The following is a 72,089-nucleotide window of genomic DNA, read 5'->3' as shown; positions in this document are numbered from 1 at the left end:
CCAAAGACATAGAAGCATGAAACAGACTGTCAAATCTCAGAGGGAAGGTGGAGGTGGGCAGATGTGGGGGGTGAGGGTGAGGGTGAGGGTGAGGACGGGAAAAGATTACCATAGCTCTTATATGCATAACCCATGGACACACACAATAGTGCAGCGAAGGCCTTGTGGGGAGGTGTCAATGAAACATCTGTCATACTTTCAACGATAAAGATTTTTTTTTTTAAAGAAGCAGAGAAAATGCCTAAAGCCATTTGGATCCTGTCTTAGCCCGTTCTAAATAAGCAGAGCTGGGGTGAATGCCGCGGAGAATGACAACCCTCCCTGATCCTTCTCTCTGTGCTTAGATTCGGCGGAGGACCTGCGAAAGGTGTGCCCAGACTGCCCCCCGCTGGCCCAGCTTAATAACACCAAGGTGGTGCACGCTGTAGAGGCTGCTCTGACCGCTTTCAACACTCAAACTAATGGCTCCTATTTCCAGCTTGTAGAAGTTTCCCGGGCTCAAATTGCGGTAAGACTGAGGCCCTTTGATAAATTGAGCAGTCTGGTGGCACTTCGGCAATGCACGCGGTGAGGGGCAGAGCGGGTGCAGGGGCAGTAACCGGAAGGCAAGGAGGGGAGTGGGGAAAAGAGTCCTGGAGGGTATGAGGACCCTGCGTATCATCAGGATCTCAGTGTCTTTCTAACCTAAAACAGCCAGATGCTGCCAGTCCCCAGTTTCTCAGCTCCAGTTAACCCTGTGGCTCTCGGTTCAGCAGGTGGGAGTTCCCACATTGTTCAGAAGCACCCACCGGAAATTCATGGGTCTTCATATCTTTATCATCCATCCTCACTGATACTCCTGATTGATACAAAGGCACAGGCCTACTCACACGGATAGGTGTATAATGGTGGGATCCTAAAATGCCTTTTGAGTCACTGAAAAAAATCTAATGCAACAGAATTCTAAACTGGTTTTCTGGATACCAGCCATGGCATATTTGGAAATCTATTAACCAGAATATGTGCTTCTCAGGGCACCCTCACCCCCAGACTCCACCAAATAACAGGGATTTTATTATTGTAAGTGTCTATATGTTCCATAAGAACTATAAAAAAGTACAAGTATCTTCCATACTTTCATTTCTATTTTTTTCATTTGATCCTGCTCTCTACAGTTGGTGGGAGAGGTAGCAATTGATTTCTTTTTTTTTTAAATATATTTTATTGATTTTTTACAGAGAGGAAGGGAGAGAGATAGAGAGTCAGAAACATCGATGAGAGAGAAACATCGACCAGCTGCCTCCTGCACATCCCCCACTGGGGATGTGCCCGCAACCCAGGTACATGCCCTTGACCGGAATCGAACCTGGGACCCTTCAGTCCGCAGGCCGACGCTCTATCCACTGAGCCAAACCGGTTTCGGCAGCAATTGATTTCTTTACTGTCCCGCTCTATCTTGGAATAACCTGAACCTTGGGTCTCAAAGTGCAGCCCAGGAGGGAGCTGGGGTGGGGGAGGCAGGTTTCTCACCCAGATCAGTGGAAGGTTGGCCACTGGGTTCCTGCTTCCTATTTGAAAACTCACTCTGCCCTGAATGATGGGCAGTGGATACTTAAACCTCTTTCAGGGGAGACCTGCCCCCAAACTCTGTATTCAATACTGGAGAACATGAAGCCACAATAACCGCCCTCTACAACCCATTGGGGCCATCTTTTCTGGCCACTCACTGTGGTCTATGTGAAAGGTGCTCCCCGGAGTGTGCACTGACAGGGCCCTTGCTACTTCCCTCCATCCTCCCTTTCCCTGCCTTTTTCATGCCAAGTCGTGTGACCTCATGAGCATTTTCATTTCTCTCATCAGTATCGTACACGTATGACCTATGTGGAGTTTGCAATAGCTGCCACTGACTGTGTTGCTAAAGAGGTCACAGACCCAGCCAAATGTAACTTGCTGGCGGAAAAGGTAAGTGGGCCAGGCCCTGGGGATGGCAAAGCTGGTTGTAGAACAGAGCATCCTTAGAGCAAGCTAAGGATGCTAATCTTGGGATTGTGGAAAGGGGATCACAGTGCAAAATACCCACTCCCTATGGGGCTGGGTCATGCCAGCCTTCTTCTGAGGTGTCACCTCCTCCTTTTAAGAGCTGTCCTCACATCATTTCACCTGCTGAAGGTCCCTGGTATTAGGAAAATGACAGCAACTGTTCCTAACTAAGCCAAATCATGCCCGATTGCTGGCACTGTGAAGTGTAGATTTTCTAGACATACCCCTGATATTAAATCTTTCAAGTCATTGGGGCCAATAAAGTCCACTTCTAGGAATTTAGCCTAAAGAGAACATCAGAGATGTTTGACACAAATATATCTATATACACATGAAACGAATACAAAAGTAATATTGAATGTAAACAGTAATTGGAAAATAAAATTTGAGAAATACATTAATTAATTGAAATAAAATAGTTCCATAATTAATATATATCTGTAAAGATGATTTATCATAGATACATAATGACCCACAGAAGATCTGAATGTCTAACAGGGGAGTCACTGAATAAAATAATGGCACATCAGTAAATAGAAAATTATGCAGACACTAAAAATTATGTTTTCAAGGAATAATGAATGATGTGAGAAAATGCTCTCATATTATAGTAAGAGAAAACACATAATACCGAATGTTATAGTTACAATGATCCCAATTTTTAAATGATATTCAATCAGTATTTTAAAATAAGAAAAATACATGGACGTTAATGGAAACTCTCCTGAGTTAGTACCATATGAGGGATTATGGGGGATTTCTCCCACTCTCAAAGCATTTCTGTGTCTTTCACATTCTATATAGAATTATATGATATATATATATATATATATATATATATGTATATATATATATATATATTCTGTAAGCAGAAACTATAAACTTTAGAAAACTGTGTGTTTAAAAAAAAGAAAGAAATTAATAATTCAAGGATTTGTTTTCTTTCCTTTGACATGTTGGAGTATCAATGAAACTGGGAGAGAAATCCACTTATTGAACCAGTTCAAATAACTCCTGTCTTTCTGTGGCAGCAATATGGCTTCTGTAAGGGGTCATTCACTGAGAAGGGGCCAGTCAATGGAAATGAAAAAGTTGCAGTGACCTGCACAGTGTTCCCAACACAGGTAAGGGAGTCATGGACACACTTGCCCTCATCTTCAGAATACAATGACCCCTTGGCATTTATGTAGTGTGTTAGTAATTATAGGGAATTTGCTGCCTTGACCCACCATGATAAATAGCACTGGGGTATGTGGAACCATCACCAAATGGAAGGGTATTTCAGCCATTCCTTCCCAGCCTGAGAACTGGTGCCTACAGGGTAGAACCATCCTAGTAGGCATTTGACAAGGCCACTTTATATTTGTGGGGTGGGAGAGGTTTTCTGAGTTGCAGAGACCAGGTGGCCAGATCTTTCCAGCAGCTCCCAGTGGCTGCAGGTGTAGATGACAAAGAGGGTAACACTGCTGGTGAAGGTTAGCCATCACGTAGGGTGCTTTTGCTCATGAGACGTGTCTAAGTCCACAATGCCCAAGACAATTGGTGAGAGGGGGCTACCATATGCCAATTACCCTTCCCTGCATCTCTTATGATAATCCTTTGCACCTAGGTAGTTCTTTTCTGCCAGATTTCATGTAAATAGAAATTATTGTTGAGAAAGAATTGGGTGGGGTTCCACCTAAAAGCATGGGTGGCCTTGTCCGGGAGGAGAAAGATAGCTAACCTATGGAAACGGTTCTCTCTCCTGCCTGTGTTACCATAGCCTCAACCAGACAACTCCCCTGTGGCTACACCTCCAGCTAACCTGCCCGAAGCTCCTGTGGGGTCGGGACCCCTGCTGGTGGCAGCTCCACCGCTACCCGTGCCGGTGCACCGGGCACACTATGACCTTCGCCACACCTTCTCGGGTGCAGCCTCAGTGGAGTCTGCCTCAGGAGAAGTCGGGAAAGCACCCAACGTGGCACAGCCTAGTGTGGCTGTTGCTCCCGGTCCAGTGGTCCAACCTTGCCCCGGGAGAATCAGACACTTCAAGATCTAGATGAAGGTCAGGGATGAGAAGGATTGGCAGAGAGAACATAGCCATCATTTTGTCCAAGTCTGAGTAGGGGTAGGGGCCTTGTCTGCTAAAAGGCAAGTGCTACATGTGGTCTAGATTAATATCAAGTCTTGAATCCCAACTTCTCTTCCTTCTTCAGAAAACAGAAGCAAAGGGGATGATGGTTATGTTTGAGGAAAGGCATAAGGCTGGCAATTTGTCATTGTTCTGATAATAAGCCACCACCATTATGTTCCCTGCCTTCTTTGACCTCAGAAAAACAACTGTAACTGTGACTTTGAGAGGAACTCTTGCCAAACTTATATTTGCTTGTTAATAAAAGTGTCTGAAGGATCTTCCTGAATAAAGAAGGTGCTAAGCAGAAATGTGGTCATAATTATTGCCTACTTCCTCCAAGCTCATGTGTATGGCTTGTCTTCCCAACAGCCACTCTACAAGTGTCCCTAAGCAAAAGAAAAATGAAAATAGAGATAAAGTAGAACAAAAATATGCTGTATTGCTACACACAGGAAAAAGTGAGACTAGAATCTGCTAAAATCCCATAAAATATGCCCATTTCCTTATAAGAAAATAATTCTTTTCATTTCATAAAGGTAAAAAATATGGCTAAACAAAGTCCAAGTGCCTTAACTTTGTACAGCCAAACCAACCATTGTTTTCCTCAATACCCAGGTAAGGAGAGATTGGCAATTAACACAGGCAAGTAATTTTAATTACACTGCTTATTATATATGTTTAAAATAACTGTTGATTGTACTGTATACACTTCATGTTATGATGCAGGATTGGTCTTTTCAGCCAATTTATTTTAAAGCTTTAAGTGAAAGCTCTATTTACAGTATGATTAGAGAAGGGATGTGTGGACAGGTAAATTCAGTGGAAATTTGTAGGCATTATTAAAGTACTCAGATAACATAAAGGGATAAACAGTTCCCATTATAGAATGGTGCCTAGACAATTTCAATTTTTGTTCTGAGTGATCTAAAAGATGGTCTCTTTAATATAGAATTTTAAAGGGACGAGACTAACAACCAGTTAGTGGCTTCACTTGAACCAAGAAGACTGAATCAAACATTGACCATCACCTATCATTCTTGCCTTGAGGTTTTGCCAGTATCCCAGAAGGAATGGCCAGGATGGTGGTAAAACCACTAGGTATCTTAGAAGTCAAGGAAGACAAGGATGGTATGGTCAGCTGGGTTAAATGCTACAGAAAGATCAATGAGAATGAGGACTGAGAAAAGGCCATGGTTAGTTGACTTTCTTGGAAGTCATGGTAACCACTGGCAAATGCAGTTTTACTAGAAGGATGAGTGTAAAAGCCTAGTTGCAGAGGGTTGATTGGTGGTAGTCTAAGATAAGGACATGGAGGGGCACATGTATTCTCTCTCAAGCAGTTTGATTGCAAAGGGTGGGAGAAATAAGATGTAATTTAAAAGGATAATTGGGTGGAGAAAAGACTTCTTTTTCAACAAAGAGTTTTGAGCCTATTTAGGGCAAAATATACAAAGAGATGGGAGAAGAAATAAAGGAAATGATGGGGCAGGGTGCTAGGAGAAATATTTAGTGGAGAACTGGAGAAGATTTGAGCAACTCTGCTAAGGCTTCTAGTTCTTCTTTGTGGGAGCTTGACTTAGATCCTGAAGAGTCATATTTCACCCAGCGCTAAAAGAGACTCACCTTCTGTCCAACCTTGTACACACAGGTGTGGCTGTGAGGGAGCACATGGAGTATTAGTCACATTATTTTCCATGGAGAGTGAGTGATAGATTCCCAACCCAAAGTAGCTTAAGTAAAAAGGGGAATGTGTACTGAGAATTCAAATGGAGGAGTCCTACCTAAGGCACAGCCAGATCCAGGGATTCAAAAGATATCATATCTTCCCTCTCCTCCTCCTCCTCCTCCTCCTTTTCTATCTCTTCTTTCTTCCTCCTCCCCTTCCTCCTCCTCCCCTTCCTCCTCCTCCCCTTCCTCCTCCTCCCCTTCCTCCTCCTCCCCTTCCTCCTCCTCCCCTTCCTCCTCCTCCCCTTCCTCCTCCTCCCCTTCCTCCTCCTCCTCCTTCTCCTCCTCCTCTCTTTCTCTCCATCTCTCAGCAATGCCTGCTTTTAGTCTTAGCCAGGATGGCCATTGCCAATGTCACACCTACATAAGCATTAGTGCCTAAGCCCGAAGAAAGAGAGAAGGGTCAGTCAAGAAGAGCCAAGGAAGGAGTTATTCCAGGGGAATAGCAGACATGAAGGCCTGGAGGCAAGAAATAGGTTGATGTAGCCAAGAATGATAAAGGAAGAAAGCAAGATGAGGAGGGATGTAGAAGATGAGGTTAGAAAAGTGGTCATGAGCAGCTTTGTGGTCCCCAGAAGGAGATGAAATGTCATTTTCAGTGCAATGGGAAACAATGAAAGGTTTTAAGCAGGGCAGTAATATATTCTGATTTATGTTAAAAATTCACTTTGGCTCCATGGTTCTCAACCTGAGGATGGGGTGAGGTTGGATGGGGCAGCATCACCTTCTCCTCACAGAGATGTTTGAAAGTAAGTGGAGGCATTTACTTGGGATGCTACTGGGCAGAGGCTAGGGATGCTAAACATTCTGAAATGAACTGGAGACCCCAACCAATGAAATCCCAACAATGAACAATGATTAACTGATGCTCCAAATACTAATAGCATTCACCTTGTTAGTTGATATAGGGAAAATGAATTATAGCTGGGCAAGAGTAGCCATAGGATAGGAAGTGACTGGAGCTTTCTAGAGGAGAGATAAATGTACCTTAGGCTAAAGTATTGGGCAGCAGGTGTAGTAAACCAAAAATATAACCTGCTGATGAATTTGATGTGGCGGTGAGAAAGAGGGAGATGGAGGATAACTTCTGGATTTGGGGCTTTTCTAATTGGGTAGATGGTGGTGCCATTTACCCAATTACCCACTTACCCATTTACCCACTGCCTCAGCAAAGGGCAGTGATTAATTTCAATTGAGTTACCTCTCTATCTTGAAATTGTGCAGTTTATTATTCTACATCAGGCTAACCCATGCTTCTTAAAGAAGCAGTGAATCTGACAGACCTGCATGACCTGGGCCAAGTTGCTTTACCTTTCATTTCTCATTGCCCTCATTATACATCCAGGTGTATACAACAGCCCAGAATGGCTGTAAAACTAAATGGAATGTTTGGAATAGATGCTTGGAACCTTCTTGACACATTCTAAGTCCTTGGTAACTGTCTTTCCTTATTGCTTCCTCTTCCTGTCCTCTGAATTTGGTGTCTTCAGAAGATCATGTTTCGGACCTTCTCTTAAATGTGTATCCTCTGCTCGACAAGTTGATCCTCACTTGTGATTTAAACTCTTAGTCTTACACAGATAACTTCCAACTTTAGACTACAGGATGGGTCTCTTATTTGAATTCCAACACTGCTTTTCCAAATGTCTCCAGGATTTCCTCACTTGAATTTACCTAGACCAGTTTCCTATGTGATGCATTATTCAAAATGTGCATATTCTAGAAAACTTTCTCCCAAAGAATAAACATAATTTAGAGAGGATGAGTTATGGATTTATTAAATTTACTGTGCTTATTGCACAATTTTTGCATTAATGCTGCTCTATATTTTTTCAAAATCATTTTGCAGAGTGCTCTCTCTTAAATTAAGAGCATTGCATAAGTCCCATTTATTTGCCTTCTTCATGGCTTTTTAATCACATCTAACTCATGTACTAAAGTTATTGAATTTCAGGTATGTTTTTCAATACTTGTACCAATTAATAATAGTTGATGGATGTTAGGATAATACAAACATTAATTTCCCAAATAATCCTTTTTGTTAAATATTGCTAGTGTTGACACAACTCCTATCTCTGCATTGGCTTTTTAGGATATTTTACCACCATCCCTAAAATGTTCATTTTTCTCTGTCATTGGGATGCCCATTTCCATCTTATCATTATGACTCTGACACCCTCAGGGACTACCCCACATTCACCAATAGCTTTAGTGTCTCTCCTCTCTAGCCTCAGCCAACTTCAACACCCCATGGCCTCCCTCCCAATCTCTCTCCCCCATCTTGCCTCCTCTACTGTTTCTTTGTTTCTGCCACCCTCTTGTTCCCATTGTCACACCCTCACAGAGCAGTTGTCCTCATCCTGATGACAAATCTACCTTTGCTCTGCCCTTATTCAACTTTTCTTCCACCTCTCAGTCACCCTTGATCAGGTTAAACTGGTTGTTCAGCCTCACTCAGGACTTCAGCCTCTCTATTTTTATGTATTAGTTCATCCCTCAGACCCCTCCTGGTTTCACTTCCTTATCTGTGAGCCCCAGGCCCCAGTCAGTGATTTCAATGATAATCTGTACCACATGCCTTTCCAGGGCCCAACTCCAGCTGGACCTTTCCATTCCTGTTTATAGTCTGCCCTGTCCAACCGAAGGGCTTCCCATAGCGACGATGTTGATACCCTGACAAATGTTGCTTTCCATCCTCAGATGGTACCATGAGGCTACCAACCCTCATACACCTCATTTTTACTTTATCTCCCATTGCACACAATGGCTCATTCATACATTTGCTTCTCTCAAGTCCCTGATCACACTCCTACATCTTGATCCTCAATTGACTGAAACTCCCAGTTTCCAAACTAAAATAAATGTTTCCAAGTAAAAATTCCCTCCACTCCCCTCCACTATATCTCCAAAGTCTCCAGTTGTTGCCTTCTTCTCTCTAGCTCAGATTAGATGTCTTTCTCTTCTCTCAAGCTGTTGCCCCACCCTACCCCACCCCTCATCTTCCCTAATTAGTATGGCCTCCAGAACATCCTTTTTAACCTTATATCAGCCTCACTCTTTCCATTGACCACGAAGACTATCACATAATCCCCATCCAAAAAGGCACTCTCCCCTTGATTCTGCATCCCTTCCAAGCCACCTCCTTAGCTCTCTGCTACCCTTTACCATCAAACCTCCTTTTAAAAAATGCTTAATTATTTTTTTAAATGTTACATGCCCACTAAAGAAAACTTGGAAAATACTGAAAAGCTGAAAAAATAAAAATAAGTGCATCATTTAGTCAGTCATGTCTCAGACAGAGACACTGAGCATTTTTGTATTATATTCATTTTACCTCCCAACCCTACTCTATAGAGGTGCTTTATGAAACAGTATAATTATCCTGCATTTTCAATGGTCTATCCAGCTAGTACGCTTGTAACTTAACATTATAACATATAGACATTTCTGTCACTATATAGGCCCCGCAAACATAATTTGTAATGACTAGTCAGTATTCCAGCAAATGGACATACCATAGTTTACTTAACCATTCTCCTATCATTGGACATTTAGGTGGTTACCACCTTTTTACAGTTGTAAGTGGCATGGCAATTGTTAACCACAAGGCAACAGGCCCAAAATGGAGTTGCTTATGTTAAGCCCCATGTCACCAAACCAAGACAACTTACTTACAGTTTTGGCTCTCCCAAAAATGAAATCTTAAATTAATCAGCCAGGAATCTCCTGATGAGTACTAGTTAGGTAATGTGCCTGGTATACCCCTGCCATCCCTAAAGGAAAATAACTTTTCAATAACTAAACTGCTCTTTTGTGTAGTATCACTTCTTTTCTCACTCCTTCTTGCTTATAAAAGTCTTCCATGTTGTACAGCTCCTTGGAGCTCCTTTCTATCTGCTAGATGGAATGTTGCCCGACTCAGATCAGTTTTTGCTTAAATAAATGCAAAAATTTAAATATGCCTCCATAAAATTTTTAATACAATAATTTACTATTATGCATAAAATTTCCAATACTTATGAATATTTTCTAAGAGTAGGGTCTCAGAAATAGAACTAATATTCCAAAGTGACTATTTTAAGATTATCAGTATTTATTGTGAAACTAGAGGCCCAGCGCACGGATTCGTGCACCGATGGGGTCCCTTGGCCTGGTCTGCACCCTCTCGCAATCTGGGACCCCTCAGAGGATGTCAGAGAGCCAATTTCTGCCCAATCCCCACAGGCCAGGCTGAGGTATCCCAACGGTACACGAATCTGTGCAACGGACCTCTAGTATGCATATAAGATCTTTGGTTAATCTCTTCCCGCCTTCCCCCTTCCCTCTGAAATTCATCAGTCTGTTCCATGCTTCCATGCCTGTGCATTGACTGTCTGCCCCCTGGTGGTCAGTGTGCATCATACCTAATTGGTTGAATGCTCCCTTTAGGGTTTTTGTATATAAAGACTAGAGGCCCTGCTCTACTTTCTATTTGGAGCCCTTTCTCTGTTTCCATCTCCTCCAGCCATCTATAAAAAGTTAGGGTCCCTGGGATTTTCATCTTGGCTCTTCTCACTTTAGTTGCTCCACTTGACAATCTTATCTATTCCACAACTTCAATTGACTGACTGTTCTTATTCCATAAAATTATCTCCTTCTGTTGTAGTTTTAATCTCCCCCTCTCTAGTGACCCTAAACCCTCAGCATGTAAATGTCCTCAAGTCTCTTCCATTTTCTTTAAGAGGCCCTTCCTCAATGCTATATTCCTATTTCATGTGTTGTTCTCTTCTATTTGCAGCCAAGCTTTTAGAAAATAGTGGTCTTAATTCCTGAATTCCCATTTATTTTATTTTTTAATTTTCTTGTTGCCTGGCCAGTGTGGCTCTGTGGTTCAGTATTGACCTATGAACCAGGAGGTCACAGTTCTATTCCCAGTCAGGGCACATGCCCCAGTTTCAGGCTCAGTCCCCAGTAGGGGGCATGCAGGAGGCAGCTGATAGATGATTCTCTCTCATCATTGATGTTTCTGTCTCTCTCCCTCTCCCTTCCTCTCTGAAATCAATAAAAATATATTTAAAATTTTTATTATTTTCTTATATGTACACAGCTAAGATTACAGAATTTGGGATGAGTTTGAGGTTAGTAACAAACTACATCAATGGAATTAAATATTTTTGTGTGTTGAATGGGCTCACTGGCCACAGCCCTTACCATGTTCTGAAATGAGAATGGAAAATACTAGCAGGCTTGATTCATACTAGGATTCATTACATCATGTCATTTGGTGCAGTATTATGTTTGTTTCACTCTAATTTCAAAACTATAAATTTTGCACTCTTTTAACCTGGCCTTAACCTAAGTGGTCTCCTTTTTCTTTTAACTGCAGTTTGGTTTTAATCTCCACTGCTCCACTGAAACTATTGTTAACAAAGGCCACCTGGGACCTCCTGGGTGCTGAAGCCAATGGACACATGTTTTGCTTTTTATTTTTAAAGTATGTTTTATTGATTTTTTTTTAATGAGAGGAAGGGAGAGGGATAGACAGTTAAAAACATTGATGAGAAACATCAATCAGCTGCCTCCTGCACACCCTCCACTGGGGTTGTGCCTGCAACCAAGGTACATGCCCTTCACTGGAATCCATCCTGGGACCCTTCAGTCCGAAGGCCGATACTATATCCACTGAGCCAAACGGGTTAGGGCTAGCTTTTTATTTTTGTTCAAGTTCTGGGGTCATCTGACCTTCTGATACTCCTTTCCTTTTTGAATTCAATCCTTCCTTGTCCATGAGCCTGACTTTCTCCTCTGCAGCCTTCCAATCTCTGACTTTTTCTGTTATTTTTTAGCTCATTTCCCCTCTGCTTGTCCCTTAAATATTAGTTTTTTTTCAGAGTTTCACCTTGATAGTTATCTTATTACCTTACCTGCCTCCCAGAGTGAGCTCATCACTGTTGTGGTCTTCGCCTCCATGTGATATTGATGATGATCTACTCATCCCCTTTAAGCTTCAGGTCCATAATTCCAGCACCTATTATAAATCTCCACTTAGAGATCCATCAGCCCTTCAAATGTAACAGTCCCAAACTTGGCTCTCCATCTCCTCCCTTTCCATATTGGCTCCATTCCTTTGAGAGCAGCACAACTCCGCAGCCCAGGCATAGAGCCTGAAACCTCTGGGGTTATTCTGGATCCGGCCCTCCTCCTCACTGCCGTTCCTGATGGGACATCAGGTCTTTCTTTTCTACATCTCAGATCCACCCCTTCCTCTCTGTCACTTCTGTCTCTGCAGCTGCACCACCTCTGACAGGCCCCCCTCCCTCAGGAATGTATCAGGAGTCAACCAGAGGAGGTATACAGGGGATTGGCTTAGGCAATTATACCCACGTTATTGTGGCAGCTGGGTAAACAGGATTCTGTAAGGCTGTCACTATCTATCCTGTAGCCTGAAGTCCACAGGGCAGGTGCTCAGGAAGAGAAGATCAATGTGAAGTGGGGGGGTCGAGAGCAGGCTGACCCCACAAGTATGAACTGGAACTCCATGAGGACAGACTGACACTGTTTGTTCTTTTGCCTCTGACTCTGGTGATGAGGGTGTCCTGCAGAAGTTGGCATCATTCATCACTGCTACTTGGAGAGATCTTTCTGACAACCAAGTCTTTAAAACTCTTCTGTGATTCCCCAGTGCTTTAAGAATGCTATGCAAATCCTTACAGGAGGGAGAGCCCCAGGTCCCTGACGGTCTACTTCTCTGGCTTGGTATCTTGTCATTACCTCTTCCTTCCCTTTTTGTCTTCTAATCTACACACACACACACACACACACACACACACACACACACACACACTCAAGTGGCATAAAACTACAGTAGAAAAAAATTAACCATACTATTTGAGGCCTGGTTTATTTAAAATTAACAGTACTTCTAAAGTTTAGATATTTAGTTCCAATAGAGGGGAACAATAGAAAAATTATCTCACTACCTGTTAAACTATAGAAAAAGCTGAGCATTGTCACAAATTATGAGTCACAAGCCAAGCATTCCCCATATCACAGGGAGATTTCAATAAAGGAGCATGGCCCTGTGCTCCTATACAGGGCCCTGTTGTCAGTGGTCATTTGCAACCATATGTTGTCTGTTAACTGCCACATGGCACTGAAGCAAATGATTATCCAGTTGGTACAATAAAAAGGATTGAAAAATAGGCACTCACTTAAAAAGCCTTTTTTAGAACATTTCTGGGTTTGGATTCATTGATGCTTAGATTCCTGGTATAATTCCCCTGAATCTGCAAGCTCCCACTTCCAGGTCTTGAACTGTGATTCCCTCTAGCCTTTCACACTTCTTGGAACTAACTCCTATTCACTCTTTAAAGCTTATCTAAGATGTTAAACCTGCTCCAGGAAATCTTTACTACTTCCTATTGCCCCCTCTGTCTGCCCAGGCCTAGGGCAAGTGTTAACCCCCTAGACTTTCTTGTGGTTAGACTTATCACACTGTATTGTAACCTGCTCCTCAGAGCAAGGAATATGTTTTCTTAATTCTGTATTTCCAGTGTCTAGCATTGTGCTAGTCACAGAATAATGACTTTACTCACTGGAGAAAAAACTTACCATATTAGTTCAATGGAGGAACCTCCCTCTCACCCTCCAAAGTCCTGATCTATCTGTCCACTGAGGAGCGGAGAAACCAAGCTTGGGACATTCAAGTGAAGATCACTTGCTAGTGTTTTATACACTGCTGTGAACACTATTTGTTATAATTTGTTTGGAGGGCAATGTGGCAAAATATTTAAAAAACCTGACCATTAGGAATTGTCTTTGACCCAGGAATCCCATTTCCAGGCATTTGTACTAAGGAAATAATTAAGGGTGTGAACAAAGATTTAGTTATAAGAATGTTAATGGTAGCATTATTTATAACAGCAGATATTTGGAAACAATCTACACATCTATCAAAGAGAATTGCTTTGAACAATTGAACCAGCGGTCAATGGACAACTATGTAGTAATTGAAAATTAAGTTGTACCAGTGGATTTATATGTTAAGATGCTCATGATCTATTGTGGGATTTTAAAAAACAAATTAGCCCTAGCTGGTTTGGCTCAGTGGACAGAGCTTCAGCCTATGAACTGTAGGGTCCCAAGTTAGATTCTGGTCAAGGGCACATGCCTGGGTTGTGGGCTTCATCCCCAGTGGGGGCATGCAGGAGGCAGCTAATCAATGATTCTCATCATTGATGTTTCCATCTCTCCCTCTTTCTTCCTCTCTGAAATAAAAATATATTTTTTAAAAAGCAAGTTACAATATAGTAGGTATAGTACTATGCTATTTTATATATAAGTGTGCATGATATATTCATAGAAGAAAATCTAGAAGGATATCCATCAACTATTAACAGTGTAATAGAGGGAAGGAAGATGGCTGCCGATGGGAAGGCAGACTGCAAGATAGTGCGTGAGTGAGAGAACGAAAGGAGAGTGTGTGGTCGCACAGGGAGTGTTTGTTTGTGAGTGGAGGGACAGCTATACTCCAGGGGACTGTGGGGGATTGCAGGATGGGGTTCCCCTGACCGGGCAGCCTCCACTGCTGCTGGGATTCCTCCTAGAGCGACTGGCTCTGACACCATGCCATGATGCCCATGATGGAGATCATGCCATCTTGAAGGGGAGAGTGGATGTTTTTGGAAGCCTGAAAATCCAGGGAATCTACAACAATGGCATCCAGAGAACAGCTGGGAACCCCGGAACACCGGTCCCCAAGCTGAGCAAGCACGCGGATTCGGAGGAGCTCTGCACCCCCTCACAGAAAGGTCAGATTTCGCCTGGGATAAGGTGAGGTCTGTGGTCCAGGCAGGAGAGAGAAATGCCCACAGCAGACGCTGGAGAATCCAGGGAAGTCTGTGCCCAGAAAAGTCCGTGGCCGCTGGGGCTGGCGTGATCCGCGAATGTGGAAGGGGAGCCACAGGGCTACTAACAGAAGGAAACTCTAAAAAGCAACCCATAGCTGAACTGGGTGAAAAAGGGCACCCTAAAAATTTTAACAGTGTGCCGGCTGCTTAGACACAGGGGGAAAAAAGACCGCACTGACTTGCACCGCAGCGCCGGAGTTTGTGCACTTACTCTGGCTCTTTTTATTTTTTTTCCTCTTTAAATCCTTGCTTTTGATTACTAAGCCCAATACATAGGATCACCCGATTGGGGCCACTCTAAGAAACTGCAGGGGAAAGTTGTTTTTGTGGAACCTGGGGATCAGAGCAGGGAATAACGATCAGAGAACCAGCTCTGGGGCAGCCCCTTCCCCCAAACCAGTATTAAGTGCCACAGGGAAAACAAAATCTAAACACTAGCTAGAGAGGACCTATAGACCGAGAGCACAATCCAGAAACACTGCCACCCAGGGTTGAATCACAAATTGACTCTTGTGTAAACATAAATGGAGGAGCATAAGAAACAAAGAAATACTGCCTGCTTGAAAATCAGGTCTGTGGCTTACAACACAGAGGAGCAGTGGAACACAGGGAACTTCAATACTAACCTGACTAAGAAACAGGTGTGCCAAACAGAACAGTAGAGGAAGGAATGACCTTCACTACTGCACATTTTTACTTTTATTTTTTTTCAACTTTTACTTAAGAAACTAATTTTTTTCTTTTTTCCTCACTTGAGTTTACGTTTTTAATTATTACATTTTTATTTTTAATCAGTATTATTACTACTACTATTTTACCTTTTTTTAAACTGTAATTTTATTTTCTCTTTATTTTATTTTGGGATTAGTGTTCTACATTCTATTTTAATTTTTCCTTTAGCATCATTTTACTCTATCTCCACTTTACCTTTATGCCAACACTCTCTTCCTCACTTTTCCCCTTTTGTTGTCCTGTCTCTCTTGCCCTATTACTGCTTTACATTTTCCCTATTCCTTCTTTTTACTCCCTGTTAAAATTTCTCCCTACTTTTATATCTAATTTCCAATCCCTTGTTCTAAGTCCATACATACCTCTCTCTTTCTTCACTATCCAAACTTTTTTCTCTCTGTCCTTTTGTTGTTATTTGTTTGATAGTTGATTATACTGGTTTTTTTATGCCTGTTTGTGAGATTGTTTCATTTTTTCTTTTTGTTTTGTTTTTTGCTTCTGTTTTCCCTCACCTCACTTGATATTAGTTGTTGTTTGTAGTTTGCATTCATCACTAGGTATTTGTTGCTGGCATTTGTTGGGATTAGTGGCTATTCTATTGGAGTTTTCTCCCCATATAAATAGTTTTTCCCCTCTTCTTTTTTATTCTCTTTCTTTTCTCTCTTACTTTTTTTCCTTTTCCCAATTTCATTTTTGCACTCTTTCTCTCCCCCCCTTTTTGCTCTTCTTTCTTTCTTATCCCCTAATTCTCTTTTCTCTGGTGCTCACCTTTATTTGAGGTTATTAGTATCATAAATACATTTGTGTTCAGTGCCTTGTGTGTTGTGTATTGTTGTATTGTACTTTGTGCCTTTCAATCAACTCAGGAGAGAGAACTACATAACCAGACACCTGGAGAAGAGAGATCCTGGGAAGACAAATAAACAGCCTACAAATGAAAGAAAAGCAGGCATCACCAGAAAAAGGAAGTAAATGAAATGGAGGCAAGCAACCTGTCAGAGAAAGAATTCAGAGAAATGGTCATAAGGTGGATGAAAAAAATGGAAGACAAATTCAACAATATGTATAAGAACCAAGAGGAAATGAAGAAGAACCAAGAAGAAATGAAAAATGACATTGCTGCTATAAAGAACTCAATAGAAAGCATCAACAGTAGACTAGAAGAAGCAGAGGACTGCATCAGTGAGCTAGAAGACAAGGTAGAAAAAAATACCCAAACAGAGCAGCTTCTAGGAAAAAAACTTAGAAAGCAGGAGGAGAGCCTAAGAGAACTTTGGGACAACACGAAATGACACAACATCTGCTTAATAGGGGTGCCAGAAGGAGAGGAGACTGAGCAAGGAGTAGAAAACCTGTTTGAAGAAATAATGACAGAAAACTCCCCTGATATAGGGAAGAAAACACTCACACAAATCCAAGAAGCTCACGAGTCCCAAACAAAATGAACCCCAAAAGATCAACACCAAGGCACATTATAATTAAATTGGTAAACATCAATGACAAAGTACGAATCTTAAAAGCAGCCAGAGAGAGACAGAAAGTTACCTACAAAAGATCCCCCATTAGACTAGTGACTGATTTCTCAACAGAAACACATCAGACAAGAAGGGAATGGAATGAAATACACAAAGTCATGCAAAGGAAGGGTCTGAATCCAAGAATACTGTACCCAGCAAAACTATCAATCAAAATTGAGGGGGAAATCAGGAGCTTCACAGACGAAAAAGAACTAAGGGAGTTTATTACTACCAAACCAGCAATGCAAGAAGTGCTAAAGGGTCTGCTGTAAAAAGAAGAAATAGGAAACAAAGAAGGAACACAGGGGTAAAGGATAAAAAATGGCAACAAACAAGTATCTGTCAATAATAACTTTAAATGTAAATGGATTAAATGCCCCAATCAAAAGACATAGGGTAACTGAGTGGATAAGAAAACATGACCCATATATCTGCTGTCTACATGAAACCCACCTCAGAAAAAAAGATGCACACAGACTGACGGTGAAAGGATGGAAAAAGGTTTTTCAGGCGAATGGAAATGAAAAAATAACTGGGGGAGCAATACTTATATCTGACAAATTAGATCTCAAAGTGAAGGCCATGATGAGAGATAAGGAAGGCCACTTCATAATATAAAGGGAGCAATCCAACAAGAAGAAATAACTCTGGTAAACATATATGCACCCAAAAGAGGAACACCCAAATACATAAAAAAACTTCTGGAGGATATCAAGGAAGAGATTGACAGAAATACAATCATAGTATGGGACTTTAATACCCCACTATCATTATTGGACAAATCCTCTAAACAAAAAATCAGCAAAGAAACATCAATCCTAAATAACTCACTAGATCAGATGGAATTAATTGACATCTTCAGAACATTTCACCCCAAAGCCACAGAATATACATTCTTCTCAAGTGCACACGGGTCATTTTCAAAGATAGACCATATATTGGGTCACAGGCAAAGTCTCTTCAAATTCAAGAAGATAGAAATCATATCAAGCATCTTCTCAGATCACAATGGCATAATCAACTACAATAAAAACAGTCCAAAAAATCAAACAAATTGATACTAAATAGCATGCTATTAAACAATGACTGGGTTACCAGAGACATCAAAGAAGAAATAAAAAAAACATCATGGCAAAAAATGACAATGAAAACACAACAATCCAAAATCTATGGGACACAGCAAAAGCAGTCTTGATAGGGAAGCTCATAGCTCTATAAGCCTACTGCAGAAAACAAGAAACAATGGTAATAAATTACCTAACCCTACAACTCAAAGAGTTAGAAAGGGAGCAACAAGAAAAGCCCAGTGTGAGCAGAAGGAAGGAAATAATAAAGATCAGAGCAGAGATAAATGACATAGAGACCAAAAAAACAATACAAAAGATCAACAAAACCAAGAGCTGGTTCTTTGAAAGGATAAACAAGATTGATGAACCTCCTGCCAGGCTCACCAAGAAGCAAAGAGAGAGGACCTAAATAAACAAAATTAGAAATGAAAGAGGAGAAATAACAACAGACCTCACAGAAATACAAAAGATTGTTAAAAAATACTATGAACAACTCTATTCCAACAAACTGGACAACCTGGAGGAAATGAACATATTCCTAGAAAAATACAAGCTTCCAAAACTCAATCAGGAAGAACCTAAAAATCTCAATAGGCCAATAACTATGGAAGAAATTGAAGCAGTCATCAAAAAGCTCCCAGCAAACAAAAGCCCAGGACCAGACGGCTTCACAGGGGAGTTTTACCAAACATTCAAGGAAGAACTAAAACCTATCCTCCTCAGACTATTCCAAAAAATCCAAGAGGAAGGAACACTTCCAAGATTATTCTATGAAACCAGCATTACCCTAATAACAAAACCAGATAAAGACAACACAATGAGAATTACAGGCCAATATCCTTCATGAACATAGATGCCAAAATCCTCAACAAATATCTAGCAAATTGGATCCAGCAGTACATCAGAAAGATCATGTACCATGACCAAATAGGTACATCTACACAATGGAATACTACGCTGCTATAAAAAAGAAGGAATTCTTACCATTTGCAGCAGCATGGATGGAACTGGAGAGCATTATGCTAACTGAAATAAGCCAGGCAATAAAAGAAAAATACCACATGATCTCACTCATTTATGGAAAATAAAGAACATTATAACCTGATGAACAAAAAGATAGACACAGTGGCAGTAAAGCATCGAACAAACGGTCAAATTATAGCAGGAAGGCTGGGGAGTATTGGGCGGGGGAGAGATCAACCGAAGGACTTGTATGCATGCATATAAGCACAACCAATTGACACAAGACACTGGGGGGGGGGGGCAGGGGGGGAGGTGGGATGAGGGCATGTCCCAGGGGTTAGGGGAGGCTGGGGGAAGGTCAATGAGGAAAAAAAAGAGATTTGTGTACTATTATTTGTAATACTTTAAACAATAATAAAAAACACACACAACCCCCCCAAAAAAACCCCAGTGTAATATAATATTATCATTTTCCTTCTTTTTAAAAAATTTTTCTAAATATAAATTGCTTTGATAATGTTCTTTTAATGAGAAAAATGTTTAAGCAACTTGTATTTAGTTCTCTAAGCTCTCCACTCAGCTCCATAATAGGCATAAATACTTTTGTATCAAAAGGGAGAAGAAAAAATACCCAAGTATTAAGACTTATGATTGGGTGGGCATGTATCACATGCATGATCGCAGTTAATCCTGTGAAATGTGCATCTTATCTCCATTTTTTACTGATGAAAAAACTGTCAGAAAAAAATAAATTGCACCTGTGCTTGAAGTCACACAGTTCTAACAGAACCCATCCAACAGGTCTACCCAACTTTCCACTACACCACACAGCAGTGGTCTTCTTGGGAGTGCCCACCTCTAAGGCCAGTGCCTACACTGAGAAGGGTAAAAAGAAATTAGTCTCTGATGTTATTGTCCTCTGATGTAAGCCCACCAGAGGCCAAGAACCCTTGTACTAGCAGAAACTGGGTCAAAGTTGCGGGGGTGTATATTGGTTTTGCACAATGTTTAATGAATACTAGTCTATTTGAGTATTGACCCAAGATCCACAATGAAGGACAAAAATACCACATACTCACTGAGAAGAGCACTGTAACCCAGTGCTGGGTCAACCCTTAGCTGGATGTATTGTCTCGGGCAGGTCACCTAGTTTCTCAAAACTGTGGTTATTTTACTTAAAAGCAGTGGGTATTAGCCTGCCCATCTCTCAGGACACTTCAATCTCGAATGCTCTTCGTATGTGTGATAAGATATAGATCCCATAGCCTGTAGAAAGGGCATCTTCTTACAAGAAGGGGAGAGAAACACATTTCCAGTGCCTCAAATACTTCATTTCACCAACCCTCAGAGAGTTTTTTTTCCCCAACCAAAAACCTTGTATGCATATATGCATAACCCATGGACACAGAGGTGATATAGGCCTAAGGGGGCGGGCTGAAAGGGGTCAATGGTAGAAAAAAGGGACATATGTAATATTTTCAACAATAAAGTGTTTTTTTAAAAAAGAGAGAGAGATTTTCTTATTCTTATTTTCAAGATGAGGAAACTGGTTCTTAGAAAAGTTACAGGGCCAATTTCTCAAGCTTTTGAGCAGCTTCCTGTGTGAAACTTACACCCAGTACCAAGATACTGCTTAGAGTCACCCAGAACTTCACTGTGTTTTGAAAGTAATAAATAAATAAATAAATAAATAAATAAATAAATAATCAAAGTTTGTGAACATTGGAAAGTGCAAGGTCATGCTCATAAACAAAGAAAATAACTTCAGACATGTTGTTCTCTGTTCATTTCCAACTAATCAGAAGATACTAGTGTCGTGTGGAAGGGGCAGAAAATGTTAAATTCCACTCACTCTTTCTCTGCTAACCCGTCCTTGTATTCTCCTACCCAGCGCCCCCTTTCTCCTCCCCATTCATCTTTACTCTGATAGTACCAACAGGAATTGCTCAGTTCAGCTGATAAGTGGTAATTACCAGCAACAGGCATAATTGAGGTGCTACATCTTGGAGGACAAAGCCCTCATTCCTGCCTCTAATGCACTGCAGACAGGCTTAATTGATAATTGTCTCTTCGTGCTCATAGCTGAGCTTCCCCTGAAAGAAAATGTGCCAGAGCTGCAGCCCTCCATGAGAACAGGTCAAACCATCACGTTCTGGTTGTTAGTTTGGCAGATGTTGCCACACTGGGGGTATTAGAAAGCACACATTGCTTTGTGTGACACAGTCATCAAATGGGAATGAAGATGCCTCCCAACAAGACATCATGGGGATTAAGTGTAAGTACCTGGACTCAGCAGTGCTGGCACGCAGTAGACTCTTGGCACTGCTGCTTCCCTTTCCCATGTATGGGCAGTATCGGGTAGAGTAGAATTTAACAATAAATCTGCCCATTGGGAGTGAAACCCATGAGAACCAGTACCTCTGGGTGAAGGAAGCCATCTGAAGGGAGCCACACCCTCTGAGTTGGCTTCTGAAGGTGTTGATGAGGTAACTTGGGAAGTGCCCAGGTCTGACCCAGGTGCTGGGCAGCTCTTCAGAAAGAGACTGCCCCTGATTAAAGCTTTGACCTCTGCTGAGGACCCCACCTGTCATGCAGAAACCAGGGTGTATGCCTGGCAGTGGCGGCTCAGCCATGTGCATTGTTGCCTGGTGTTCTGAAGTGACCATGAAGCCTGATTGCCGGATATAAAAGGGTGATCTGAGAGGAAGAACTTGTCCAGCCTGGCTCCGGAGACACTGGAGAGGCATTCCCTCCCCAGTGTAAATTAGCCACCAGGCTTCTGCTTTATACATAAGTCGCTTGTGCATAGGGTTGGTCTGAGTGACCCTGCATTCTCAGGAAAGCCTGACATCCTGGACATCTCTTCATAAACCGGCACTGTGGCCTCCACCCTCCTTCACGACTATGAGTATGAGACGTACCTGTGGAGATCCTACCTGCCTTCCTGTGTCCTCTTATCTTTTAAATTCTTTCTTTTAGATTCTCTTTGGTGAGATGCTGAGGCAAACTGTGTTCCAGGTACTTTTGTGTGGGATCCCATCTTACCCTCACATCCATCCTATGGATTCTCTGTGGCCTCAATTTGTCAATGAGGAATCTGAAATTCAGAGAGAGTGAGAAGCCTTTTTGTCACACAGCTGATGAATGGTAGAGCTGGGATTCTAACCCAGGTTTGTTTGAGCCCATAGTCTGTGCTTTAGACCACACCACCACAGGGATTCTTGGAGGAAATCCCACTTTTGATGTTATAAGGCAGATTTTCCCCAAGGAAAAAGAAAAAAAAATATATATATATCCTCACTGAGGATATGTTTTTATTGATTTTGAGAGAGAGAGAGAGAGACAGAGAGAGAGAGAGAGAAAGTGAGAGAAACATTAATGGGTTGCCTACTGCACGTGCCCTGACTGGAAATCAAACCTGCAACACTCTGATGTACAGAACAAAGCTCCAACCAACTAAGCCATGCATCCATGGCATCCTAAGAATATTTTTGACACTAAAAAATGCACTCTAAAGATTCTGAGTTTTTCCATACATTACCTAAATATGATTGATAAAAGTAAAAGTATCCAGATGTAGGAAACTTTAGGAGACAGACTGCCAAAAGAGGCCTGAGGCTACTGGGTGGATTGGCAGTGACACCATCCAGTTTATATAGGAGACAGTGAGAAGGATTGACAGGACAGAAGGTAAACTATGTAATTCACATTTATTGATTTTATTTCTCCTCCCAATTCTCTGGTTACCCTCCCTGCCTTGCTCATCAGGCATACTCCTATTCATCCCGCAAGCCCCAGACAGAATGTAACCTCTTCTGAGAAGTGACTTCCCCAGCATAGCTCGTTTCTCCCCCTGTTGCTTTCTTGGTACTCACTCATTGAGGGCAAGAACTAGGCCTTCCTCTCAGAAGCCATATAGGCTAGACACAAACCCTGGCTATAAGACCTTGGGCAAGCTACATAACATCACTGCTCCTCAGTTTTCCTCATCTATAAAATGGGAATAACAGTGGTACCCTACAGCCCTGGTTTGGTTGTGGACCTTAAATGAGAGAAGGAAGACAGGGTTTAGCACAAGGCTGGGCACATTCTGAGAATTCATCAGTGTTATTTATTATATTTGTAACACTGGACCTTGCCAGCATAGTGAGTAGATGTTCATTCAGGATGTAGAAGGAAGAAAAGATAAAGGAGAAAGGGAAAGAGAGAGAAAAACCAACCAGCTGCAGAGATCATTTCTAACCAGGTCAGAGCCAGCCTGATATTTTGGAGCTGTGGCTGCTGCACAACTTTCCTAAGTACACAGCCCACCATCTCAGGTCAAGACTTCATACCTGTATTTCTAACTCCCCAGAGACCTAATCCCAAGTACCATATCCACCCAGCTCTGCAGCAAACAATGCCTCATGTGGCTATTCTGTGCTGTTCTGAAACCAATCCTAAATCGCTGCCCCTGAATCACACCTGCCAGGAGGAAAATCAAATCCCTGCTGCTCCTAACCTGGCTCACTTGGTGGTGATTCCATTCAGGTAGACTGGGGAAAGGCGGCCAGCAGAGTCACTTGGGATCTGCAATGTGGGAGACAAGGTAAGGACCACAGGAGCAGTCAGAGCACTGATGGCAGATAACATCCCCTGGTGTCCTGTGTGCCAGGTCTGTGCCAAGCACCTGGCATTGTTTTTTCTGTGGCCAGTCCTTATAGCAGCCTCAGGAGAAGGGGCTCCTGCTGCCTTCCTTTGACAGGGAGGAGCCTGTGCAGTCTCATCGGGTGGCCACCTGTGACTATGGACCACCATAAAGGAGACTAGAACAAATCGTGGTATGTGGTAGTATGAAACAGAGAATGTAAACAAAGAATGTATATGTATGTGTGTGTGTGTGTGTGTGTGTGTGTATCTACACTAATAAAAGAGAAACATGGTAATTAGCGTATGACCGCTACCCTTCCCATTGGCTAATCAGCATATCCTTAACAAATTAAATGTCAGCCAAGATGGCGGCCGGCAGCCAGGCAGCTGGAAGCGAACATGAGGCTTGCTTGCTCCAGTGACTGCGGACTCCAACGTTCCCCGCCTGACTTGCTGGCCTCTCAGCTGCAACTCTAAGCAACTATGTTGCAACTATAGAAGCTAAACAAAACCCCAGAAACCAGCTTTCAGTCAGCTGGGCTTCAGCCAGCCGGACCGCAACATTGTATCAATGTTTTCAGCAGTGAGGCCTCAGAGCTAAAGCTGGCCTAGAATAAAAAAAGAAATAAAGGAGCAGTTGGGAGCTTCAGTCACCCACCAGCCTGAAAATGGCCCTCAGCCCCTCAGCCAGCCTGGCCAGGCACCCCAGTGGGGACCCCCATCCTGATCCAGGACACCCTTCAGGGCAAACCAGCCGGCCCCCTCCCATGCACCAGGCCTCTATCCTATATAGTAAAAGGGTAATATGCCTCCCGGCACCGGGATCAGCGTGACAGGGGCAGCGCCCAAACCCCCGATCACCCTGCAGCTCTGTGTGTGACAGGGGAAGGCGTTCCAACCCCCTGATCAGCCCTGCTCTGTGCCTGATAGGGGGGAGCTCTCCAACCCCCTGATCGCTCTGTGGCTCTGTGTGTGACAGGGTGCGGTGCCCCAAGCTCCCCCCCCCCCATGGGCCCTGCTCTGTGTGTGACAGGGTGCGGCGCCCCAATTCCCTGATCGGCCCTGCTCAGTGGGTGATAGAGTGTGGCACCCCAACCCCCCTCCACGGGCCTTGCTCTGTGTGTGATGGGGGAGAGCCATAACCTCCCCATTGGCCCTGCCCTGAGTGTGACAGGGTGCAGCGCCCCAACCTCCTGATCCGCCCTGCTCTGTGTGTGACAGGAGACGGTGCCCCAACTCCCCTATCGGCCCTACTCTGTGAGTGACAGGGGGGAGCTCCTCAACCCCCTGATTGGCCCTGCTCTGTGCATGACAGGGGGGAGCTCCTCAACCCCCTGATTGGCCCTGCTCTGTGCATGACAGGGGGGAGCTCCCCAACCCCCTGATCGACCCTGCTCTGTGTGTGACAGGGTACGGAGTCCCAACCCCCCTGCTCTGTGAGTGACAGGGTGCAGCGCCCCAACCCCCTGATCCGACCTGCTCTGTGCGTGACAGGGGGTGGCGCCGCAACCTCCCCATTGACCCTGCCTTGAGTGTGACAGGGGGCAGCGCCCCAACTCCCCAATCGGCCCTGCTCTGAACCTGACCAGGGGCTGCACCTAGGGATTGGTCCTGCTCTCTGCCACCTGGGAGCAGGCCTAAGCCAGCAGGTCGTTATCTCCTGAGGGGTCCCAGACTGCAAGAGGGCACAGGCCGGGCTGGGGACCCCCTTACCCCCCCCCCCCCAAGTGCACCAATTTTTGTGCACCGGGCCTCTAGTCTACACTAATAAAAGAGAAACATGGTAATTAGCGTACGACCGCTACGCTTTTCATTGGCTAATCAGTGAGTATATGCAAATTAACTGTCAGTCAAGATGGCGGCTGGCAGCCATGCACTGAAGCGAGCAGGGAGGCTCACTTGCTCCAGTGACTGCGGACTCCAACGTTCCCTGCCTGCCGCTGCCTGCCTCTCAGCTGCAACTCTAAGCAACTATGTACTATGTTGCAAATAAGAAGCTAAACAAAACCCCAGAAACCGGCTTTCATTCAGCCAGGATTCATCCAGCCGGACCGCAACATTGTATCGATGTTTTCAGCAGCGAGGCCTCAGAGCTAAAGCTGGCCCAGAATAAAAAAAAGAAAGAAAACAAGGAGCAGTTGGGAACTTCAGTCACTCGCTTCAGTCACTCACCCAGACTGGCCAGGCACCCCAGTGGGGACCCCTACCCTGATCCAGGACACCCTTCAGGGCAAACCAGCCAGCCCCCACCCATGCACCAGGCCTTTATTCTATATAGTAAAAGGGTAATATGCCTCCCGGCACCGGGATCAGCATGACAGGGGGCAGCGCCCAAACCCCCTGATCACCCTGCGGCTCTGTGAGTGACAGGGGGCGGGGCCACAACCTCCCTATCTGCCCTGCTCTGTTCATGACAGGGGAAGGCTCTGTTCCTGATAGGGGGTAGCTCCCCAATCCCCTGATTGCCCTGCGGCTCTGTGTTTGACAGGGTGCAGCGCACCAACCCCCTGATCGGCCCTGCTCTGTGTGTGACAGGTGCGGCGCCCCAACCCCCCCCCCCCCCACACACACACACAGGCCCTGCTCTGTGTGTGATGGGGTAGAGCCATAACCTCCCCATAGGCCCTGCCCTAAGTGTGACAAGGTGCAGTGCCCCAACCCCCTGACCCGCCCTGCTCTGTGTGTGACAGGGGGTGGTGCCCCAACTCCCCTATCGGCCCTACTCTGTGAGTGACGGGGGGGGGGGGAGCTCCTCAACCCCCTGATTGGCCCTGCTCTGTGAGTGACAGGGGGGAGCTCCCCAACCCTCTGATCGGCCCTGCTCTGTGCGTGACAGGGGGTGGCGCCGCAACCTCCCCATTGACCCTGCCTTGAGTGTGACAGGGGGTGGTGCCCCAACCCCCCAATCGGCCCTACCCAGAGTGTGACTGAGGGTGGCATCACAACCTCCCGATCACCCCTGCTCTGTGCATGACGGGGCGGCGCCCCAACTCCCCAATCGGCCTTGCTCTGAGCCTGACCAGGGGCTGCACTTAGGGATTGGGCCTGCCCTCTGCCACCGGGGAGCAGGCTTAAGCCAGCAGGTCATTATCTCCCGAGGGGTCCCAGACTGCGAGAGGGCACAGGCCGGGAATTCTGTTTCTTTGTAACTAATATTGTGGCCCCACCCCATAGCAAAGAAACAGAATTTCCGGAGAATGAGGCCCAGAAATCAGGATTTTAAAAAGATTCCCAGGTGATTCTAATGTGCAGCCAAGGTTGGGAACCACTGCAATAGGGTGTGTTGACTGTCTTCTACCCAGGCAAGGCAGATGTCTGTGTGGGAAAGATGTCCTCTGCTGTGTGAGGGAATGACTCAGCCCAGGAAACTTGGGGTGTCTGCCTTCTGAGCTCTATCCCCCGAGTCCTCAGTCCTGGGTTCTGCTCTCACAGCTCCAGTCTACTTCACACTCCCTCTGCTAGAGCACCAGGTGGGTGGCTCCATGGGGAATTTTTGTGCATTGGCCCTTTAAGAGGGTGCCCAAACCTTCAGCTGCCACTCCCTAGCAGACAGCACCCCACTGCTTTTCACAGCCAGATGTTAGATGGGTACCCTCCTCCCTTGGTGTTCTCTGCTGGGGAGCCCAGCTTCAGGATTAGATCCCAGAGTTCTCAGTGCTCCCTTGCTGGGAACCAATTCCAGCATGTCATAATTTCAAGAGTTTCATCAAAAGGTTGATGAGACTTGGGGACTCAACAGGGGTGAGTCACACATGTAGTCACCTGTTGGGAATGGCTAAAGGCATTTCCCCAAACCTAAATAGGAAACTGATTGTGGCTGCCAGACAGTTAAAGGGCATCTTAATCTACATGTTATTGCCTCATACTGGCCAAACACCTGAAAAGCTGTAGGCTATTCCCCCATTCTGACAATGGACTCTGTCCCCTTTGAAATCTTACCCATTGAGGTGTATTATCTCCACCTTGCCTTAGGACAAATTGTGTTAATAAAAGCAAGGGTCCTACACAAGGAGGCACTCTTCAGTTCCTTCAGCTGAAGATCCTCTGACCCCCAATGCCTTTCAAAATTATAACTCGTCTCCGGACTCTTTTTTTTTTTATTGCTTAAAGTATTACAAAGGGTATTACATATGTGTCCTCCTCCCTCCCCCCCCCTTGACAATCCCCTGGCCTCCCCTACCACCCAGTGTCTTATGTCCATTGGTTATGCTTATATGAATGCATACAAGTCCTTCGGTTGATCTCTTACCCCCCCCTTCTGCTCCCCTCCCCTCCCCGGCCTTCCCGCTGCAGTTTGACAATCTGTTTGAGGCAGCTCTGCCTCTGTATCTATTATTGTTCATAAGTTTATAATGGTCTTTATTATTCATGAATGAGTGAGATCATGTGGTATTTTTTATTCATTGACTGGCTTATATAACTCGTCTCTGGACTCTTTATTAGAGTCTGGATTCCTATGTCATCTATGCGCAGCGCCTTTTCCAGATTCCTGAACCCTTCTTCATGCTGGGACATGAACCCCGGCACTCGCTGTGGGTTTTTTTAAAATAAAGTTTTAAAAGATATTTGTGCTTTGTACAGTTCCAATCTGTAGAAACTTCCTGAACCCCAAGCAGAAGCTGAAAGAGAAAAGCAAGAGTCCCAACCTTGAGGGATTTATATTCCAGCCTACCTGTCAACCATTGTCTACCTCTTAACAATACTATTAGGTTTCAGTTTCCTTATGAGTTTGCTTCCACACAGCTCCTTAAAAGGAAGAAAAAATTTGGCATATGATGCATGAACTATTAATATAACACCCCCCCCACTTTTTTTTTTTACTTAAATGAAGTCTTTTTAAAAAAAAATCTACATAGATGACTTCCTAGCCAGATCCCCAAAGGGCTTTAGGAATCTCATCAGTCTTTCATGTAGGTGATGTGGGGTTAGAGCCTTTTTTCCTGATCTAACAAGAATGGTGAACATGGAAGGCCAGGCAGGAAGTGTGAATTCAACTAATACAATTGGTACATGGACTGTGACCCCAGGCTCCAAGCCTGGGGTAATTATTGGTGTGGCCAAGGACATCAGCTGGAGGGAAGGTGCTAGGGGAAATGGGAGAATAGAACAGTTTGTATATTCTGATTCATTTGGAACCAAGGAGGCAAACCAGAATCCAATCATGACCTCTTAGGAGCCTTGACCTGAGTGTTTATTATGATTTCTAGGGAAAGGGTTAGGTTACGTAAGTTTGCTTACATGTACGCATAACCATGAGTTTGCTCAGCTGTCTAAGATTAAGACATTGGCAAATCCCATCCAAAGTGCTGACTCATGGAAATCCACATTTAGAGTTCAAGGAGATAAAATGGGACATTGTGTTTTAAATTCTGGCCCAAGGTTCAGATTGTGATTATAAAACCAGTCAAATTGGCCTTACAGAGTCCTATAAGTATCCCATCCTTGCAGCTCCATTTACTGAACCATCCTGGTCTTGTTCCCCACAGAACGGGTCTACTCCTACTCCTGGTGCTCGGCACCTTGGCCGTGAGCTGCACCACTACATCTGTGCCCCTGAAGGTCCCCAGCCACTTGCCTTTCCTCCTTCGTGGCTGCAATGATGCAGATATGCTGGATATGGCGGCATCTGTCCTGCAGGACATCAATAACGACCTAAAGGAAGGTTATGTGCTGAGCCTCAACCGAGTGAGCGCTGTCCAAGAACACAGACAGGTAAGTGACAATCCCCTACCTGGGGCAGGTGTTTGCACAAGCTGCATAGGCCAGCCAGGGGGTAGACCTCCAGGGACACATGTTGGCAGGTGCTTTCCAATTTGGAAACCTGCTGAGAAGTCTCTGCTCCCCTCTGCTGGGTTGTACTACATGCTTTTACTGTTAACAGGAACAAGTGCTAATAGTATCTTACTCTGACACTTGTCCAGTGTCCCATAGTCTATAAGACATCATCACAAATATGATAGTCACTGGTTCCGCCATAAGTCAGAAACATTTTGGACCTGTCTTTAGGGGTTTCTGCTTCATGTGGGCTGTGGTACATTTTTTCACCCCTTCCCACAGGATGGTCTGGGATCTCTGTTCTATTTCACAATGGACGTACTGGATACTACCTGCCATGTGCTCAGCAAGAAGCCATGGAGGGACTGTGAGGAGAGGCTCTTGCATGAACAGGTATGTGTTTGTATCCCAGGAACTTTAGGGGAGAAACAGGGTGTCCTCTGTCTACAGGGTGAAGATTGCTCATTGTGTGCCATCTTTTATTTTTAAAATTTATCTTTATTGTTGAAAGTATTACAGATGTCTCATCCCCCCCCCCCTATTTACCCCCTCTAGTCTGCCCCTGCCCCATGCCCAAGTCCTTTAGCACACTATTGTCTGTGTCCATGGGTTATGCATATATGCATACAAGTTCTTTGGTTAATCTCTTTCTGCCACCTACCTACCCCTGCCTTCCCTCTGAGATTCATCAGTTTGTTCCATGTTTCTATGTCTCTGGCCATATTTTATTTTTTTTAAATATACACTGAGTGGCCAGATTATTATGACCACCCCATCAGTACTTCATTGACACTTCCAAAAATACTGAATATTGAAAACTTCCTAAGAAAATACTCTCAAGGTTTTATTATTATTTGCATAGCTAATTCACTTCATTGTCCTGAGGGATAGTCATAATAATCTGGCCACTCAGTGTATTTTTATTGATTTCAGAGAGGAAAGGAGAGGGAGTGAGAAATAGGAACATCAGTAATTAGAGAGAATCATTGATTGGCTGCCTCCTGTACATTTAACATTGAGTTTCTCCTGCATATTCCACACTGGGGATAGAGTCCAAAACCTGGGCATATGCCCTGTCTAGAAATTGAACTGGGACCTCCTGGTTCATAGGTCAACACTCAACCACTGAGCCATGTGGGCCAGGGGACCCTGGCCATCTTTTAAATATCCTTCTCTTGACAATGGTGACCCTGTGGTTATTCCAATTCTATTAGACAAAACAGAGTTTAATTTGGGGAAATTTATGAGAGTCCCACTGGGGTTGTAATCCCCAAATTGTTTCCTACTTCCAAGACCCTTCTGTAGGCTCTAAGCCTGTGTTTAAATTGTCAGAAGAAGGTCTGAGCTGTAGTGCTCTGGATGTGTGTTTAAGGAAGACTGGAAGCAGTAAAGGAAGAGCTTTTTATTTGTTTGGGGATTTTTTGTTTTAATGAATACTAATATGAAGTTTGAGGCTGGGGAATGAAAAGGCTTACAGTTGAAGCTCTCAGAGGTGCTGTGGAAGAATTTTCTGGAATCATAGGACCTAAAGGGCCTGAGATTTGATCCTTTTAAAGATGACAGTTGAAGAGGCTTGAAAATAATAATTTTTATTTGTTCTTAATTATCCTGAGTTATTTCCATTTATTGATATGACACTTTCAAGTACATGATTGTGTTTAGAAGTAAGCTATTTGATCAAGATATCTTTTCTAATCATGTAACCAGATTTGTCAAACTGCAGCTATCTGATTTTTTTTCATATTTCTTTTTTAAAATTTTTTTAATTGTTTAAAGTATTACAAAGAGCATTACATATGTCTCCTTCCGCACCCCCCACCCCCTTGACATTCCCCTGGCCTCCCCTACCCCCAGTGTCTTGTATCCATTGGTTATGCTTATATGCATGCATACAAGTCCTTGGGTTGATCTCTCACCCACCCCTCTCAACCCTCCCTGGGCTTCCCACTGTAGTTTGACAGTCTGTTCAATGCTGCTCTGCCTCTGTACCTATTTTTGTTCATCAGTTTATATCTGATTTTAAAGAGGTGTTTCTGGGAGTCTCATTTACCCTGTTGTAAATTATATTTATTAAGGTTACACTAGCTGCTAAAACACATGCCCAAGAAGTATATACTGATTCTAACATGATAGAAGTTTATTTCTTATTCATATAAATTCAAAACAGAAATTCTTATTCAAGAGGAGGCTTTCCTCCAGGAATGACTAGGAGACCCGGGTTCCTTCCACATTGTGGCTCTAGACTCTGCCACCTTCAACTAATGGCTTCTGTGGTTACCATGCTCATCTACATCAAGCTCTAGAAATAGAAAAAGCATGGAGGACAGATGGCGCATAGGAGATCTTCATGAGCCATCCTGGAAGTGATTGCAGCCACTTCTGCTCACCTTTTTGGGGTTAGAACTCAGTTATACACAGTCACACCTAATTGGGAGGGAAGCTGGGAAATGTAGTATAGCTGTGTCCCAGGAGAAGTTTAAATTGTTTGAAACTACCCCCTGGCAATTTCTCACTCTCAAAGCCACCAAGATTGACCTTAAATTTTTCATTGTTTAAAAATAAAATGTCCAGCCTGGCTTGTATGGCTCAGTGCTTGAGCATCGACTTATAAACCAGGAGGTCATGGTTTGACTCCTGGTCAGGGCACATGTCAAGGGTTGCAGGCTCGATCCCCAGTAGGGGGCATGCAGGAGGCAATCAATCAATGTTTCTATCTCTCCCTCTCCCTTCCTCTATGAAATAAATAAAAATATATTTAAAAATAAAAAGTCCAATTTCATTTTGGGGGGTATTTTAAAAAGTCAGAGTTTGTACCATGATGTCATAAAATATGTTTGTTGGTTCCAGGTTTATGGCAAATGCAAAGCATTATATTATGTGAACATGCCACTAAGAATTCTTTATTAACCTGCTTATAATTGTACTCTTGGCCCAGGTAAGAGAGCGCTCTTATTTTGTTTATTTTAATGAAAGATGAAAAAATGAATTAAGCAGGGCTATGCTTCTGTTCTTATTTCCTATTCATACCAAGGCCAGGTTCTTAATGTATCTGATACTTGCCTCCCCTGTGAAATTCAACTTGCACGGCTCTTCTTCCCATAATTAGTCTTCCTAAATTACCTGCAATAGTTTTATTCATGAATATTGAATTAAATCCTAAATTTTTAGTCTGACATAAATGGGATCATCTCTACACTGGTCTCCAGGCTAACTTTCTAGCCATCTCTGCCATTACTTCCCTGAGTATATCACCTTTGTACTTCATTCAACTGAAAATCCCACTCTTTTCTGAATACACATTGCACTTTCCAATCTTTGCTTCTTGCTTGTACCTTTCCCTCTGCTGAGGATGCCCTCCCCTGACACCTCCACCCTTGTAACTCATATTTATTCTTTAAGGTCCACTGCCAATGTTCTCTATAATGTTCTTGTATAATGTTCTCTATTCAGGAAAGGAACAAACTCTCCTGTTCTCATTCCTATGAAACTTTAACCTAAGCACTCATGGAGCACAGACCATGCACTGCCTTGTTTTGAAGTGTTCTATCTTATTTCATGCAGAATATTTTATACCTTCTTTCTTCCTGCTACAGCCTCCCCCAAGTCCCTAACAAGTGTAAGGAGTCCATAATATTGTTGAGCAAATGAACTAAGAATGCGGATGAAACTAATGACATTTCAAATATGCATATGTATTCATTCTGGATCCTTCTCTTTAGAAAGCAAGCATCCAAGGCATGGGAAAATTGGATATGGCTACTTGTCAAACTACTATGTGCATGTGACTCCCCTGGAGGATCTTGTTCAAGTATAGACTCTCATTCCACAGGTCTGTGGTGGGGCCTGAGAGTCTGCATTTCTAACAAGCTCCAGGTCATAACACTGCTGCTGGTTCCTTTGAGGGACAAGGCAACAGAACAAATGTTGTATTAGCCACAGTTGAAGCTTCCTGGTTGAGAAGATGAGCCTTACTTAAATTAGAGAACAACAACTAGTAAAACAGATCAGGACTCAAAAGTCACAGGTACCAGAGGTATGGGAGGTCAGAAAGTGACACATAGGTTTGGTGCCACGAGTGACAAACTGTGGATGTAACTCCCCCAAAGAATAGTCAAATACACTCATATAAATGCAGGATTGATCAACTGTTTTGCTCTGTAAAAACTTTCAGAGAAGTTCCTACCCTAACTTTCACACTAGTTTTGTAACCCCCAGTCAGAAATTCTGCCTGTACCATTAGAATGATTATTCTAGCCAATCATACAATGAGTTGGCCAATTTCTGGCTGACTTACATTTTTGAATCAAAGAGAGAGAGTGGATGAACCTTTCATATGTCACTCATTCATTCACTCAATAAGCATTTGCAAAGCACTTACTTTATCTTAGGTGTTGGAGACTAAGAAATGAATAAGACATACCAATAATAAGATCCCAAACTTTTAAGATACTCAGCTGGTTTACAGAGGCAATAATGATAGAAGGTATTGAGCTACTAATAGGGGGGAAGGTTTTTGTATCAATATAAACACATATGTGTTTTGAACAAAATTCTGAGCATAAGTACATTTGTGTTAGGTGAAAAAAAAATTTTGCTTAGATTTTTTAATACATTATTGAAGGAATACATGCTCATTGCAGAAAACTCACTACTGATAGCTAACTTTCATTCCAGATAATGCCTTTTCCACGCCATCCTTGCCGAAACTGAATATCTTTTTTTATTTAATCTCTGCTTCTGCTGTGGTCATATGATTTATAGGATTAAAAACCATTAAGGACCTTTATTTTTAAACTACTCTCTTTGGCATCAACAGTTTCTCGAAGAAAGATTCAGAATATGTGTCCTGACTGCCCCATCCCCGCTAACTCGTCAGATCCCAAAGTTCTGGAAGCTGCCACTGAGACGCTTGCAAGTTTCAACAAGGACAGTGAATCAGGGCAATATTCTCTTGTCAAAGTCACCAGAGCTTCTAACCAGGTGAGGTGGAAATGCCCAGTTACACCAACAATGTCTCATGACTGTTGCTATCGATTTCTAAACTGAGAGGAGAATATTAAGGCACTTCTTTGGTTATAATCCAATCTTTACTCCCTGCTTTGATAGACCTGAAGCACATTCAATCAATTATGTTTCAGTTTCTAAGTTATTCCATGAAATTTCCACAAGAGTTGTGGGATTTGATTTTACCTCATTGCCTTTAAGGCATGAATGGAAATGGACTCAGAGTCTCCTTGGTTTATTCTACCCAGGTTCACTATTTACTGCGACATTCTCATATCTGATTGACCATGGATTCATTTAACAGGTCAGCTTCTGCTCCATGTTAAGGCCTGGAGTGGATGTTGAGTTTTGTGGATTAGGAGAAATGGAGGCTCATCTGTATTTGAATTATGTTGGTATCTATCATATAAAGAAAAACTAATCTAAAAACAAAACTGCTTGAAGAAAATTAAGCTCACCCAAGGGAAGGTTTTTAGAACCCATTCAAATCCCTAAAAGGGAAGAAAGGAATGCTGATTATGTTTTCTAAATAACAAAATCATAATATGGGGTTTGATCATGGTGGGAATTACAGGGACAGCAGGAGACCTGTGTTGACAGTGACTCAGGGAATGTATGGTTTCTATAAATATAATGCTGTCAAACCTCAGTTCTTTCTCTACAAAGGGAGGTTTGATTTTTGTTTCTCAACTCTTGTCTCATACCAGTGGATGTATGGCCTCTCCTACTTTGTGGAATATTTAATCAAAGAGTCACCATGTATCAAAACTGAAGCCAGCAGTTGTGGATATCAGCCCACTCGCTATGGGGTGAGTATTCCTGAATGTCTTCATAATTTAAGATTTGTGTTCCCAGATCATCTATAAGTATCATTGAGCATAAATTATGTATGAGCTGTCAAAGACACTTTTCTTCTCCTCAAGGAGTAACTGACTAATTAGAGGTTGTGGTGGCTCAGATGCAATAATATTTTATTGCAAATACAATCTTCATCAGCAATGTTATGCCTTTGCAGAAAAAGATCATAGAGGCTTTAAAATATAGAGAAACCTTCTCAGTGGTTGATTGTGGTCCTACTTATATCTGAACAAATCCAGTTACATTTAGAATAGAGTTTTATTCCTTGGGCCACTCTTTAAGAAGGACAAAGTCAAACAGGATGTCTTTGAAAGAATGCATCCAAGATGAAGAGGGTGCCTTGAAGCCATCTGACATACCTGGTGGGAATGCCAGTTGGCACAATGTGTTGTAACACAATTGGACAAAATGCCTCAAAGTCTTTTCTCCATCTATTTACTTATTTATAATAACAGCTTTATTAAGACATAATTCACAGACCATTAAATTCACCCTTTTAACCTATACAATTTAGTGACATTTTAGTGTATTCTCAGAGTTGTGCCACCACCATCAGTATTTAATTTTATAATATTTTCATCGGTTTCCAAAGAAACTGCATACCCATTAGCAATCACGCTCCTTAGTTCTTTACCCATGCCCATGGAATCCACTAATCTATTTGCTTTCTCTGTGACTTTACCTTTATCTGAATATTTCATATAAAGGAATCATACTGTATGGCCTTTTCAATCTGTCTTCTTTCACTTAACATAACATTTTTTAAAAAAATATATTTTAATGATTTTTTTCAAGGAGGAAGGGAGAGGGATAGAGAGTTAGAACATCGATGAGAGAGAAACATCGACCAGCTGCCTCCTGCACACCCCCTACTGGGAATGTGCCCGCAACCAAGGTACATGCCCTTGACCGGAATCGAACCTGGGACTCTTCAGTCCGCAGTCTGACACTCTATCTTCTGAGCCAAACCGGTTAGGGCTAACATAATATTTTTAAGGTTTATCCATTTTGTAGAATGTATGAGTGCTTCATTTCTTTTAATTATCAAATAATATTTAATTGTAGGGATATACCACATATTATTAATTCATCAGTTGATGGATATTTGGGTTTCCTCATTTGAGCTATTATGAATAATGTTGCTATGAACATTTGTGTACAAGTTTTTATGGATACATATGTTTTCATTTCTCTTGGGTATATACCTTGGACTGGGATTGCTGGGTCATATGAGAACTCTATGTTTAACCTTTTGACTAACTGTGAAAAGTGACTGCACCAGTTTTATAAACCCATCAGCAATGTAGGAGGGTTTAATTTCTCTACACACATGCCAATGCTTATTATTATTATCTGTCTTTTTATTATAGCCATCTTACTGGGTGTGAGGTAATATTTTATTTTGGTTGTTATTTGCATTTTCCTCATGGCTAATGATGTTGAGGATCTTTCAATGTGCTTACTGGACAATTGTATGTATTCTTTGGAGAAATCTATTCAAATCCTTTGTCCATTTTAAAATTGGCCTATTTATTTTTTATAGTTGATGTGTAAGAATTCTGTACATATTTTGGATACAATCCCCTCATCAGATATGTGGTTCTCAAATATTTTTTCCATTGTCTGGATTGTCTTTTCATTTCTTCGATGATGTTTTTTGAAGTACAAAGTCTTTAATTTTGATGAAGTCATAGTTGTATAATTTTTCTTTTGTTGAATGTGCTTTTGATGTCATACTGAAAACACCATTGCCTAATCCAAGATCAGTAAGATTTATTTACTCCTATGGATTCAGCCAAGGGTTTTATAGTTTTAGCTCTTATCTATGACCCATTTTTAGTTAATTTTTGTATATGATGAGAGGTAGGAGACTCAACTTTATTCTTTTGCATGTGGATATCCAGGTGTCCCAACACTATTTGTTGAAAAGTCTATTTCTTCCCCCATTTAATTGTCTTGCATACTTCAAGAAGATCAATTGACCATAAGTATAAGGGTTTATTTCTATACTCTCAATTTTATTCCACTGATCTATATATCTATTCTTACACCACTACCACTCTATCTTAAATATTATAGCTTAGTAGTAAGTTTTAAAATTGGGAAATGTGAGTCTTCCTTGCTCTCATTCAACATTGTTTTGGGTATTCTAGATTCCTTGAATTCTTACAACAATTTTAGGATCAGCTTGTTAGTTTCTATTTTTAAAAAGGCAATTGGAGCCCTGGCTTGTGTAGCTCAGTTGGCTGGAGCATCATCATGTATACCAAAAGGTTGCAAGTTTGATTCCTTGTCAGGGCACATACCTACTAGTACATTGTGAGTTTGATCCCCAGTTAGAGTGTGTACAGGAGGCAATTGATCAATGTTTCTCTCTCATGTAAATGCTTCTCTCTCTCTCCTTTCCTCTCTCTCTCTCTCTCTCTCTCTCTCTCTCTCTCAAATCAATAAAAATATGTCCTTGGGTAAGGATTAAAAGAAAAGGCAGTTGGTTATTTGAGAGGGATTGGTTGCATTGAATCTGTAGATCAATATGGGATGTATTGTCATTTTAACAATATTAAGTCTTCCAACCCATGAATATGGGATGTCTTTCCATTTTTTTTAGAACGTAATTTCTTTCAACAATGTGTTGTTGTTTTCTGTGTACAAGACTTTTATTTATTTGTACACCTAAATATCTTATTCTCTTTGAAGCTACCATCATATATTTGTCTTCTTAATTTTATTTTTGGATTATTCATAGCAAGTTTATAGAAATAAAATTGATTTTTATATATTGATCTGTATCTTGTAACCTTGCCAAACTCATTTATTAGTTCTAATAGTTTTCCAGTAGATTCCTTAAGATTTTCTATATATGTGCAAGACCATGTCATCTGCAAATAGAAATAGTTTACTTCTTCCTTTCCAATCTGCATGCCTTTATTCATTTATTTGACTAATATTCCTGGCTAGAACTTCCAGTGCAATGTTAAATAGAGGTGGGGAGAACAGATATCCTTATCTTATTCCTGTTTTTAGGGAGGGAAGGATTCAGTATTTCATTATTTAATATGATGTTAACTGTAGGTTTTTCATAGATACTGTTTATCAAGTTGAGAAAGTTTTCTTCTATTGTTAGTTTGTTGAATATTTTTATCAAGAGAGAGTGTTAGAGTTTGTCAAATGCTTTTTCTGTGTTAATGAGATAATCATTTGATTTCCCCCTTTTAATCTATTAGTATTATATATAGCAATGATTGATTTTTCTATATTAATACAGTCTTGCACTTTGGGAATGAATCCCAATTGATAATAGTGTACAATACTTTTTACATGTTGCTGAATTCCATTTGTCAGTATTTTTAAAAAGATTTTTATCTATATTCATAAGAGATACTGATCTATAGTTTATTTTTTGTGTTGTCTCTGCCCTATTTTAAATATGAGTTTAACACTGGCCTCATAGAATAAGTTGAAAATTTTCTCCTATTTTATTTTGGAAGAGTTTGTTGGTATTCATTCTTCTTCAACTGGTAGAATTCACCAATAAAGCCATCTGGGCCTAGGCTATTTTTTGTGGGAAGTTTCTTTTGGACTAATAATTCAATCTCTTGTTATAAGTCTATTCAGATTTTTTTATTTCTTCTTTAGTGGATTTTGGTAGCTTGTATCTTCCTAGGAATTTGTCTATTTTGTCTAAGTTAACTAATTTGCCAGTATAGTTGTTTACAGTATTCCCTTTTTATTTTTGAAGGATCTGAAATAATGTTCCCTCTTTAATTCTAATTTTAGTATTTTGAGTCTTTTTTGGGGGGGTCAGTTTGGGCTTTGTCAATTTTATTGATCTTTTCAAGGAGTCAACTTTCAGTTTTTGTTTATTTTCTTTGTGTTATTTTTATCACCTAGGTTATTTCCTCTCTATTCTTTATTTTTGCCTTCTTTGTGTTTGCATTGGGCTTATTTCACTCTACTTTTTCTAGTTTTCTAAGGTAGAGCTTAGGTTATTGATTTGTAATCTTTTTTCTCTTTTCTTTTTTATAAAAAATATATTTTTTGTTTATTTTAGAGAGGAAGGGGAAGGGAGAAGAAAGAGAGAGAGAGAGAGGGAAACATCCCTACTGGTGATCAAACCCACAACCCGGGTATGTTCTCTGAGTGGGAATCGAACCAGCAACCTTTGAATTCATGGAAAGATGCTCAACCAACTGGCCAGGGCTCTTTTTTACATAAGCGTTTACATCTATAAATTATTTTTGAAGGAATTCTTTAGCTTCATCTCAACAAGTTGTGTACATTGTGTTTTTGTTTCCATCCATCTGAAAGTATTTTCCAATTTTCATTGTGATAGCTTCTTTGACAAATTGGTTATTTAGAAGTATGCTACTTTATATATATATATATATATATATATATATATATATATATATATATATGAAATTCCCCAATTTTCTTCTGTTATTCTGTTTCTAAAAACATTTCATTGTGGTTGGAGAATGTACTTTGAATGATCTTAATTCTTAAATTTACTAAAGTTTATTTTATGGTTTATAATAAGGAATATCCTGGAGAATGTTCCATGTACACTTGAGAAGAATGTGTATATTGCTGTTGTTAGGTGAATTATTTGGTAATTGTCAGGGTTAGTTGGTTTATACTGTGGTGTAAAATTTCTGTTTCCTTGTTAATATTCTGCATAGTTGTTTTATCCATTATTGAAAGTGAGGTTTCAACTGTTACTGTTGAATTTTCTACATCTCCCTTGAATCAGTTAGTTTTGGCTAATGTACTTTGGGGCTTTGTTGCAGGTCATATGTATGTATTGTTGTCATGTTTTTCCAATAAATTGACTTTTTATCATTATAAAATGTTTTTCCTTCTCTCTAGTAACAATTTTTGTCTTAAAGTAAATTTTGCCTAATATTTGTATAATCATTCCAGCTCTCTTTTGGTTACTGTTTACAGTGTAAGTTTTTTCCATCTTTTTACTTTCAACCTATGTGTGTTTCTCAAAAGCCTTTTGCAACCAGTCAATTGAATATTTTCAATTTTGTCAAGGAATAATTGGGAAAACATCTTCACCCTATTTTGTGAAATCTCCCACTTGTCAATGACTTCTTGGGCAGATCTCCTAGCTATCTGATTATTTTCAAAAAGAGAAACAATTTCACTTAGGTAATTAAGATTCACTTTCAGGTATTGACTGTTCAGTCAATTCTGAATCGACAAGAAATCTCACATTTAATACAAAGTTTTCCCTTTCTGTAGCTCAAGCCTGACCTAGAGCTTAAGACCTGATGTGAGGAAGGGATCAAGGTCTGTCCTTTCATTTTTTGTTCCCTCCTGCAATCTTTTGCTTAATTCTGGATATTCCAAGTTCAAAGAACAATGAGAGAGGAGTAGAGAAGAGAGTACAGAGTTTTTTTACACAACTAAACCTACAGTTGTAGTTTTCTCTTGGTCTACACTGGCTTTCTATAAAACAGGCTCCAGTGTTGGTTCTTTCAGATTGTACAGCTGTGAGTTCATCCAGAGGTCTTTTCCTAGTAGGATGATGTATTCTCCAGCTGGCTCCTTGGAACTGTCCCTTCTTAGAGCCCCCACAAAATTTTACTATTAAATGCCCTGTATTTGAAAGTCCCTTCAGGTGGGCACATTCAAAAGAATACTACATATGACATTTGCTTGTCCCATGTAAACTTCACAGATTTTTACTATCTCAGACAGTGGAAATAGGCTTCCCTTGCTGCCCTTTCTTCTTACCATGGTAGGCTGCTTTACCAAGATCCTCTCTTAGAATGCTCTAAGAGAGAAACAAATCCCTATCTCCATAGCCCATATGTCCCTAAACTCTAGGATTCACACATCAAGCATGCCTTCAAACTCCCTTTTTGTGGTCTGCTTTAATTTCAGTACCAGGTAGGCCTAGGAAATATGATAGCTCAGCAAATCCCAGGCTGAGTGGGAGGGGCCAGGCTCTACTTGGTACCAGTACCTGCAGTCTCTCCAGTAGGTTCTCTCAGAGCCCTTTCCCTGTGTGACTTGGTGATGAAGAGGAGAAGGGAAGGGCTGAAGCACCATTCCCCAAGAACTTTCCACATTAATGGATTTTTCCCACTCTGAAGAATTTCTAATCTTCTCTTCATATAGTCTGGTGATGGGTGATAGGATAATATTCAGCACTCTCTTTAGACACATTTTAGTAAATTCAACGTGAATACTGTATTCTTAAAATTCTTTAGAAATTGAGGCAACATTTTATTATAATATTCTATTTATACTTGAAAATGTCTATCCTCTGTGACTCTAAAATTTCTCTTCCAGTAATTTATCTTAAGAAGTTAACTAGGTATATATGAAAAGATATAGCTTCAATGTTTAAATAAAACAAATGAGATACAATTTAGTGTCTAACAAAAGAGAACTTGTTAAATAACAGAGGAATACTAGGTAATCATTATAAAGACCATAGAAGCCTGGTCGTTGTGGGTCAGTGGTTGAGCATCAATCCATGAACCAGAAGATGGTGGGTTTGATTTCTGATCAGGGCACATGCCCAATTGCAGGCTCAAACCCCAGCAGGGGGCATGTAGGAGGTAGCCAAATGATGATGAAGTCTCTCTCTCATCTATGTTTCTATCTCTTCCTCTCCCTTCCTCTCTCTCTAAAATCAATAAAAACATATTTTTAAAAAGATCATAGAAGACTATTCAATGCCATAAAAGGATTTTCTCAACATATTATTAACTGACAAAAGAGGGTTATAAATAATATATAAATTATAATCCTATTTTCTAGAAGAAAAACGATATATATGCACAGAAAAAAAAGATTAGAAGAAAAGAAATCATATCTTTCTGTGCAATTATAGGTTTTCTTATTATTGTTCTGTTTATCCATATTCTAAATAACTATTACATGTGTAATAAGAAAACAAAATTATTTTATTTTTTAAATAAAGAAAAGTTGAAGGAGCCGAGAGTGGTTTTTTTCTGAGAAGAGTGTTAACGTGAAAGCATCAAACCTGTAAAGAATTTTTGTGAGTTTATTTAAGTCAAACTGTCCACAATTCCTGAGAAGCAGAGTCTCAACGGATTTGGATAATGCTCAGGAGAATGGCAGTTTTTCACTTTGTTTTATACATTACAATCAAAGGAGGAGATGTAAGTGGGTTACATAAAATCCATTGGTGATAGATTAGGGAGGTGGGAGAAAGCAAAGCTGTGGGGGAGGGAACCTCTGAGACTGAATAAAAAGTAAAAGTAAAATGATAGATAATACTTCTTTTACTTAGTTGGGTACAGGATAGTTAATGTCAAAAATTATACTTTTTTTTACTTAGGTAGGTACAGGATAGTTAACAGTTAACAATTAACATGATAACAATAACAATGAAAGAATTTATGGTCTCTGTCCTTACAATTATCCCATTGATAATTGTAAACAGTTGGTTGTGCCCTGAGGGGTCTGGAAAAGGGGAAGATACAAGTTACCCTGACATTTTAGGTATGTTATCTTAAATGCAAAAAGACAATAGGCTCAGTTAAGGTAAAGATTGACCTTTGTCAGGAAAGATATTGGCCTAGGACAGTGATGGCGAACCTATGACACACAAACTCATTTTTTTGGTTGATTTTTCTTTGTTAAATGGCATTTAAATATATAAAATAAATATCAAAAATATAAATCTTTGTTTGACTATGGTTGCAAATACCAAAAAATTTCTATATGTGGCATGGCACCAGAGTTAAGTTAGGGTTTTTCAAAATGCTAACACACCGAACTCAAAAGGTTCGCCATCACTGGCCTAGGACATGACTACCCACTATAAACTGCCTTTAGTTAAAGTTTTAATTTCAGACCATCCTTTGTGGTTACTTTAGGTCTTTGAGTTTGCAAGACCGCCATGCAGGCCTTCCCTGAGCTTGTCAGATTAGCACGTGGCCCCTGTGGACGAAAGGGGCCACATGCTGACCTGACAAGCTCAGGAGAGGCCTGCATGGCAGTTCTGCAGACTCGGAGACCTTAAGTAACCACAAAGAATGGTCTGAAATTAAACTTTAACTAAAAGCAGTTATGGTGGGCAGTTATGTCCTAGGCCAGTATCTTCACTGACAAGATCAACTTTGATCCTTACTGAGCCCATTTGCCTTTTTGCCTCTAAGATAACATACCCTTGAAATGTCTGGGTAACTTGTAACTTCCCTTTTTTCTGGAGCCCCTGGGGCACAACCAAATGTTCTGGGTGCCAGGACAAATACTACAAATTCCTTCATTATCATGTTAATTGATCCTGCTATCCTATCACAGAGGTTTCCCCCTGCTTCGCTTAATCCCACCTCCTTAAATCTGTCACCAATGAATTTCATGTATAAATACGGATGTAACCCTGCCATTCTCCGGAGCACTATCTCAATTCATTGAGGTTCTGCTTCCCGGCATATGTCGACAGTTTGGCTCAAATAAACTCACAAAAATTCTTTACAGGTTTCAATGGTTTTTTTACGTTAACACCCCTTTCATCCACAAGAGTTAACTCAGATGGAACATACATAAAGGACTGCTCTATATGAGAGTTGAGAACAAGTTTTTTAAGTGACCCAAGGGTAGAAATAGGGCCAAGAGGTACACAGTCTATAGACACATATTTCCACTTCGTATAAAGAATTTTCTAATAAAGTTTGTTCCTCAAGAAGTTTTATTTTTAAATTTTATTTTATTGTTTAAAGTATTACAAATAGTACTATATATGTCTCCTTTTTTGTCCCCCCCATTGACCTTTCCTGGGCCTCCCCTCCCACCCCCCTACACCTTCACCCCCTGCCCCTCCCAGTGTCTTGTGTCCATTGGTTATATGTATGCATACAAGTCCTTCAGTTGATCTCTTACCACTGCTCCTCCCGCCCCCACCCCACCAACACCCCCAGCCTTCCTGCTGTAATTTGACAGTCTGTTTGATGCTTCTCTGCCTCTGTATCTATCTTTTTGTTCATCAGGTTATAATGTTCTTTATTATCCATAAATGAGTGAAATCATGTCATGTGGTATTTTTCTTTCACTGCTTGGCTTATTTCACTTAGCATAATGCTCTCCAGTTCCATTCATGCTGCTGCAAATGGAATTTCTTCTTTTTTATGGCAGTGTAGTTTTCCATTGTGTAGATGTACCACTGTTTTTTTTTTTTTAATCCACTCATCTGCTGTAGGCCACTTAGGCTTTCCAAATCTTAGCTATTGTAAATTGTGCTGCTATGAACATAGGGGTGCATATATCCTTTCTGATTGGTGCTTCTGTTTTTTTGGGATATATTCCTAGAAGTGGTATGACTGGGTCAAATGGAAGTTCCATTTTTAAATTTTTGAGGAAATGCCATACTGTTTTCCACAATGGCTGCACCAGTCTGTATTCCCACCAGCAGTGAAGGAGGGTTCCTTTTTCTCTGCATCCTCTCCAGCACTTGCCATTTGTTGATTTGTTGATGATAGCCATTCTGACAGGTGTGAGGTGATACCTCATTGTTGTTTTGATTTGCATCGCTCAGATGAATAGTGACTTGGAGCATGTTTTCATGTGTCTCTTGGCTTTCTGAATGTCCTCTTTCGAAAAGTGTCTATTTAGGTCCTTTGACCATTTTTTGATTGGATTGTTTATCTTCCTTTTGTTAAGTTGTATGAGTTCCCTGTAAATGTTGGAAATTAAACCGTTATCAGTGATAACATTGGAAAATATGTTCTCCCATGCAGTGGGCTTTCTTGTTGTTTTGTTCATGGTTTATTTTGCTGTGCAGAGCTTTTTATTTTGATGTAGTCTCATTTGTTTATTTTCTCCTTAGTCTCTCTTGCTCTAGGATCTGTATCTGTAAAGATATTGATATGACATATATCTGCAGTTTTACTGCCTGTGGAGTCTTGTAGGATTTTTAAAAAAATATATTTTATTGATTTTCCACAGAGAGGGAGAGAGCCAGAGAGCCAGAAACATCGATGAGAGAGAAACATCGATCAGCTGCCTCCTGCACATCTCCCACTGGGGATGTGCCCGCAACCCAGGCACATGCCCCTGACCGGAATCGAACCTGGGACCCTTCAGTCCACAGGCTGACTCTCCATCCACTGAGCCAAACCGGTTTCGGCAGGATTTTTATGGTTTCCCGTCTTCCATTCAAGTCCTTAAGCCATTTTGAGTTTGTTTTTGTGTATGGTGTAAGTGGTGATCTAGTTTCATTTTTTTGCATGTATCTGACCAAATTTCCCTGCATCATTTATTATAGAGGCTGTTTTGACTCCATTGTATGTTCTTGCCTCCTTTGTCAAATATTGAGTATAATGGCTTGGATCAATTTCTAGGTCCTCTATTCTGTTTCATTAATCTATCTGTCTGTTCCTGTGTCAGTACCAGGCAGTTTTGAGAACCAAGGCTTGGTAATATAGTTTGATGTCTGATATTGTGATCCTTCCAACTTTGTTCTTCTTTCTCAGGACAGCTGTGGCTATTTGGGGTCTTTTTTTATTCCAGATGAATTTTTGGAGAGTTTGTTCTAGATCTTTGAAATATGTCATTGGTATTTTAATAGGTATTGCATTGAATCTATAGATTGCTTTAGATCAGAGGTCCTCAAACTTTTTAAACAGGGGGCCAGTTCACTGTCCCTCAGACATTCCACACATGCGCACTGCGGGCCCAGGACGAGTTGGCTGCTAAGCAGGACAGGCAGCGGCAGCAAAAACACCCAGCGAGCCCGGATAAATGTTTTCAGCGGGCCGCATGTGGCCCGCAGGCCGTAGTTTGAGGACCCCTGCTTTAGGTAGTATGGACATTTTAATGATGTTGATTCTAGCAATCCATGAACATGGTAAGTTCTTCCATTTGTTTATGTCTTCCTCTATCTCTTTTTCAATGTCCGGTAGTTTTCCAAGTACAGGTCTTTTATGTCCTTGGTTAAATTTTTTCCTAGGTATCTTAATTGTTTTTTGTGCAATGGTAAATGGGATTGCTTTTTTAGTTTCTCTTTCTGTGAGTTCATTATTGGTGTATAAAAAGGCCATAGATTTCTGGGTGTTAATTTTGTATCCTGCTACATTGCCAAATTCATTTATTAGGTCGAGTAGTTTTTTGATGGAGTCTTTGGGGTTTTCTATTTATAGTATCATGTCATCTGTAAATATGGACAGTTTTACTTCTTCTTTTCCAATTTCAATGCCTTTTATTTCTTCTTGTCTGATCTCTATGGCTGGTACTTCTAGTACTATGTCAAACAGGAGTAGTGAAAGTGGGCATCCTTGTCTTGGTCCTATTCTTAGGGGAAATTGGTTTAGTTTTTTTTGCCTGTTGAGTATGATGTTGGCTGTAAGTTTGTCATATAGGGCTTATATTATGTTGAGGTATGATCCCTCTATTCCCACTTTGCCTAGATTTTTTTTATAGAGAAACGGTGTTGGATTTTGTCAAATGCTTTTTCTGCATCAATCAATATAATTAAGTGATTTTTGTCTTTCAGTTTGTTTATGTGATATATTACATTTATTGATTTTCAGATATTGTACCATCCTTGCATCCCTGGAATAAATCCCACTTGATCATGGTGTATGATCTTTCTAATGTATTGCTGAATCCAATTTGCTAGAATTTTGTTGAGGATTTTAGCATCTATGTTCATCAAGGATATTGGCCTATAGTTCTCTTTTTTTGTGGTGTCTTTATCTGGTTTTGAGATTAGGGTAATGCTGGCTTCATAGAAAGAGCTTGGAAATGTGCCTTCCTATTAAATTTTTTGGAATAGTCTGAGGAGGATAGGTTTTAGTTCTTCTTTGAATGCTTGGCAGAACTCCCATGTAAAGCTGCCTGGACCAGGGCTTTTGTTTGCTGGAAGACTTTTGATCACTGTTTCAATTTCTTCAGTAGTTATCGGCCTATTCCGGGTTTTTATTCTTCTTGGTTGAGTTTTGGGAGCTTCTATTTTTCTAAGAATATGTCCATTTCATCTAGGTCAGTGGTTCTCAACCTGTGCGTTGCAACCCCTGTGGGGGTCGAACGACCCTTTCACAAGGGTCGCCTAAAACTATCGGAAAACAGATATATAATTACATATTTTTTTGTGATTAATCACTATGCTTTAATTATGTTCAATTTGTAACAATGAAATTGGGGATCACCACAACCTGAGGAACTGTATTAAAGGGTCCCGGCATTAGGAATGTTGAGAACCACTGGTTTAGAGGATTTGTCCAATGGTGGTAGTGGGGTATTAAAGTCCCCTACTATGACTCTATTGCTGTCAATCTCTCCCTTGATATCCTCCAGAAGTTTTTTTTATGCATTTGGGTGTCCCTGTATTGAGTGCATATATGTTTACCAGAGTTATTTCTTCATGTTGGGTTGTTCCCATTAGTGTTATGAAGTGGCCTTCCTAATCTCTTGTTATGTCCTTCACTTTGAGATCTAATTTGTCAGATATAAGTATTGCAACCCCAGCTTTTTCTTCATTTTCATTTTCCTGAATAATCTTTTTCCATCCCTTCACCATCAGTCTGTGTGAGTCCTTTTTTCTGAGGTGGGTTTCATGTAGACAGGAGATATATGGGTCATGTTTTCTTATCCACTCAGTTACCCTATGTCTTTTGATTGGGGCATTTAATCCATTTACATTTAAAGTTATTATTGATAGGTACTTGTTTGTCACCATTTTTATTCTTTATGCCTGTGTTCCTTCTTCGCTTCCTATTTCTTCTTTTTATAGCAGACCCTTTAGCATTTCTTGCATTGCTGGTTTGGTGGTAATAAATTCCCTTAGTCCTTTTTTATCGGTGAAGATCCTGATTTCACCCTCAATTTTGATTGATAGTTTTGCTGGGTACAGTATTCTTGGATTCAGACCCTTCCTTTGCATGACTTTGTGTATTTCATTCCATTCTCTTCTGGCCTGATGTGTTTCTGTTGAGAAATCAGTGACTAGTCTGATGGGGGATCCTTTGTAGGTAACTTTCTGTCTCTCTCTGGCAGCTTTTAAGATTCTTACTTTGTCATTGGTGTTTGCCAATTTAATTATAATGTGCCTTGGTATCAGTCTTTTGGGGTTCATTTTGTTTGGGACTCTGTGAGCTTCTTGGGTTTGTGTGAGTGTTTTCTTCCCTATATCAGGGACGTTTTCTGTCATTATTTCTTCAAACAGGTTTTCTACTCCTTGCTCAGTTTCCTCTCCTTCTGGTACCCCTATTATGCGGAGGTTATTTTGTTTCGTGTTGTCCCAAAGTTCCCTTGGGCTCTCCTCTTGTTTTTTAAGTTGTTTTTTTCCCCCTACATGCTGCTCTGTTTGGGTATATTTTCCTACCTTGTCTTCTAGCTCACTGATGTGGTCCTCTGCTTCTTCTAGTCTATTATTGATGTTTTCTATTGAGTTCTTTATAGCAGCGATGTCATTTTTCATTTCTTCTTGGTTCTTCATTTCCTCTTGGTTCTTACACATATTGTTGAATTTGTCTTCCATTCTTTTCATCCACCTTATGACCATTTCTCTGAATTCTTTCTCTGACAGGTTGCTTGCCTCCGTTGCCTCCATTTCATTTACCTCTTTTTCTGGTGCTGTCTCCTTTTCTTTCATATGAGGGCTGTTTCTTTGTTGCCCATGATCTCTCTTCTCTGGGTATCTGGTTATGTAGATCTCTCTCTCCAGCATTGATTGAAAGGCACAAAATACAACACAACAACGCATAATTCACAAGGCACTGAACACAAATGTATTCACGATAGTAATAACCCCAAATAAAGGTGACCACCAGAGTAAAGAGAATTAGGGGATAAGAAAAAAAAGGAGTTCAAAATTATATTGAGAAAAGGAAATAAAGTAAGAGAGAAAAAGAAAGAGAATAATAAAGAAGGAGGGAAAAAAACTATGTGGGGAGAAAACACCAATGGAACAACCACAAATCCCAAAAAATGCAAACAACAAACACCCAGAGATGAATGCAAACTACAAACAACAGCTAATAACAAGAAAAGAGAGTAAAAACAGAAGCAAAAACAAACAAAAACATAAACAAAAAAACCTAAAAAAGAAACAAGCACAAAAACCCCCAATCTAATCAATAATCAAGCAAACAACAACAATAGGACAGAGAGAAAGCAAGGCAAAACAAAACAAAATAAAACAAGAAACCTAGAACAAAACAAAACAAAAAAACAATGACAACAACAACAAAAAAGGGAAGAGAGAAAAAAATTTGGATAGTGAAGAAAGAAAACAGAGAATTATGTATGGACTTAGAGCAGGCGATCAGAAATTAGATATATAAGTAGGGTGAATTTTTATGGGGTAAAAAGAAGGAATAGCGATAATCTAATAGCAGGAATAGGGTAAGGGAAACAGGACAACAAAAGGGGAAAGTGAGGTAGAGAGTGTTGGCATAAAGGTAAAGTTGAGATAGAGCAAAATTATGCTAAAGGAAAAATGAAAATAGAATGCACAACACTAATGCCAATATAAAATAAAATAAAGAGAAAATAAAATGACACTTTTAAAAAAAGGTAAAATAGTAGTAGTAATAATACTGATTAAAAATAAAAATATAATAATTATAAAGGTAAAATCAAATGAGGGAAAAAGAAAAAAAATTTGTTTCCTAAGTGAAAGATGAAAAAAATAAAAATGTGCAGTAGTGCCGAAACCGGTTTGGCTCAGTGGATAGAGCGTCGGCCTTCGGACTGAAGGGTCCCAGGTTCGATTCCGGTCAAGGGCATGTACCTGGGTTGCGGGCACATCCCCAGTAGGAGATGTGCAGGAGGCAGCTGGTCGATGTTTCTCTCTCATTGATGTTTCTAACTCTCTATCTCTCTCCCTTCCTCTCTGTAAAAAATCAATAAAATATATTTTAAAAAAAATATGCAGTAGTGAAGGTCATTCACTTCCATTACTGTCCTGTTTGGCGCGCCAGTTTCCTGTCAGGTAGTCAGGACAGTATTGAAGTCCCTGTGTTCCACTGCTCCTCTGTGTTGTAAGTCACAGTCCTGATTTTCAAGCAGGCTGTATTTCTTTGTTTCTTATGCTCTTTTATTTGTGTTTACATAAGAGTCAATTTGTGATTCAACCCCTGGCTGGAAGTGTTTCTGGATTGACCTCCAGGGTTATAAGTCCTCTCTAGCCAGTATTTAGATTTTGTTTTCCCTGTGGCACTTAATACTGGTTTGGAAGAATGGACTGCCCCAGATCTGGTTCTCTGATCGTTACTCCCCTCTCTGATCCCCAGGTTCCTCATGTTGTGACCCAACCATAAAATTATTTTTGTTGCTACTTCATAACTGTAATATTGCTACTGTTATGAATTGTAATGTAAATATCTGATATGCAGGATGGTCTTAGGTGACTCCTGTGAAAGGGTTGTTCGACCGCCAAAGGGGTCGCAACCCACAGGTTGAGAACCGCTGTCATAGAGTGTCCCCAATCGAGTGATCTTATGTACTTGGCTTAGTAATCAAAAGCAAGGATTTAAAGAGAAAAAAAGAGCCAGAGTAAGTGTGTGAACTTTCAACTTTTACCCTCTGGCACTGTGTGCAACTCTGTGAACGTCTCTGTGCATGTCTTTTTTCCCCTGGTACTAAGCAGCTGGCACACTGGTAAAATTTCAGGCTGACTTTTTGTTCCCAGTTCAGCTATGGGTTGATTTTTAGAGTTCCCTTCTGCCAGCAGCCCTGCGGATCCCCTTCCACATTCACGGATCATGCTAGCCCCAATGGCCGTGTATTTTGTGGGGCGCAGAATTCTCCCGAACCTCTAGATCCCATTGTGCACATTTCTCTCTCCATTCTGGATCACAGACCCCACCTTTCCCTAGGCGAATTCTGACCTTTCCATAAGAAGGTGCAGAGCTCATCCGAGTCCCTGTATTCATGCTGCTTGAGATCTGGTGTTCCTGAGTTCGCAGCTGGTCCCTGGGTGTTGTAGTTGTAGAGTCCTGGGATGTATAGGCTTCCCATAATAGCCACTCTCCCCTTCAAGATGGTGTGGTCTCCACGGCAGAGTTGGTTGCTCTGGGAGAGATTTCAGCAGCAGTGGAGGCTGTCGTTCCGGGGAGCCTGGTCCGGCGGTCCCCAACAGTCCCTTGGAGTATAGCTGTTCCTCACCCACAAATATACACTCCACGTACGTCCACACATTCTCCTTTTGTTCTCTCACTCACACACTATCTTGCAGTCTGCCTTCCTGTCGGCAGCTTTCTTCTCCTCCTCCTCAAGACGTTTTAAATTTTCCATCATTGAAGGCAATTTAGACTTGTTTAGGTGGTTATCTGGAGGGATAATCTATATATATAAAAGGCTAATATGCTAAGTGTTCTTCCCTCCATCCAACTGGCCGTTATGATGCTCACTGACCACCAGGGGGCAGACACTGTATGCAGAAGGTGCCAAGCTGCAGTGACTTGGCAGCAGCGGGTCTTGGGTGATGCACTCTGAAACCAAAGAGGAGGGAACACAATTACTCCTGGGGCTGCGTGATTCCACCTTTGGCTGTGGGTTATGTTGTTGCTGGGGAACTGTCATCCCCAAATCTGGTTTACTGAACACTTGCTTTTGTGTTCCACACCCTGTACAACAGCAACTTTGCAGAGTGCCCTCTTGCACTCCAGAACCCCTCAGGGGAAGTTAGAGAGCCAGTTTTGGCCCAATCCCTGCAGGCCTGGCCAAGGGACTCCACCTGGTGGAGGGACCCCACTCATTCCTCAGACTTTGAAGCTATGGCTCCAGGGCGTGTTCGGCCCATTTTGTTCAGTCCCACCCTGCCAGCAACCTTCTAATTAATTTTCTTTCAGTGTGCACCAATCCATGCACCATGTGACTAGTCTAGAGATAATTGGCTCAGAGCCTCCCTATTGCATGGTAGTAGCATATAAATGTTGATTGGCTGTTTGTCCACACAGGCAGAAAGCAAGTTGATTTCCATTTATGATAATTGATAATTATAAAACTCAAACAATTTTGTATCCTCTCTGTCTCTCTCTCTCTCTCTCTCTCTCTCTCTCTCTTTTTAGCCTGTTGGTATTTGCAGAGGTACTCTGCGTCGAAGATTTGAAGTAAAGCTTGTCGGTATATATTGTGACTTCTTTCAATCACAGGTATTTTTTCATTCTAATTGTTTATCTTTCTCTGAAGAAAAAAAGCAGAATATCTATGTTTTAACTCTCCCTACTTCATCCTCTCATTTTATTTTCCTAAGATCCATGATCACCATTTTATTTAGGCTGCCCTGAGGTCACACCCATAGGCTAGCTAGTTAAAGACCTGTCACTCTTTGTTTTAGTCCCAAGGAGTTCCTGCAGAATAATTAAGACTTTCATAAATAGGGACTTCTGAGCTTGGATGTCTCAGGCCCTGAGAACTTAAATTCGGTGTCCCAAAGACCCTTACCTTGAACTGATGGGAGAAGTTGTTTCCATGGAAATAGTTGGTCCCATTCCAGAAGTATTTATTGAGCACTTGATATGAGACAGCCTGATATAGTTGAAAGGGTGGTTGAGAGAGGCCACCTGGGTTCCAGTCCTGCTCTGCTACCTATGAGCTAGGTGACCATGGGAAAATTCTTACCTCTCTGAGTCATGGTTGCCTCATCTATGAATGGGCTTGCAATGCTTACCTTATTCAGTTTCTTGTGAGAAATTAGTGAGAAGACCTGGATAAAGGGTGCTGTATTGGGCCTGGCAGAGCATAAACAATTAGTAATGGTGCTATTGCTGTCACACTAGGAGCAGGAAGACAGCCCACTAGGGACTTTGAATATGCCATTTAAGTCCTCTGGATCAAGCTTGCTATCAAGCTTCTACCAGTCCTGGTTCCTCCTGGCCCTTATCTGCTTGCTTTAAAACCCTTTAACCAAAGGCCCATCCCTCTAGCTGGCTCCCCTTGAAACATTCCATCAGAAAGGCATAGAACAAACCAGCCACAGAAGAGATTTCCCTAGAGAACATTCCCTTATTGAAAGCATTTTTATTTCAGGCTCCCACCCCTAGAAGGAGAAAATTCGCTGTTTACCAGAGAAACAAAAAACCCACGCACTCACCCTCCAAAAATGTGCTAAGCAGATCTGTCCAGTACCTTCCTGAGCTGGATGATGAAGAATCTCAGGAAACGGATCTTGCTGAGGCCTTCCCTGTGCACCTGGATCTAACCACAAATCCCCAGGGAGAACCCCTCAATGTTTCCTTCCTCTTCTATGGGCCTATGATTAAGAAGCTGTTTGTCCTACCTTTCCCCAAAGAAGAACAACGCTCTGCTGAGTGTCCTGGAAACGCCTCCATGAGCAACCCTATTGTTCTCCCACCATGAGAACCACATAGAGGATTCCATGAGGATGTGGTGCCCTGCAGGAGATGAGAGGTAGTGGGGAAGGGAGACAGAGAGACAGAGGGTTTGAACATAGAGAATAGCTAATAAAGTGTGTCTTTGTGACTCTTCTTGGTCTCATCATTTTGGCTGAAAGTGGAAATGAAACCACACCCTCCACTTGTACACTGAGCTGCATGCCTTCTGAGCCATCCAAGATATCAATCCATGAACACTTGCCTCGTATGTCCTCCACCTTTCCCTTTGTAACGATTACTGACTTTTAGCCAAGTGTCTCTGATGCAGGACCTGTCATACTTAGGAATGCCCTCCTCTATCTAAGCATGAACATATTGTTATTCTTTTGATCAAAATGAGATAAAAATTGAAGGACACCAAGAGACTGAGATTCATCACATAGTTTCATTCTCCTTCTACTCCATAATTATTTCAACACTAAATATTGGTCAGATATTGTCTGCACAGCCTTCAACCTGAAGGTGGACTTTCTTTTTCTTACCTGTATAAATAGTCTCTGAGCCCAGAACTTGATGAAGTCACTTAGCAATGGGGTTAGAAGGAGAAATAGTTGCCTGTGGCTAAGCCTGGAGAGAATCAGATAGTGTTTCCAAGTTCGGGAGTTTTCTAGCTTATTTAATAGTTTTGCTCAGAGGATAAATTAAGAGCCCAAGTAACATTCATTCCCAATTTTCCCCCTTAAAAATATATAAAGAGATGTAGACAACATATTATATTATGTACATTTATATGTATATTGTGTTTATATGTGATACAGATAGGCACACACATATACCTTTTTTTTAATTTAAATTCTTTTTTTTAATTAAATCTTTATGGTTCAGATTATTACAGTTGTTCCTCTTTTTTTCTCTCATAGCTCCCCTCCATGGGGTTCCCACCCCACCCTCTGCCCGCCCCGCCCCCCCCTCCACTGTCCTCATCCATAGCTGTACGATTTTTGTCCAGTCTCTTCCCGCACACCCCACACCCCTTCCTCCCCCCCCCCTGAGAACAGTCAGTCCACTCCATTTCTATGCCCCTGATTCTATTATATTCACCAGTTTATTCTGTTCATCAGATTATTTATTCACTTGATTTTTTAAAAATTTTTTTTATTTTTATATTTTACTGATTTTTTTACAGAGAGGAAGGGAGAGGGATAGAGAGTTAGAAACATCGATGAGAGAGAAACATCGACCAGCTGCCTCCTGCATACCCCCCACTGGAGATGTGCCCACAACCAAGGTACATGCCCTTGACCAGAATCGAACCCGGGACTTTTGAGTCCGCAGGCCGACGCTCTATCCACTGAGCCAAACCGGTTCTGGCTATTCACTTGATTTTTAGATTCACTTGTTGATAGATGTGTATTTGTTGTTCATAATTTGTATCTTTACCTTTTTCTTCTTCCTCTTCTTAAAGGATACCTTTCAGCATTTCATATAATACTGTTTTGGTGGTGATGGACTCCTTTAGCTTTTTCTTATCTGTGACACTCTTTATCTGACCTTCAATCTGAATGATAGCTTTGCTGGATAAAGTAATCTTGGTTGTAGGTTCTTGGTATTCATCACTTTGAATATTTCTTGCCACTACCTTCTGGCCTGCATAGTTTCTGTTGAGAAATCAGCTGACAGTTGTATGGGTACTCCCTTGTAGGTAACTGACTTTTTTTCTCTTGCTGCTTTTAAGATTCTCTCTTTGTCTTTTGCTCTTGGCATTGTAATTATGATGTGTCTTGGTGTGGTCCTGTTTGGATTCCTTTTGTTTGGGGTTCTCTGCACTTCCTGGACTTGTAAGTCTATTTCTTTCACCAGGTAGGGGAAGTTTTCTGTCATTATTTCTTCAAATAGGTTTTCAATATCTTGCTCTCTCTCTTCTTCTGACACCCCCACAATTCGAATGTTGGTACGCTTGACGTTGTCGCAGAGGCTCCTTACACTATCTTTATATTTTTGGATTCTTTTTTCTTTTTATTTTTCTGGTTGGGTGTTTTTTTTTTAAAATATATTTTATTGATTTTTTACAGAGAGGAAGAGAGAGGAATAGAGAGTTAGAAACATCGATGAGAGCGAAACATCGATCAGATGAATCCTGCACACCCCCCACTGGGGATGTGTCCGCAACCAAGGTACATGCCCTAGACCGGAATCGAACCCGGGACCCATCAGTCTGCAGGCCGACGCTCTATCCACTGAGCCAAACTGGTGCTGGCTGGTTGGGTGTTTATTGCTTCTTCATATTTCAAATCTTTGACTTGATTCTTGCGATCCTCCAGTCTGCTGTTGGAACTCTGTATAATATTCTTTATTTCAGTCAGTGTATGCTTAATTTCTAGCTGGTCCTTTTTCATATCCTTGAGGATCTCACTAGATTTCTTGAGGGTCTCACTAAATTTATCGGAGGTTTCTAGAAAATTCTTGAAAAACCTTATAAGTGGGGTTTTAAACTCTATATCCAGTAGTTTGCTTTCCTCCATTTTTGTCATTTGTGACTTGTTTCTTTGTCTCCACAATTTTTTATGCTTCCCTGTGTTGATAGAATGGCTTTCTGTGCTAGGTGTCCTATAGGGCCCAGTGACTCAGCCTCTCCAATTACCTGAGGTGGACACTCTTGGTGCACCCCCTTGTGGGCTTTGTGCACAGTCTTGTTGTAGTTAAGCCTTGATTGTTGTTGGTATCACTGGGAAGAATTGACCTCCAGGCCAATTGGCTGTGAGAATTAGCTGTGTCTGCAGTGGAAGAACTTCTGTGCTGGAGACACCCTTCTGGGGCAAGACTTGCTTCAGTGGGGCTTTGGTGCTCACTGAGTCTGCCCCCTGAGTGTGTCATTGATGGATCCGAGGAGCTGCAGTTTGGATGGTCCCACTCTGACCACCGGGCACACTGGCTTCTGGATCTCTAAGGAGGTGCTAATGTAGCCTCTGCCTGAGGCTACCCAGCATGAGCTCAGCTGTGAAGCAATGGGAGTTGCCATGGGGCTTTGGGCCAGCTGCAGTTTGTTAGGTAATTTTCAGATTGCAAAGGGCCAGGCCTTTCATATGCAAAAGCAGGGGCACAGCTTGGATGTGGTGGGGGTTCCAGGGGATCAACAGAGCGGAGCAAGCAGCTATGGTTGCCCTCAGAGGCCCCGCTTCTCAGTGTCCCGGCAATCACTGCAAGCATGTCCAAGAGAAAGCTGCCCTCAAGTTCTGACTGATGCCAGACAGTCCAGTTTCTCCTGTATGAGTCTGGGTCCCCAGAGACTCGCCCAGAACTGGAGCTCAGAGCTTGAGACTCCCTACTGATTGAAAAAGACAACCATGTCCTCAGCCGCCAGCCCTCTCCGTGTGTGCCTCCATACCTCTGTACTTTATTTCCGCACTGCACCTCCTCTAAGTCTCGGTATGCTTTTCTCTTTCCTTCTAGTTGTAGAATTTCCACTCAGGCAGCCTTCCTATAGTTCTAGATGATGTCTGTTCCGTCTTTTAGTTGTATTCTTGAAGTGGTTGCGCTAAGCAGCAATCTCTGGTGTTTACCTATGCCGCCATCTTGGTTTTTCCTCCCAAAGTAGGTCTGGTCTATCTTAAATTTATAGTTGTATATAAAATTTCTCCACCACCATTATTTTAATCTATTTCTACACATATATATCTAATTTCTGTTTTATGTATTTTAACCTCATGCTTCTAGACTGTATCTTTATAAAAATAAAATTATCTTCTTTACTACCATCATGAGATTTTTTTCTTACCCTTAATTTTACTTTGTCCAATATTAATACTCTAGATCCTTTTTCTGTTTATATTTGCTTCATATAGTTTTGATCATCCATTATGTGTAATCTACCTTTATCTTTTATATTCCAAGACATTATTCTTGAAAATGTAATACATTAATTTTGTTTTTAACTTAATACAGAAGTCTTTGCCTTTCTCTTTTTAAAAATGTTTCTGTTGGTTTTTAGAAAGAGAGGATGGGAGAGTGATAGAGAGTTAGAAATATCAATGAGAGAGGAATATCATTGATTAGCTGCCTCCTGCACACCCAAATTTGGGGATCCAGCCTGAAACCTAGGCATGTGCCCTGACCAGGAATCTAAATGTGACCTCTTGGTTCCTGGGTTGACACTCAACCACTGAGACACATGGGCTGGTCTGGAATTCTTTGTCTTTCTAAAAGAAATTTTACCCATTCAATATGTTATTTGTAAAAAATATTTTTATTGACTTAAGAAAGGAAAGGAAAGGGCAAGAGAGATAGAAACATCAATGAGTGAGAGAACCATTGATCAGCTGTCTCCTGCAGAACCCACACTAGGGATCAAGCCTGCAACCTGGGCAAATGCCCTGACCAGGAATCAAACCTTGAACTCTGGTTCATAGGCTGAAGCTCAATCACTGAGCCATGCGGCCTGGGCTATATAATTATTATTTCTATGCTAGGTATTCTGGAATTGCTCAGTTCAGCTGATAAGTGGTAATTACCAGCAACAGGCATAATTGAGGTGTTACATCTTGGAGGACAGAGCCCTCATTCCTGCCTCTAATGCACTGCAGAAAGGCTTAATTGATAATTGTCTCTTCGTGCTCATAGCTGAGCTTCCCCTGAAAGAAAATGTGCCAGAGCTGCAGCCCTCCATGAGAACAGGTCATACCATCACGTCTGGTTGTTAGTTTGGCAGATGTTGCTACACTGGGGGTATTAGAAAGCACACATTGCCTTGTGTGACACAGTCATCAAATGGGAATGAAGATGCCTCCCAACAAGACGTCATGGGGATTAAGTGTAAGTACCTGGACTCAGCAGTGCTGGCACACAGTAGACTCTTGGCACTGCTGCTTCCCTTTCCCATGTATGGGCAGTATCGGTTAGAGTAGAATTTAACAATAAATCCGCCCATTGGGAGTGAAACCCATGAGAACCAGTACCTCTGGGTGAAGGAAGCCATCTGAAGGGAGGCCACACCCTCTGAGTTGGCTTCTGAAGGTGTTGATGAGGTAACTTGGGAAGTGCCCAGGTCTGATCCAGGTGCTGGGCAGCTCTTCAGAAAGAGACTGCCCCTGATTAAAGCTTTGACCTCTGCTGAGGACCCCACCTGTCATGCAGAAACCAGGGTGTATGCCTGGCAGTGGCGGCTCAGCCATGTGCATTGTTGCCTGGTGTTCTGAAGTGACCATGAAGCCTGATTGCCGGATATAAAAGGGTGATCTGAGTGTGACCAGTCTGGCTCTGGAGACACTGGAGAGGCATTCCCTCCCCAGTGTAAATTAGCCACCAGGCTTCTGCTTTATTCATAAGTTGCTTGTGCATAGGGTTGGTCTGAGTGACCCTGCATTCTCAGGAAAGCCTGACATCCTGGACATCTCTTCATAAACCAGCACTGCGGCCTCCACCCTCCTTCACGAATGTGAGTATGAGACCTACATGTGGAGATCCTGCCTGTCTTCCCATCTCCTCTTATCTTTTAGATTCTTTCTTTTAGATTCTCTTTGGTGAGATGCTAAAGGCAAACTGTGTTTTAGGTACTTTTGTGTGGGATCCCATCTTACCCTCACACCCATCCTATGGTTTCTCTGTGGCCTCAATTTATCAAAGAAGAATCTGAAATTCAGAGAGAGTGAGAAGCCTTTTTGTCACACAACTGATGAGTGGTAGAGCTGGGATTCTAACCCAGGTATATTTGAGCCCATAGTCTGTGCTTTAGACCACAACACCACAGGGATTCTTGGAGGAAATCCCACTTTTGATGTTATATGGCAGATTTTCCCCAAGGAAAAAGAAAAAATATATATATATATGCTCATTGAGGATATGTTTTTATTGATTTTGGTAGAGAGGAAGAGAGAGAGAGAGAGAGAGAGAGACAGAGAGAGAGAGAGAGAGAGAGAGAGAGAGAGAGAGAGAGAGAAACATCCATGGGTTGCCTACTGCACGTGCCCTAACTGGAAATCGAACCTGCAACCCTCTGATGTACAGAACAAAGCTCCAATCAACTAAGCCATGCATCCATGGCATCCTAAGAATATTTTTGACACTAAAACATGCCCTCAAACATCCTGAGTTTTTTCATACATTACCTAAATATGATTGATAAAAGTAAAAGTATCCAGATGAAGGATACTTTAGGAGACAGACTGCCAAAAGAGGCCTGAGGCTACTGGGTGGATTGGCAGTGACACCATCCAGTTTATATAGGAGACAGTGAGAAGGATTGACAGGACAGAAGGTAAACTATGTAATTCACATTTATTGATTTTATTTCTCCTCCCAATTCTCTGGTTACCCTCCCTGCCTTGCTCATCAGGCATACTCCTATTCATCCCTCAAGCCCCAGACAGAATGTAACCTCTTCTGAGAAGTGACTTCCCCAGCATAGCTAGTTTCTCCTCCTATTGCTTTCTTAGTACTCACTCATTGAGGGCAAGAACTAGGCCTTCCTCTCAGAAGCCATATAGGCTAGACACTAACCCCGGCTATAAGACCTTGGGCAAGCTACATAACCTCACTGCTCCTCAGTTTTCCTCATCTATAAAATGGGAATAACAGTGGTACCCTACAGCACTGGTTTGGTTGTGGACATTAAATGAGAGAAGGAAGACAGGGTTTAGCACAAGGCTGGGCACATTCTGAGAATTCATCAGTGTTATTTATTATATTTGTAACACTGGACCTTGGCAGCATAGTGAGTAGATGTTCATTCAGGATGTGGAAGGAAGAAAAGATAAAGGAGAAAGGGAAAGAGAGAGAAAAACCAACCAGCTGCAGAGATCATTGCTAACCAGGTCAGAGCCAGCCTGATATTTTGGAGCTGTGGCTGCTGCACAACTTTCCTGAGTACACACCCCACCGTCTCAGGTCAAGACTTCATACCTGTATTTCTAACTCCCCAGAGACCTAATCCCAAGTACCACACCCACCCAGCTCTGCAGCAAACAATGCCTCACGTGGCTGACCTGTGCTGTTCTGAAACCAATCCTAAATCGCTGCCCTGAATCACACCTTCCAGGAGGAAAATCAAATCCCTGCTTCTCCAAATCTGACTCCATTCGGGTAGACTGGGGAAAGGCTGCCAGCAGAGCCACTTGGGATCTGCACTGTGGGAGATGAGGTACGGACCACAGGAGCAGTCAGAGCACTGATGGCAGACGTCGTCCCCAGGTGTCCTGTGTGCCAGGGCTGTGCCAAGCACCTGGCATTGTTTTTTCCGTGGCCAGTCCTTATAGCAGCCTCAGGAGAAGGGGCTCCTGTTGCCTTCCTTTGACAGAGAGGAGCCTGTGCAGCCTGATCGGGTGGCCACCTGTGACTATGGACCACCATAAATGAGACTAGAACAAATCGTGGTATGTGGTAGTATGAAACAAAGAATGTAAACTCTCTCATATATATATATATTGTTGTTGTTAATCCTCACCTGAGGATATTTTCTCGTTAATGTTTAGAGAGAGTGGAAAGAAGGAGGAGAGACAGAGGAAGGGAAACAGCAATGTAAGAGAGACACATTCATTGTCTCTCCTATGCACCCCAACTGGGGCTAGGAATTGAGCCTGCAAACAAGGTAGCTGCCCTTGACTGGAATCAAACCTGGGACACTTTAGTCCTCAGGCTGATGCTCTATCCACTGAGCCATACCAGCTAAGGCTCATTCATATTTTTATATTAATTACAGATTGAAATGATAATGTTTGAATACATCAGGTTAAGCAAAATATTACAATTAATTTCATCTGTTGCTTTTCACTTTTTGAGTGTGGCTGGAAACCACAGGGAAACCCCTTCTTTCTACAAGTGAGTGTAACTCTGTCTGTGTGTGTGTGTGTGTGTGTGTGTACGTATACTGGAAGTACTGCTGTTTTATGGATAGGAATCTAAATGTTATAGCATACCCAAGTGTAGTAAATATTAAAAACCTGCAAATAACAGGATTACTTCTATTATATTCTAGGATATTTTTACCCCTCTGGCTCTATTTTTGTTCATCAGTTTATGTTGTTCATTAAATTCTACAAATGAGAGAGATCATATGATATTTCTTTTTCTTGGACTGGCTTATTTCACTTAGCATGATGTTTTTAAAGCCTATTTTGTAAAATATTAGTATTGCTACTCCAGCTTTTTTTCTTTTCCATTTGTATGGAAAATTTTTTTCCTTAACTTTCATCCTGTGCATGTCTTTTGCTTTGAGGTGGGTCTCTTATAGACAGCACATAGTTGGGTCATGTTTTTGCATCCATTCTGCTACCTTACACCTTTTGATTGGAGTATTTAATCCACTTACTTTTAGAGTTATTATTGAGAGGTACTTATTTACTAGTATAGCCATTTTAATTCTGTATGGCTAGGTTTGTCTCTCAGTTTTTTCTTCTAAGCAATCCCTTACAGCAATCTCTTTACATTTCTTATAATGCTGGCTTGGTGGTGATGAACTCCTTTAGCCTTTTTTTTTTTTTTTTTGTCTGGGAAGCTCTTTATTTGACCATTTATTTTGAATGATAGCCTTGCTGGATATAGTAATCTTGGTCTCAGATCCTTGCTTTCCATTACCTTGAGTACTTCATGCCATTCCCTCTGGCCTGTAGAGTTTCTGATGAGAAATCAGGTGTCAGCCTTATGGGAACTCCTTTGTAGGTAATAGTTTTCTTTTCTCTTGCTGCCTTTAAGATTCTCTCTTTGTCTTTAATTTTTGGTATTTTAATTATGATGTGTCTGGGCATGGGTATATTTTGGTTCTTCTTGTTTGGGGTTCTCTGTGCCTCCTGAACTTGTGTGATGTTTCCTTTACCAGGTGAGGGAAGTTTTCTACCATTATTTCTTCAAACACCTTCTCTATTCCTTTCTCCCTTTCTGCCTCTTTTGGCACACCTGCAATTCTGATATTGCTACGTTTCACATTGTCCCACAGCTCCCTTAAGCTTTCCTCCTGTTTTTTAATTGTTTTTTTTTTCTTTTTGTTTCTCTAATTGAGTGATATTTCCAACTCTGTCTTCTAATTCACTGATTCAATCCCCAACTTCCCTTAATCTGCTGTGTATTCCTTCCAACGTGTTCTTTATTTGTTATGTCATTATTTATCTCAGACTGTTCTTTTTTCATAGTTACTATATCTTTTTTCATACTGTTGAGCATTTTTAACATCATTACTCTGAACGCTGTTTCAGATAAATTTCTTATCTCTGCTTCATTGATCTTTTCTTCTGGAGAATTTGCTAGTTCTTTCATTTGGGGGTGTTTCTTTGTTTCCTCATTTTGGTTGTCTGTTTGGGTTTGTGACTGTGTATTAGGTAGATCCTCTACACCTCTCAATATCTAGTGCAGGACGAGTTAAAGGCTCTTTCTGACAAATTGGATCAGGCAAAGATGCAAAGCCTCCAGAGACCACCTCTGTCTACAGCAGTGGTTCTCAACCCTGGCTGCACATTAGAATCACCTGGGAATCTTTTTAAAATCCTGATTTCTGGGCCTCATCCTCTGGAAATTCTGTTTTTTTGTTACTAATGTTGTGGCCCCACCCCATAATAAAGAAAAGATTCCCAGGTGATTGTAATGTGCAGCCCAGATTGAGAATCACTGGTCTACAGACTAATAAAATTCTGAAGTGAATTGCCCTAGGCAATTGTGCTCAGGTGTGGGGAGAGTTATTTCAACTGGGTGGGGCAGTTGCTTCTGCCTGGAGGTTAATTGTTACTTTTAATCTCTTAAGTGGCCTCAGGGCAAGGTGTTTTCCAATAGGGTGAGTTAACTGTCTTCCACCCAGGCAAGGCAGATGTCTATGTGGGAAAGATGTCCTCTGCTGTGTGAGGGAATGACTCAGCCCAGGAAACTTGGGTTGTCTGCCTTCTGTGCTCTATCCCCCGAGTCCTCAGTCCTGGGTTTTGCTCTCACAGCTCCAGTCTGCTTCACCCTCCCTCTGCCAGAGCACCAGGTGAGTGGCTTCACGGAGAATTTTTGTGCATTGACTCTTTAAGAGGGTGCCCAAACTTTCAGCTGCCACTCCCACTGCTTTTCACAGATAGATGTTATATTCTCTCTTGGGGAGCCCAGCTTCAGTATTAGATCCCAGAGTTCTCAGTGGCTCCCTGTGGGGTTTTTTATTAATAGGGTTTTAAAAGATATTTGTGTTTTGTACAGTTCCAATCAGTAGAAACTTCCTGAACCCCAAGCAGAAGCTGAAAGAGAAAAGCAAGAGTCCCAACCTTGAGGGATTTACATTCCAGCCTACCTGTCAATCATTGTCTACCTCCTAACAATACTATTAGGTTTCAGTTTCCTTATGAGTTTGCTTCCACACAGCTCCATAAAAGGAAGAAAAAGTTTGGCATATGCTGCATGAACTATTGATATACCATCCCTCTCTCTCTCTCTCTCTCTCTCTCTTTTTTTTTTTTTTACTTAAATGAAGTCTTTGTTTTAAAAAATATACATAGACCACTTCCTAGCCAGATCCCCAAAATGCTTTAGGAATCTCGTTGGTCTTTCATGTAGGTGATGTGGGGTTAGAGCCTTTTTTCCTGATCTAACAAGAATGGTAAACATGGAAGGCCAGGCAGGAAGTGTGAATTCAACTAATACAATTTGTATCATGGACTGTGACCCCAGGCTCCAAGCCTGGGGTAATTATTGGTGTGGCCAAGGACATCAGCTGGAGGGAAGGTGCTAGGGGAAATGAGAGAATAGGACAGTTTGTATATTCTGATTCATTTGGAACCAAGGAGGCAAACCAGAATCCAATCATGACCTCTTAGGAGCCTTGACCTGAGTGTTTATTATGATTTCTAGGGAAAGGGTTAGGTTACATAAGTTTGCTTACCTGTACGCGTGAATATGAGTTTGTTCAGCTGTCTAAGATTAAGACATTGGCAAATCCCATCCAAAGTGCTGACTCATGGAAATCCACATTTAGAGTTCAAGGAGATAAAATGCGACATTGTGTTTTAAATTCTGGTCCAAGGTTCAGATTGTGATTACAAAACCAGTCAAATTGGCCTTACAGAGTCCTATAAGTATCCCATCCTTGCAGCTCCATTTACTGAACCATCCTGGTCTTGTTCCCCACAGAATGGGTCTACTCCTACTCCTGGTTCTCTGCACCTTGGCTGTGAGCTGCACCACTACATCTGTGCCCCTGAAGGTCCCCAGCCACTTGCCTTTCCTCCTTCGTGGCTGCAATGATGCAGATATGCTGGGTATGGCAGCATTTGTCCTGCAGGACATCAATAACGACCTAAAGGAAGGCTATGTGCTGAGCCTCAACCGAGTGAGCGCTGTCCAAGAACACAGACAGGTAAGTGACAATCCCCTACCTGGGGCAGGTGTTTGCACAAGCTGCATAGGCCGGCCATGGGATAGACCTGCAGGGACACATGTTGGCAGGTGCTTTCCAAATTGGAAACCTCCTGAGAAGTCTCTGCTCCCCTCTGCTGGGTTGTACTACATGCTTTTACTGTTAACAGGAACAAGTGCTAATAGTATCTTACTCTGACACTTGTCCAGTGTCTCATAGACTATAAGACATCATCACAAATATGATAGCCACTGGTTCCGCCATAAATCAGAAACATTTTGGACCCGTCTTTAGGGGTTTCTGCTTCATGTGGGCTGTGGTACATTTTTTCACCCCTTCCCACAGGATGGTCTGGGATCTCTGTTCTATTTCACAATGGACGTACTGCATACTACCTGTCATGTGCTCAGCAAGAAGCCGTGGAGGGACTGTGAGGAGAGGCACCTGCATGAACAGGTAAGTGTTTGTATCCTAGGAACTTTAGGGGAGAAACAGGGTGTCCACTGTATACAGGGTGAAGATTGCTCATTGTGTGACATCTTTTATTTTTAAAATTTATCTTTATGATTTCTAGGGAAAGGGTTAGGTTACGTAACTGGTATCATGGACTGTGACCCCAGGCTCCATGTAATCATGTATTATAGATGTCTCATTCCCCGCCCCCCACCCTATTTATCCCCTCTAGTCTGCCCCTGCCCCCTGCCCAAGTCCTTTACCACAGTATTGTCTGTGTCCATGGGTTATGCATATATGCATATAAGTTCTTTGGTTAATCTCTTCCCACCACCTACCTACCCCTGCCTTCCCTCTGAGATTCATCAGTTTGTTCCATGTTTCTATGTCTCTGACCATATTTTATTTTTTTTAAATATACACTGAGTGGCCAGATTATTATGACCAGCCAGATTATTATGACCACCCCATCAGTATTTTGTTGACACTTCCAAAAATATTGAAAACTTTCTAAGCAAATACTCTCAAGGTTTTATTATTATTTGCATAGCTAATTCACTTCATTGTACTGAGGGGTGGTCATAATAATCTGGCCACTCAGTGTACTTTTATTGATATCAGAGAGGAAGGGAGAGGGAGAAAGAAATAGGAACATCAGTGATTAGAGAGAATCATTGATTGGCTGCCTCCTGCACATCTAACACTGGGTTCCTCCTGTATATTCCACACTGGGGATAGAGCCCAAATCCTGTGTATATGCCCTGTCTGGGAATTGAACCAGAACCTCCTGGTTCATAGGTCCATAACGCTCGACCACTGAGCCTTGTGGGCCGGGGGGTCCTGGCCATCTTTTAAATATCCTTTTTTAGAATCTCTTGACAATGGTTACCCTGTGGTTATTCCAATTCTATTAGACAAAACAGAGTTTAATTTGGGAGAATTTCTGAGAGTCCCACTGGGGTTGTGATACCCAAATTGTTTCCTACTTCCAAGACCCTTCTGTAGGCTCGAGGCCTGTGTTTAAATTGTGAGAAGAAGGTCTGAGCTGTAGTGCTCTGGATGTGTGTTTGAGGAAGATTGTGGAAGCAGTAAAGGGAGAGCTTTTTATTTGTTTGGGTTTTTTGTTTGTTTGTTTTTTGCTTTTTTTGTTTTAATGAATACTAATATGAAGTTTGAGGCTGGGGAATGGAAAGGCTTACAGTTGAAGCTCTCAGGGGTGCTGTGGAAGAATTTTCTGGAATCAGGACCTAAAGGGCCTGAAAATTGATCCTTTTAAAGATGACCATTGAAGAGGCTTGAAAATAATTTTTATTTGTTCTCAATTATCCTGAGTTATTTCCATTTATTGATATGACACTTTTGAGAACATGATTGTGTTTAGAAGTAAGCTATTTGATCAAGATATCTTTTCTAATCATGTAACCAGATTTGTCAAACTGCACCTATCTGATTTTAAAGAGGTGTTTCTGGGAGTCTCATTTACCCTGTTGTAAATTATAGTTATAAAGGTTATACTAGCTGCTAAAACACATGCCCAAAAAGTATATACTGATTCCAACATGATAGAAGTTTATTTCTTATTCATATAAATTCAAAACAGAAATTCTTATTCAAGAGGAGGCTTTCCTCCAGGAATGATTTGGAGACCCAGATTCCTTCCACACTGTGGCTCTAGACTCTGCCACCTTCAACTAACGGCTTCTGTGGTCACCATGCTCATCTACATCAAGCTCTAGAAATAGAAAAAGCATGGAGGACAGATGGCACATAGGAGATCGTCATGAGCCATCCTGGAAGTACTTACAGCCACTTCTGCTCACCTTTTATGTGGTTAGAACTCAGTTATACACAGGCACACCTAATTGGGAGGGAAGCTGGGAAATGTAGTATAGCTATGTCCCAGCAGAAGTTTAAATTGTTTGAAACTACCCCCTGGCAGTTTCTCACTCTCAAAGCCACCAAAATTGACCTTAAATTTTTCATTATTTAAAAATAAAATGTCCAGCCTGGCTGGTATGGCTCAGTGCTTGAGCATCGACTTCTGAACCAGGAGGTCATGGTTTGACTCCTGGTCGGGGCACATGCCAAGGGTTGCAGGCTCTATCCTCAGTAGGGGGCATGCAGGAGGCAGTCAATCAATGTTTCTATCTCTTCCTCTCCCTTCCTCTCTGAAATAAATAAAAATATATTTAAAAATAAAAAGTCCAATTTCATTTTGGGGGGTATTTTAAAAAGTCAGAGTTTGTGCCATGATGTCATAAAATGTTTGTTGATTCCAGGTTTATGGCAAATGCAAAGCATTATATTATGTGAACAGGCCACTAAGAATTCTTTATTTACCTGCTTATAACTGTACTCTTCGCCCAGGTAAGAGAGCGCTCTTATTTTGTTTATTTTGTTTATTTTAATGAAAGATGAAAAATGAAATAAGTAGAGCTATGCTCCTGTTCTTATTTCCTATTCATACCAAGGCTAGGTTCTTAATGTATCTGATACTTGCCTCCCCTGTGAAATTCAACTTGCACTGCTCTTTTTCCCATAATTAGTCTTCCTAAATTACCTGCAATAGTTTTATTCATGAATATTGAATTAAATCCTAAATTTTTAGTCTGACATAAATGGGATCATCTCTACACTGGTCTCCAGGCTCCCTTTCTAGCTATCTTTGCCATTACCTCTCTGACTATATCACCTCTGTACTTCATTTAACTGAAAATCCCACTCTTTTCTGAATACACATTGCACTTTCAAATCTCTGCATCTTGCTTGTAACTTTCCCTCTGCTGAGGATGCCCTCCCCGGGTACCCACACAGTTGTAACTCATATTTATTCTTTAAGGTCCACTGCCAATGTTCTCTATAATGTTCTCTATTCAGGAAAGGAAAAAACTTTCCTGCTCTCATTCCTATGAAACTTTAACGTAAGCACTCATGGAGCATAGACCATGCACTGCCTTGATTTGAAGTCTTCTATCTTATTTCATGCAGAATATTTTATACCTTCTTTCTTCCTGCTACAGCCTCCCCCAAGTCCCTAACAAGTGTAAGGAGTCCATAATATTGTTGAACAAATGAACTAAGTATGAGGGTGTAACTAATGACATTTCAAATATGCACATGTATTCATTCTGGATCCTTCTCTTTGGAAAGCAAGCATCCAATGCATGGGAAAATTGGATATGGCTACTTGTCAAACTACTATGTGCATGTGACTCCCCTAGCGGGTCTTGTTCAAGTATAGACTCTCATTCCACAGGTCTGTGGTGGGGCCTGAGAGTCTGCATTTCTAACAAGCTCCAGGTCATAACACTGCTGCTGGTTCCTTTGAGGGACAAGGCAACAGAACAAATGTTGTATTAGCCACAGTTGAAGCTTCCTGGTTGAGAAGATGAGCCTTACTTAAATTAGAGAACAACAACTAGTAAAACAGATCAGGACTCAAAAGTCACAGGTACCAGAGGTATGGGAGGTCAGAAAGTGACACATAGATTTGGTGCCACGAGTGACAAATTGTGGATGTAACTCCCCCAAAGAGTAGCCAAATACACTCATATAAATACAGGATTGATCAACTGTTTTGCTCTGTAATAACTTGCAGAGAAGTTCTTACTCTGACTTTCACACTAGTTTTGTAACCCCCAGTCAGAAATTTTGGCTGTACCATTAGAATGATTATTCTAGCCAATCATACAATAAGTTGGCCAATTTCTGGCTGACTTGCATTTTTGAATCAGAGAGAGAGAGAGTGCTTGCACCTTTCATATGTCACTAATTCATTCACTCAATAAGCATTTGCAAAGCACTTACATTATCTTAGGTGTTAGAGACTAAGAAATGAATAAGACAAACCAATAATAAGATCCCAACCTTTTAAGATACTTGACTGGTTTACAGAGGCAATAATGATAGAATGTATTGAGCTACTAATAGGGGGGAAGGTTTTGTGTCAATATAAACACATATGTGTTTTGAACAAAATTCCTAGCATAAATACATTTGTGTTAGGTAAAAAAAAATTTTGCTTTGATTTTTTAATACAGTATTAAAGGAATGCATGCTCATTGCAGAAAACTCACTGCTGATAGCTAACTTTCATTCCAGATAATGCCTTTTTCTTGCCAAAACTGAATATCTTTTTTTATTTAATCTCTGCTTCTGCTGTGGTCATATGATTGATAGGATTAAAAACCATTAAGTGACTTTATTTTTAAACTACTCTCTTTTTCATCAACAGTTTCTCGAAGAAAGATTCAGAGAATGTGTCCCGACTGCCCACCCCCCACTAACTTGTCAGATCCCAATGTTCTGGAAACTGCCACTGAGACGCTTGCAAAATTCAATGAGGACAGCAAAACAGGGCAATATTCTCTTGTCAAAGTCACCCGGGCTTCTAGCCAGGTGAGGTGGAAATCCCAGTTACACCAACAATGTCTCATGACTGTTGCTATCGATTTCTAAACTGAGAGGAGAATATTAAGGCACTTCTTTGGTTATAATCCAATCTTTTCTCCCTGCTTTGATAGACCTGAAGCACATTCAATCAGTTATGTTTCAGTTTCTAAGTTATTCCATGAAATGTCCACAAGAGTTGTGGGATTTGATTTTACCTCGTTGCCTTTAAGGCGTGAATGGAAACGGACTCAGAGTCTCCTTGGTTTATTCTACCCAGGTTCACTATTTACTGCTACATTCTCATATCTGATTGACCATGGATCTCATTTAGCAGGTCAGCTTCTGCTCTATTTTAAGGCCTGGAGTGGATGTTGAGTTTTGTGAATTAGGAGAAATGGAGGCTCATCTGCATTTGAATTATGTTGATATCTATCATATAAAGAAAAACTAATCTAAAAACAAAACTGCTTGAAGAAAATTAAGCTCACCCAAGGGAAGGTTTTTAGAACCCATTCAAATCCCTAAGAGGGAAGAAATGAATGCTGATTATGTTTTCTAAAAAACAAAATCAAAATAGGGGGTTTGATCATGGTGGGAATTACAGGGACAACAGGAGACCAGTGTTGACAATGACTCAGAGAATGTATGATTTCTATAAAAATAATGCTGCCAAACCTCAGTTGTTTCTCTACATAGAGAGGTTTAATTTTTATTTCTCAACTCTTGTGTCATACCAGTGGGTGTTTGGCCCCTCCTACTTTGTGGAATATTTAATCAAAGAGTCACCAGATATCAAAACCGAAGCCAGCAGTTCTGGATATCAGCCCACTGACTCTGGGGTGAGTATTCCTGAATGTCTTCATAATTTAAGATTTGTGTTCCCAGATCATCTATAAGTATGATTGAGCATAAATTATGTATGAGCTGTCAAAGACATTTTTCTTCTCCTCAAGGAGTAACTGACTAATTAGAGGTTGTGGTGGCTCAGGTGCAATAATATTTTATTGCAAATACAATCTTCATCAGCAATGTTATGCCTTTGCAGAAAAAGATCATAGAGGCTTTAAAATATAGAGAAACCTTCTCAGTGGTTGATTGTGGTCCTACTTATATCTGAACAAATCCAGTTACATTTAGAATACAGTTTTATTCCTTGGGCCACTCTTTAAGAAGGACAAAGTCAAACAGGATGTCTTTGAAAGAATGCATCTAAGATGGAGAGGGTGCCTTGAAGCCATCTGACATACCTGGTGGGAATGCCAGTTGGCACAATGTGTTGTAACACAATTGGACAAAATGCCTCAAAGTCTTTTCTCCATTTATTTACTTATTTATAACTAGAGGCCCGGTGAAATCGGGGCGGGGGGGGGGCATCCTTCAGCCTGGCCTGTGCCCTCTCACAGTCTGGGACCCCTCGGGGGATGACCATCTACTGGCTTAGGCTTGCTTCCCAGGGGATTGGGCCTAAGCTGGCAATCAGACATCCCTCTGGCAGCCCGGCAGCCCTCGGTGATGTCCACTTGCCAGCAGGGAGCAGACGTAAGCGACAGTCAGACATCCTTAGTGCTGCTGAGGAGGCAGGAGAGGCTTCCACCACCACTGCTGTACTGGCAGCCATCAGCCTGGCTTGTGGTTGAGCAGAGCTCCCCCATGTGGGAGCGGACTGACCACCAAAGGGCAGCTTCTGCATTGAGTGTCTGCCCCCTGGTGGTCAGTGTGTGTCACAGTGACCAGTCATTCCCAGTCTTTCTGCTGTTAGGATCAGTTTGAATATCACCCATTTACTAGTTAGGATAGAGGCCTGGTGCACAGGTGGCGGCCGGCTGGTTTGCCCTGAAGGGTGTCCCTGATCAGGGTGGGGGTCCTGCTTGGGTGCCTGGCCAGTCTGGGTGAGGGACTGAGGGCCGTTTTCTTTTTTTTTTAATCTTGGGATTTATTTACGTTTATAATTGAAACTTTGTTGCCGTCACTGGAGCTAATGCTCGCTCCAGCTCTGTGGCCACAGCCTGCTGAAAGCAGGTATTTGGGGTTTGTTTAGCTTCTATAATTGAAACTTTGTTGCTTTCTGAGCTCCAAGCTGGGCTGCAGCAGGTGGGGAACCTTGACTTTCTCCATCACTGGAGCAAGCAAGCCTCCTGCTCGCTTCAGCTGCATGGCTGCCGGCCGCCATCTTTGTTGGCGGTTAATTTGCATATCACCCTGATTAGCCAATGGGAAGCATAGCGAAGGTATGGTCAATTACCCATTTTGTCTTTTATTACATAGGATAACAGCTTTGTTAAGACATAATTCACACACCATTAAATTCACCCTTTTAACCTATACAATTTAGTGACATTTTAGTGTATTCTCAGAGTTGTGCCACCACCATCAGTATCTAATTTTAGAA

At 41.5% G+C, this 72,089-nt stretch overlaps 3 protein-coding genes across 3 annotated transcripts in view; all 3 read left to right on the top strand.

Moving 5' to 3' along the window:
- Positions 1-4,440, top strand: part of AHSG (alpha 2-HS glycoprotein) — an 8,127-nt gene extending 3,687 nt beyond the window's left edge. Inside the window, exons 4-7 of the mRNA XM_023750482.1 lie at positions 345-508; positions 1,840-1,941; positions 3,051-3,143; positions 3,782-4,440. Of these exons, the coding sequence (XP_023606250.1) occupies positions 345-508; positions 1,840-1,941; positions 3,051-3,143; positions 3,782-4,057 (635 nt within the window). The 3' untranslated portion in view covers positions 4,058-4,440. The remainder of the gene's footprint in view (positions 1-344; positions 509-1,839; positions 1,942-3,050; positions 3,144-3,781) is intronic.
- A 16,843-nt stretch (positions 4,441-21,283) lies between these two features.
- Positions 21,284-53,578, top strand: LOC106694356 (fetuin-B-like). The gene is given in 10 exon segments (XM_014452352.2): positions 21,284-21,379; positions 22,001-22,039; positions 23,376-23,551; positions 29,137-29,362; positions 29,708-29,818; positions 32,273-32,360; positions 34,242-34,405; positions 35,137-35,238; positions 52,288-52,371; positions 53,249-53,578. Coding segments are annotated over 10 exon segments (1,416 nt in total).
- Positions 53,579-64,630: 11,052 nt separating this feature from the next.
- The window catches only part of LOC102433323 (fetuin-B-like), an 18,125-nt gene continuing 10,666 nt past the window's right edge, over positions 64,631-72,089 (top strand). The window contains exons 1-5 of the mRNA XM_006084811.3: positions 64,631-64,855; positions 65,201-65,311; positions 67,588-67,675; positions 69,543-69,706; positions 70,438-70,539. Of these exons, the coding sequence (XP_006084873.1) occupies positions 64,631-64,855; positions 65,201-65,311; positions 67,588-67,675; positions 69,543-69,706; positions 70,438-70,539 (690 nt within the window). The remainder of the gene's footprint in view (positions 64,856-65,200; positions 65,312-67,587; positions 67,676-69,542; positions 69,707-70,437; positions 70,540-72,089) is intronic.

Source organism: Myotis lucifugus, unplaced genomic scaffold (genome assembly GCF_000147115.1).
Source record: "Myotis lucifugus unplaced genomic scaffold, Myoluc2.0 scaffold_14, whole genome shotgun sequence".
Classification (NCBI taxonomy): domain Eukaryota; kingdom Metazoa; phylum Chordata; class Mammalia; order Chiroptera; family Vespertilionidae; genus Myotis; species Myotis lucifugus.
The sequence above is the reverse complement of the archived record's forward strand: the minus strand, read 5'-3'. Positions and strand labels throughout refer to the sequence as shown.